Below are 72,089 nucleotides of genomic sequence, written 5' to 3' on the forward strand. Positions count from 1 at the left end.
AGTTCAATTTTTATGTTGGATTCTAAAGTACATAAAACAGATGTATACCAAAAAAGTGGAAGTTCAATTAAAATTTCTTGTGGCCAAACGAAAATATAGAAGAAATTCAGTAAGTATATAAGGAACTTAGATTAGTTTAAAGATATTTAGCTTTGCATCTTATACGTTTTATGTGGCTCGTGTTAAATATTTTTCAAGCACCTCATATTTTTGGACTTTTATGACTATTCCTTCTATTAAAACTGATGCTCTTTACACCATGGAGTTAAAAGTGCACCTCTCTTTTTCTCTTTTTTTCACTTTTCGGACTATTCTTGCTCTTTTTCCCTTACACGTAGAGAAAAAGTGCACTTAGTGAACACATGTACATCATTAAGGTTAACTAGGTTAGTTAATTGTGTGATTAACACATGATTAAATCAAATTAATTTGTTACAATATTCTCATTATTAAGCAAGTTTTAGTTATATGGATTCATGTTGTAGAACTCCTAGATTGAGTAGAAATTGTTAAGTGTGGTTTAAATCATCATATTACATGTAGAGGAAAAGTGCACTTAATGAACACATGTACATCTATCATTAGCATTAACAAGGTTTGCTAATTGTTTGATTAATGCATAACTAAGTCACATAAATTTGCTAAAATATTCTCTTTAACCAAATTTTTGTAGTTTATTGCCTAGTATGGGATTCATATTGTAGCACTCCTAGATTGAGTAGAAGTTGTTAAGTGTGGTTTAAAATCATTATTTTACACTTATTAACTATCTTAGTTTAAACTTAACTGTATTTTAGGTAAGTCAGACATTAATCCAGAAGGTCATGCTCAAGAAGTGACAAGTGTTTTGTGCCAAATTGGAATCTTGGTCTAAAATCACATTTTTTAGACCAACCTCACTTTTTTTTTTTTTTTTTTTTAAAAAAGTCAGATAATTGATAATAAACTCTATTTTAAATTATACTCGTTGTAGCTTATATCTTACAAGGAATCTCTTGCTAAATTTCCAGCCAAGGATGTGCACAATCCAATCTACATCATAATTCGGATTAGATTGGACTAGACAAAGGAATTCCAAATTCAACCTTTGATCCTTGAAAATCTTGATTTCGACTTTCCATTCTAGATCGATCGTAATTTCCTTTAAATTCTTAGTAAGGTTTATGTTTAATTTCCTTCAAATATTTATGTTTAACTACAACAATTATCAAAATTAAATCAAGTTATTAAGTTATACTTGTAGTTTTCTTCAACACTTTATATTATTTATTAATTTAAAAGTGGGAATTTTGACTTTTACCACCTTCAAATAACCACTTAATTGAATTTACCACCTCCAAAAAAAAAGATTTACTTTACCACCTCATAAAAAAATTAAACATCAGTTTTACCACCAATCACCTCCAACTAATGGATTCCGTCCATAAATCCGTTAGTGGGGCCTACCTTGCACACGTGTCGCCATATTATTGGGTAAGCTTTAGAAAAAAAATTAAAAAAAACAAAAAAAAAAAAATTAAAAAACCTCATCCATCAATTGGTGGCTGCTGCCACCGTCGAGACCCCACCACCGGACCGACTACGACCAGCCCCACCACCTGACCGCTACGACCAGCCCCCCTCACCTAACCGCTACCAGCCCCCACCACCTAACCGTTACGACCAACGACCCCACCACCTAATAACTACCACCGCACCGCACAACCACAACCACCGCACCGCACCGCACAACCACCACACCGATTTCGACCCCCTTTCCACCAATTTCCGACCTCAAAACCCTAGTCACCACCTAATCACTACGACCAACGACCCCACCACCAACTTCCGACCCCTCCCTTGCCCCCACACGAAATTTCGACCACACGAAATTCCGACCAACGACCCCGCTAATCCACAACCACCGCATCGCACCGCACAGCCACAGCCCCCACACCGGATTTCGACCCCCTTTTCACCAACTTCCGACCTCAAAACCCTAGCCACCAAATTCCGACCAACCATATAGCCCCCCTAATTCCGACAACTCTTAAAACCCTAGCCACCACCAAATTCCGCACTCCTAAAACCCTAACCACCACCTAATTCCGATCACCTCCCTAGGTTACACTAAATTCCGACCCCTCCCTTGCCCCCACACGAAATTCCGACCAACCATAGTGTGTTAATTTCGTTGTCGGCTGGGTTGATATGGAAATCGGGGAAGATGAAGAAGAACCGTCAAAAAGGTGGGCCCTACTAACGGATTCATGGACGGAATCCGTTAGTTGGTGGTAAAATCGAATTTTTGGAAATTTTGGTGGTGGTAAAGTAAATCTTTTTTTTTTTTGAGGTGGTAAATTCAATTAAGTGGTTATTTGAAGGTGGTAAAAGTCAAAATTTCCTTTAAAAGTAGTACAAATAAAATAAATTTTAAATGAGCAAAATAATATTTTACTACTCCCTCCGTCCCAGAATATCTGGGACATTGGAATTTTTTCACTGTGCATGTATTAGCTTTGACCATAATTTTTTACTAATATAATAAAAATAGGTATTTATATAAAGTTTCTTAATATAATTTTTATTAATATTTAATTATTTAAAAATAAAGTCAAACTAGTATATCGACATGTGTACAAAGTTGACCGTGTCAGTTATTTTGGGACAGAGGGAGTATTATTTTTCTTTTTCAAAAACATGAGCAAAATACTTTCTAAGCTATATACTACCAACAATTGGGTCAAATTATTTTGCTAAAGTCCACAAAGAAAGCCCTTCCAACTTCCAAGCCCGCCCTTTACAACTCAAAAAATACATATAACACCATTTATCATCATCCTCTTCATCTACAACATCATATTTTATCATAATCATCACCAAACTCTCTTCAATTCACCATTAGATGAACTTCCTTAACCAACCAATAGCAATTAGAGTTCAAGGACTTAGCTATTTCAACCCTCAATTCAATTGCAACTCACATAATACTACACCATAATAAGTTAAGCAAAATCACATATTCAACTCCTCAAAACTTCCAACTAACTATAGTATAGTGTCACGGTCCGATTGTTTTGACACCTTATCACGTATGCAGAAGCCTCCCTTGACCTTAGTTGCTCCCAACCACTACAATTTCCAATCTTTACTCCACCGAATCCCCACCGCCGTAACACCCACCCCTCCTCCTGAATTGCTGCCTTCCTCCGCCACCGCCAAGGCGCCAATCGAGGGAGTCGCCGTCCACCAGCGGCCATACATCGATACCTGCCTCCATGCTTATCCGTGCATGCCCCTGCTTCTACTTAGATTTTCCAAAGTCAACCTTTCCTTTTACGTTCATTGACCCATTATAACTAGTAATGGGCACTTTAATTTCATTTCTTTTAATAATTTTCCTATATTATATATAATAATACTCAAATATTATTTGATTTCTAAATTACCCCTACTTAACAAATAATTCCAAATATATTGTTTAGGTCAGCATGTCAATAAAGGTTTTTTTTTTTAAGGAAGAATTAAAACTCTATATGGTGAACTTCATTAGCAGTTCATTCTATTAACCCACTAATTGAATTAGTTGTTCATTATGTTAAAGGAGCAATTTAATAAAAAAATATAAGTTGATGGTAAAAGTCTAGAATTAGTTTTTATGCTATATCATATTTCACATTATCAATTTTTTTTTCTAGTGATTATAGTGATCTGAAAAGCTAGTGATTATAGTGATCTGAAAAGCTATTGCCATGTAACGTGTCATTATTTATTTATTTAATATTTTTTTCAAAGACTCCATAATTGAGTCACAATTTTATCTTTGGTAAAAATTGCTAGTGGTTTTATGGCATAATTAAAAAAATTACCTAGACATGCTGACATGGCTAGTAATAGGTAAGCTATACAAATTTAATTTATAAATTATAAAAGGAGCTTATTAGGGTTTGGCCATCTTTTAGTATAATTGAGGGAAATGATTCTTTCCTTTATGCGAGGTTTTATAGAGGTGTTAAATTGTTAATGCTCTCAAATATCCCTCTCAGTTTAATTGGAAAATAGTTAATAAACATGAATTTACATTGTTATTATGGACTTTAGGACTTATGATGCTGCTTTTGATTCTAGGTACTTAGGAAACAAATAAGATTAATAGAGTTGATTAATCTGCTTTTAACTATCAAAATCACAAAGTCTACTTTGTTTTAAACAAGTGCAAAAAGGTGGAAAGTCACAAAAAAAAAAAAAAAAAAAAAAAAAAAACTAGAATTATTATAATTTGACTAAAGGGTCAATTGCTTTCAAATTGACAATTTGACTTACCAAAGTAATTGTTAATTTGACTTTAGGCATTATTCATTAACTTTGTTTTGATTAAGGTCTTGTTTAGTTCAACTTAATTTTACTTATTTCGGAAAAAATAAGTTCAGATCAGATCATATCAGAAAAAATAAGTTCAGATCAGATCATCGTTTTATGTGCAATTTTTTATCGCTAAATATCTTTAATTTTGTAATGAAAAAAAATTATGCAAATTACATATTAATAAAATACACATTATTACGAATCTAACAAGATCCACTTGATATATTTTTTGCTTACATATTATCATCAATTAAGGTCAAAGTTTGGTCAAATCAGACAATAAGATCAGACCAGATCAGATTAGATAAGTTCAGATAAGCAAAAATAAGGTGAACTTAACATGGCCTAACTTTTGTAAATTATATTTCAGGAATAATATTGTCATGTGGAACTTCTTACTCCTTCCATGTTTTAATAAGTGTTACACTTACCAAATGCGGTCGTGTTTTAATAAGTGTTACACTTCCTATTTTGGCAAAAAACTACATTTTAAAATTATATCTCTCTCCTCCCATGGTCCCTACTTGAACCCACTACTACTTTTTATTTATTTAGTTATTTATTTATTTATTTTTATTATTTCTCTCCTCTCACATTCATTACTTTTCAATAATTTATTAATCCCACCATCTTTCTTTTACAATTTTTTAATACTCCAACTACCCCACTTACCACTTATTTAATTTAAGTCAATTAAGTTGCCTAAAACTATGTGCCGGTCAAAGTGTAACACTTATTAAAACACGGAGTGAGTAGATCATTCTCAATTTTATCTTCAAACTATTATTATTATTATTATTATTATTATTATTATTATTATTATTATTATTATTATTATTATTATCTTCCAACTATCTTTTTTCATGAAGGTTCAAACTATCAACTTTCTATAATTTTTACTAATTGATAATTAGAGTTATTTATATAATGAAAAAAACGCAACCAAAAAAACGTGTCAACAAATTTAAAATGGAAAAAGTGTACAGCTTGCCTCTAGCATCCCTCATGCGAGCCTCAACGTTAAGTTTGGAATCCATTAGGTGAGGAGTCAAAAGACAACACATTGGCCATTTGGCCATATATGGAATAAAGTGTTTTGCTATATAGATAAATTAACATATTATCATAGCTGAAAAATATAATTCCGGTTGAAACTAAAAGTGGAAGGAAAGGAAGTATAGTACTTCGTATACGATGAGCTGAAAAAAAAAGTGCAAAACTTGTTAGATTCTACACTATACTTTTCTCCTAAACAGTCCCCCACATATCCAAAATATAAGTAGTTCTTACTCAATAATATAAATCTAGATGCTACTAATCTATACTTTTTTTTTCATAAAGCTAAGAGAAAGAATGAAAACACCAAGGGACCTTCCTAACGAGAAAATTCTTAATACCTCAGAAAAAACGAATATTTACTAGACAACTGTTAAGCCTATTACATAGAATATTATCTAATTTGTGTGAAACTAAGTGCTCGATATCAACATTTATGCTAGTAGCTCAAATGGCTTCTCTATAGATGTGACAAATCGCTTTTATTGAGTGGAGAGAGAGACAAACTATTTAATATAAAACTCTACCTTTGGTTAAATGTTTTTCCAAAACCGAATATTCAAAAGCTCATAATAACCAAATAGCTCTCTATATATGTATTGGTTTGGAAATCAAATTATGAGACTCAAAATTAAAATAATCTAATTTCTTTCACTCTTAAAATCATGGAGAAAAAAAAAAGCATTACAAGGTTCAAAATAACTAGAGGCCAAGCATAGTTTTTTTTTAGGTTATATTTTTAAAAGGCCTTGTTAAGTTGACAATAAACCCAATATAAGTATGTAACATTTATCAAAATGAAAGTTAAAAAGTGCAAGAGGTTTTTGTAAAAGTTATTTACGTCGTAGTAAGTGATTTAAATATTGAAGTGATAACTTTATAGCATGAAGGAGGTATTTACGTAATATTGAGGTTTATGATTGTTCTTTGAGGGCTATTCACAATGATGCAATTGATTTTCTTGAAATGATGACCCTTAATTAAAATCAAGTATCAAATTACACAAATTTAAGGTTTTGAGAAGAAGACATAATAGCTTCCTTGGTAATTGCATGTCTCTAATTCAATTCGATTGCATGCAGGGGCGAATCATTGTTTAGGCTGACAAGGGCCCGACCTCCCTAAGTATTTTTAAGTTATTGATTATTAGAGTAATATAATGTCTAATAATTGCAAATAAAAAGTTGTGGCATAGTGGTCAAATCTTGCCTCCCAATTTTTTGGCCAAAGATTCGCTACTGATTACATGTGTTTGTGTATTTTAATACTTCCATACTCCCTCCGTTTTTTAATAAGTGCTTCATTAGCACCTTTTGCATTTCACTTGACATGTTTTAACTAATGTTTGTGATCTATACATAAGAAAAAAAATATAGTTTTATGGGTAATGTTAGAATCATCTCAATGAATAAATTATTAATTCTTAATTGTTATAATTTATACTTATTGATAATTAAAGATAATATTGGTCAATTTCCTAAAAAAAAAAAAGATAATATTGGTAAAAGATTTACATCAATATATGCGCTAGGAGAAATAGAACACTTGTTATAAAACAAATGGTGTATTATGTAATGGATGTTGTCATGGTATTTTAGCCCACTATCTTTTTTCTTGTTTCCTCCTTTTATGTTTTAGGATCAGTCGTACCCTTTTAATAATTTATACAAGTGTATTACCAATTTACCATCCTTTAAGTATTGATCGAGTTCTATTTATGGAAAGAAAATAATTTACTTTGTGTTATTTTAGTAGAAGTCCTAGTCTACTTATGTTCTATGAATTTTAGGTTTATTTTAGTAGATTAATGATGTCATTTTAATTTTACCCATGATTGAAATTAATAAAGTTCAAAACACTAAATTCATTTTTCTGTCATTTATCTTCAAATACAATACAATAACACTAACACTATTATAATAGTCGTTAAAAAAAAGAAAAAAAGTAGTATAATACAGTAGTTATTAAAAAATGAAAAAATAATTAAAAAAAAAAAGCAAAAATGAATATAGGTTGAAAGGATGAAATTACCAATTTGCACTTATTGTATTTAAACAGGTAAACACAAAAGAGATTTTGGTTGATCATTTCTCCTTTCAATTCCTCCAACTAGTTTGGGCCCGACTCCAGTGTTAAACTCCCAGACTTACACCTCTATCTTTTTCTTTTCTTCTATTTTCCACTTCCCTTGCTCAGTTCTTTTATTGGTTCTTATGGCTTTCGATAGTACTCCATCCGTCCTTGAATAATATGTTACATGGCGCTATTTCTTAAATTCGTAATACGAAGTATATCTCATTACCTATACTCTGGCTTTCAAAAACATCTGTTTTCAAAAACACTGATAAAACTACCAGTAAAAAAAAAAAGAGTATCGAGCTCGTTTATAGATGTTAGATCAAGGCCAATTGCTAAGGCTCCTTAATTCTTTTTCTTCCCCTAATTGAGGGCAATTACTAAGACTACCAGTTAATTATGCCACTAAAAACACTCCATAATTAGGACTAGTAAAGACTTAATTGCTTGTCTGCGGTACCAAACATGGCCTAACATGTTTAGCTTCAAAATAAAATATCTAACACCACATCATTTAGATTAAGGTTATCAACTATCAAGTAGTGACAACTGACAAGTACTAACCTAAAAAAAAAAAATTCAAATATTAATAATAATCCTCAAAGAAAAAAGACATAACAGTGACACTAATTAAATAATTAATTATACAGTAAATAAATCATAAAGTAAATCTAACACCTGTAAACCTACTGCACTTTTAGCCAATGGCAATGGAGTCAAATATTCTTATTAAATTCATTATGATAATCATATTATATCACTACTAGATTCAAAGGACAAATTTTCATTATTTTTTTTCTCCTTTTGAATAGATATTTTGACAACAATAGTATACTAATGGTGCCACTTCAATTCCAGGAATTTATTTCAAGTAATATCTGATTCATACATTAATTTAATACTTCTATTAACTATACATTGTTTGCAAAAAAAATGATCACTAATCTAGACAAATGTGGTATAGAAAATTATCTAATGGGATTCAAGCTGCAGCAGATTGATCGTCTTCATGATCATCAAGATTCAAAGCGTGCAGCAACTTTGGCCAGGATTCTGGAATTCCACCAGGAAGATCAAACTGCAACAGTTTGCCCCGCTTGCAATAAAATTCCTCCACAGGTCGAGTCTGCACATATATGTTTCAAACTCACGTGTTAACCTTGCTTAAACATGCCAAAAATACAAGATTCATCTCCAGCATTCACAGGCATCACAGCCCACTTCAAGAGTTTTTTTTTAAAAAAGATAAGAAACAACTATCACAAAATAGCCTTTCTGAGGTGGGATGAAAGATAAGAAACAACCATCACAAAATAGTCTTTCTGAGGTGGGATGCAGGAATGGAGACAAGAAACAAAAAATTAACAGAGCACTTGAGATTGAATAGTAATACCAATTCATCGTATATCCGGAGTCTCTCCCTCACAACTTCTTCTTTATCATCAGCGCGACTGATAAGCTTTGAGGCACATTCAGCTGGAGGAAGAAGAGGAGCCATGTACATTCCAGGGCTTTCATCGTCACCCTTGATGTCAATGCATGCAACATTGTAGTTTCCACCACACTGACTACAGATTCTTCTACCAAGGCATTTTGCAAGTAAGGCCTCTTCACGGAGCTTAAGATTCACCACCAAGTCAATATCAATAACCCCCTCCAAAATTTCCTGTCACAAACAGCAAATAAAATGAAACAAGCATGTATATCAATAACAAGATAGGAGAAGGAACCTCTTGCAGAAATAATATAAATAAAATAAACAATTAATTACACCCTTATAAATTACATCTTGCAAGCAGAATATTTAATTTTGACTCGAAAACCTAATCAGTACAATGTATACTACCCAATACAGATCAAACTTACCCCTTGCAGAAGCGTTGCATGCTTTCAGATGCTGTAATCATAAACTCTTGATGTGGCTGAACAGAAGATGTGTCCAGCAACATTGAGAAATGACAGGCTTACAGCCTAGTATTTGACCTTCCATTCAATGACGTATACTTCTCATTTAGCAATTGCATATCAGGCAGTAGTAGTTCATTAATCATTACTTCGCAGTACGGTTTAATAAGGAATTCAGGGTCAAAGTTGGCGATGAAAAAGAAAGATGTGTTTGGACAAGAAAGATAGCCAAATATGGAGAGATACTGAAACTTTGAAGGGTAAGAACAGTAGTATTGTACAATGTTCTATATCTCCTCTTGTGCATCATAAATTAAGCATAGATATTTACCTGCCCTCAAAGGAAAATATATATTGGATGTTCTGTCTCTCATTTCAAACGCACCAAAGTTAGATGTTAGAAATAATTAGCTAGCTCAACATGCAACAGCCACCCATAGAAGATGAGATGTATCATCACCAGAAAATTCAGGGAGGGTGCATCTCCTCTGCATACCAGTCAAAGTGAGCCTAATGAACTAATGTATAACACATAGATAGTAGGTTAGCCTGGTGTTACAGTACTTATCTTCCACATGTCAATCAGATCAGTGCTACTTGGGATGTGGTAGAACAGGTTCAAGAATGTGTTTACCTATTCTTTGCCAAACATGTCCAAAACTGTATTAACGTACCATGTATTAACTCCAAATTGTTGAGAATCATGGTCACGCTGAGGGGAGGGGATTAGCAAATAGGTAACAGTGGTCCAAATGTATCAATAGACATATGTTTTTACTCCCAAAATATCATCTAATGTAACTATGTCTCTTATCAAAGTAACAATCCTGTGAATACAATTTCCCTGAAGGACACCATTTTCTGTGATTTAGCATTTCCTCCATAGTCCATAACACTGTTACCTACAGGCTACTGCAGCAGTTTCAACAAGTGAACATATTATGAGCATGCAATTCGTTTCTCACAAGTCACAACGAATTCCATTAGATAGAATATTACACACAGAATTTATTATCGCACCGGTAAAAAAAGAGGGACTGATTAACATAAGAAAACCTCTGGGGTGTTTGGTTCAAGTAATTCAGGTATGAGGTATGGGGTTGGGATGAGTAAAACCCATACCTTGCGTTTGTTTGAGAGAATTCTTAAACCCACAAGGTATGGGGTTTAGAAACCCAAGGGAGGAGGTGGGTATGGCTCATACCATACCTTCCAGGCATCAAATAAAAGAAAGATGTTCATTCCCGAACAACACCAAACACATGGTATTAACTATTAAGTATCAAGTTCCAACCCAATACCACCTTAATCTCATTCTTGACTCTAAACCCATACCACTACGCAAATTGTTTTGACCCGCTTCACATGTCCATCAAAACAATACTGTGCAGCTATAAAGCCTAGTTCCTTTGCCAACTTATCATTTTATATTACAGAGGAGACAATAGAGGATATCTCTTAGGCCTTGGCCCAAAACTCTAGTTAATAAGCAATCAAAATAGAAAGAGAAAGGACTAAGGGCGAGAGAGCGAGAGGGGCAGCTCATAAATAATGGTAAAGGTTATCTTTCTATGAGGCAATAGATAACAAATATCTAGAATCGCAATCTAGCAAGAAAGAGGCAGGCTGTTATGATGCTCTGCTTTCTTCCACCATAGCATCTCAATTCTCACCACAAAGAGTTAAGAGTTTGTAGCACAGCTTACTTTTTAACCAGCCATTTCTTTCTTTGATCTGTTTTCTCACTCTTCCATCATCACTTTGAGAGTTTGAGAATACTAGATAGCATGCTGACTTGATTTGGCACACCAGCAAATTTAGAACACATGATTCTTTAAAATGAATTAGAAGTTAGAACATTGTTCACTTGGAGGGGGGAGAGGTTTGGCGAATTATTAACCCTCACCCCGGGGTTTGCAGTTGGTGGTAAATCAATTAACAAAAGTAAATGTCAAAAGTCTCTCTGATACAGGGGTACAGATAATCCAAAGCAACTGAAAACTATATAAGGCTATAGGCATAGCAAAGGGTGTTAGGTCTAGGGCCTCATAATCATTAAAGAAAACAAAAATATGAGTTGACAACTCCCAATTATTGAGTGTTAAATATGACATACTTTCAGATCCTTACCTAGAGCTCAAGGAATTTTTAAATAATTTATTCAAGAAGGGTCTATTGAATAATGAGGTAAAAAGTATAAAGATAATTATATTAACAAAAGTCTACAACTGCAGTTGTAAGAAATTTTCAGAGGTGGATAAATCAACTGTTCCAATATGTTAATCCAATAATTAACTACATCCAGGATTCACAAAGATAACATCACATTTTTCATTTTTGTCACTAAAAATTCTGTCTTGACATTCACTACTATGTAGCAGGTAAATGCTTGCTTTCACATTTTGGTCAAAAGCTTCAATAATCTCGGGCCTCAAGGCAAAGCATATAGTAAGAATTTGTAGTTGATATCAATATTTTACTCTATTCTACAAACAGTGGACAAGAGCAAAATTCCTTAATGTCAAGATACTACAAAAGACTACATGAAACTCTACAAGAATCATGAGGCCTGCAATGAGAGAATAAGAGGAAGGCACATAACTAACACCTCCACCCCAAAGAAAAAGCAAACTCAATGCTTGGAAAGTGTCAAATCCTGCCACTTGCTTCCAAGAACATGCTTAGATGGGTTATGGCTAGACTGCTAGAGACCAGGGGCAAGTATATATTGGTCTAAGAGGGGTAAAATGTACCCTACTTGCTCCGCCATAGAGCCTCTCAAATTTAATAAAAAATAAAAAAAATAAGGAGGGGGAGGGGGGGGAGAATATAAAATGGGCCTTTGAATCGAACCCACTCCATTTGGAATAGTGAAGGTTCAATTGTAGTAAAATAATATATACTCTGCCAGCCTCCCCTATTTGTAACAAGTGAGATGAAATCAAAGCTAAGAGGTGATAAAAACCCAAATGCCAAGAGTAAAAAACTGCCAAGTTGTACAAGATAAGATTTAAAAAGTTAATCGCATAGCCCTAGTCATTAGTGAGACATAAATGTCCCTTCTCCACACATCATTATTCACTCACAGCGACTAATTGACAGCAGAAACCCAAATCATTCTCAAAATATTTTAAATTGGGCTGGCAAGAAATTCTAGTAATTTGGAAATTGGGCAATGTAATTATCCAAAGAAAAATCAAGATTGCTTTGTCACTACAACATTGATTTATTTTTTTTGTTAAAATCCCTACAAAAGTGTAACGAGCGGGAGTTGGTGACAGAATTGAAAGGTTGAAGAAATTGAGTTTGATTAATGTAAGGAAAATTGAAGAAATTCAAAGCGCTTTGAAGGTACATTCAAATCATCCTTTAGAGAGGGATAAATGAATCTCTTCAATATTATAGGACTTATTGGTAGTTTAAGAGGCGATCATCCCTCCAATAAGTTGATCTAATCACTAAGAAGCCTAGTCAAGCACATTTGACTAAAAGTTGATTGGGACTGAGCTGCAAAGACAAAGAAAGATATGGTGTCTGCTTAGTCTAAATAGAGGAAAATATGGAAAGTCCATAGAAACACTCCTCAGCAGTTTTGAACTCTTGAAATCAACTACAGCAGGTTCAGCATTTAGAGGGTTTAAAATCTTTAAAAAGAGAGGGTGACGGCTTTTGAAGCCACAGAAATTAGTAAGTCAGACAAATGATAGAAAAACCAATCATAAACGTAGCCTTTAGTTTTGATAGTTTTCTATATATCAAAGACCAAAAACTGAAGCTTCAACATCTTGGCTATTAAGAGCATCTCCAATGGTTAATTATAGGGATTAGCTTGCAATATTCAAAAATAGTTAAGCAGCTACCTGACCATTGGAGCATTTTTATAGTATTAGCCAAACAAAGGAAATTAGCTCTACAAAGCTAATTAGCATGGAAAAAAAAAAAAGAACTAAAATTATTATTTATTTTACTGAAAGAGTGAAGTAAATACTAAATTAATGTATAAAAATAATTTAAAAAATATCTTAAGCAACTTGCTAACATTGGAGCACATTATAGCTTGAAAGGGAAATAGCTTGAGAATCTTATTTGGCATATTAAGCTAATAAGTATATTAGCCAACCATTAAAGTTGCTCTAAGGTAACTATTCATGCATATTTAGCATTCATTATAGCATGATATGAAAAGACTATATAACTAAAAGTTGCAAGCCAATAGAGCATTATTATCATATCTGATGAAGACTATAGTAGGGGCATTGAACATTAGTGCCATCTTGATTTTTGTCAACAAAATAAATAGGCAATCTGTGTCTATGTACTCAAAATTGAGCCAAAAACTTTGTGACTGAACACATATGTTTTTGTCCCTCACTCTACATATACAACATACGTAAGCATGTGTATTCAAAAAGGTAGATATTCTGATGTTTATCTAGATGACTAGATCTGACTATCAGCTTCCCTTAACATAGAAATTATATACATTCAATATAAGCATGTATAATACTACCTTTATTCTTATATAGATGACTTGTTTCATTTAGACATGCTTGCCAATGCGTTTCTTTAGAATTTAATATTTCTAATGATGCATTTGTAAAAATTATAAAATTTAAAAATAATGAGACAAATCTAAGAAGACCCCACATGATTATATTTATTAATTTAAGTATAAATCAAAATGAGATGGACAAAGTAGCTTATGTGAATTGTGAATAGTGTAAAATGCCAAACAGTCCATCTAAAAAAGAGCAAAGTAAGTATCATATGAAAACATTTAATGTAAGTGCTCACCGCCTGTCTAACTGTACGAGGAAAACCATCAAGAATAAATCCGGATTCACCCTTGGCTTCTCCAGCTTCAAGACGCTTGGACAACAGATCCACTATAATTTCGTCTGACAACAGCTTCCCCGAGTTGACTATCTCTGCAATCTATAGTACTTACAATGTTAGAACTCATAATTTTACATCATGCAGCCATTGTATTGAACACTAATCATAACACAAGCAGAGAGTTGAAACATGGAATCATCAAATTACATATCTCAGCATAAAATTTCAGGACATCAAGAATCAACACATAATTAATACTGATGTAGTGGTAGATAGTTTGAATAATTCAGTCTCAGATCATTGCCCTCTGTTGATTAAATGTGATTAATTAATTGAGAGTGGGAGTAGGCTTTCAAATTCTTTCCCAGTGGAGCATAAATGGTTTATAGATGTTATTAGTGAGCCGTGAAACAACCTACTACTGGGACTACTAAAGGGTATCAAAACTTCTTTGAAGAGCCTTCACAGAGAAGAAGATCCCAGAGTTGGTGAAAAGGTTGAGAAAACTGAAAATGAGCCAGATAACATTCAATCTCAGTTACTTCCAGTGGTCCTGCTTAACATGCTCATAAGTAGGAATTGGTGCTGCAATTAAGGAAATGACTATTTATTGAAGAAATTTTTTTTTTTGTGATAAATCCAGAATAAATTGGTTCACCCTAGGTGACTCTAACTTTCACCACTTTGATGCTACCGTAAAAGAAAGATATGCCAGGAACAGAATTCAGTTTTGTACTCTGACAAAAGCTAGGTGGTTCTATTGCATCCAAGATGAAGTTAAGGGATTTTACCAGAAACTGCTGGAACTACTGTCTCTATTTCTCCCTCAATCGATCATCCTGTAATTAGAACGGGTACAAATCTCAGTAATGAAGCAAAGGCTTTATTGTGTCAACCTATGACAATTACTGAGATAGACCAGGCTTCTTGAAACAATTGATGATTCCAAGGAATAGATGGTTATAATGTTTGTTTCATGAAGGCATGGCTTAATGCAACAAATAGATTAATCAAATTGGTTTTGACTACTTTTCAGAGTTGCAAATAGCCAAGGCAATCAAATGTAATTCACTAAAACTCTTGATCCTTAGGAATCTCCATGGACTCCATCCTATATTAAGCAATGTATAAAAAAGCTCAAGGCGCGCTGAAGCGATAAGGGTTATGCAGCGCCTAGGTGCGCCTCTTTGAAGTGAGGCGCACTATATAAACAGCTAAAAAAAATTGGCAGAAATTTGCTTCAGGTGCGCCTCATGTGCGCCTCGGGTGGGCCTCGGGCGCCTAACCTGCGCCTAATCAAAAACGCCTCACCCAGGCCAAATTAAGCGCTTACCCCCTACGCCTAGTGCCTCAGCGACGCGCTTTTTCAAATACTGATATTAAGCAATTTCACCCTATTGCTTGATGCATTGTACTATATAAGCTTATAATTTAAGTCCTTGCTTCTAGGCTTTAAACAGTTGTGGAGGAAGTTGATGGGGTTTGGGGACACATAGTGGATGATATCATATTGAGTTCTGAACTTATCAAAACGAATTCAAGGGCTCATATGTCTCCAAGGTTCTTATTGAAATTGGAGTTTTAAAAAGCCTATGACTCTATTAAATAGAGCTATCTTTCAGAGCTTGACATTCCTCTATGGATTTCACTACGGAATTTGTTAGTTCAGGATCTTATCTCACTCTTATAAATGAAAGAACTTTGACTCCGCTAAATGCTAAAATAGGATGAAACAAGATGAACCTCTCTCTTCCTTTCTTTTTTTCCATAGGGTTGAAGGTTTAGTACCCCCTCTTCCTCCTCCACCACCACATTCATACGTTGAATACCCCTCCTCCCTTCACCACCACCTAACTCCAACCCACTCCCAAATTTATATATGTAAAAAATAAAAAGAAACACAGGTTTACCAATGCTGGTTTTTGATGATAAATTCCAAGTATTTAAGAAGACCAATAGGTATGGCAACAAATACCAAGAAAATCTCACTAACAAGGGTCTTTCATTTGGTAGGGGATAATCACTATAATTCTCAACCCTCATCTATAACAAATATGTAGCATGTTTATTAAGAATTAAGATAGTGTTTCCTTTAAAAAAAAGAATAAGAGAGTGTTAATATATAGTTCAAACTCCAATCATATCTATTTCGAAAAAGACCATATCCATTTTGAAAAGGGAGTATTTTTCTTATGTTGGTGGTTGGGTGGTTCTAGTTATAATCCCTCTATCCCTTTATATTGCCCCATTTTCCTTTTAAGTCTCTCCCTTTCAATTTGCTCCATACCAATTTTGGTTGTAGGGAGCACATCTTTACTCTTACAACCACTACATTAACCCCACCACTTTTCTCTCTCACTAAATCTTTTCAACCAAAAATTTTAAAAAGTAATTTCACTGGCAAAATAAAAAAAGGGGGGACGGAGGGAGTAATTATGTGATTCATGTAAAAGGTTTAAATTTCATAGAAAATTCTACGTTCCAACCTTCCATTTATACTTTCTACCTATTTTCACCGATTAGGGGTCCAATACCTACCTGTTGTGCATTCAAGACTTACTATTTCCTAGAGTTTCACACCTTAGCAGTCACCACACGACCAACCTAGCACCTCATCTGAAACTACCACCAACGGTGGGATTCAAGATATCAGTTGTATGTAAGAATGTAACTTTTACTCAGCAAACACACCCTTTGCTTGCCTTCATTATACAAAACACCCATCAAACAATCCTGCTACTCCACAACGAAGCACAATTAACCAATACCTCTAATTAGAGCATAAAGAAGACACAACCCTAAACCCTAACACTTCTACAGCACAAATCAACAGCTAAAATTGGAAACATTATCTTAATTCGTCGAAGCGATCAATGCATCAATCGCTACTTAATCAATAATGCAGAATTCAGTACCCAAATATCATCATTTATCAAAACACATAAAATTAAGATTACCATCAAAAACCCAAAATCAAATTCGAATTACCGAATTCAAAAGACAATCAATGAATTCAGCAATAACCCAAATGCATAAAATCAGGGAAAAGATGAAATTGACCTTAGGAGAGAGAGAACCAGAGGAAGCGAGCTCATCACGAACCAAATCACCAGTAGAAATATGAGGAACATCGAGAAGCTTCGAAAGACGAGTAGCGTAAGTGCCTTTACCAACACCAGGACAACCCAGAAAAACCCAGTGAACATCTCTACCCTTACCCAATTTCAAGGGATTTCTACCATTGTTATTGGAAGTATCATTCCAAGAGGAAGGAGAATGAAGGGTAGTTTCGGAAGTAAGAGATGATGATGTAAATTTACGAGATATTATGGTTGGAATTAGGGATGAAATTTTGAATGTTGTAGATCTTGCAAGGCGGCTGACTACCGCCATTGATGAAGAGTTGAAGAGGAGAGAGAAGAAGATGAAATTGTTCTGGAAGAAGAAGGATGATGAAGATTGGACTTAGGAGTTTGAAAATTTCAGTTGCTTTTTGCTGGGAAAGTTGTTATTATGAATGTAATTTGGTTGTTTGCACGTGTTTATTTATTCTACGTGTTTTTGACCCTTGCTTCGTTGCTTGTCCCAGACCACTTGTCTAGTTGTGCGACCATCAGTAATTCATTACGGAGTGGTGGACTGGTGGTATCTTTGGAAAGAGATGTCGAGAATGCAATTCACGTTGTTTAGCGGTTTGATTTGAGATTGAAAGTTACCTAATAGGCGAGTACTGGGTCATATAAGTATTTAGTTGAGGTGATTATGGGCCAGGCCGGGCTTTACCTAAAAATATCGGCTCATTTTGGACCAAGCTTTAGAGCTGAAAAACCATGCCCAAACCCTGTGTATTTTGGGCCATCACCGTGCTTTTCGAGCCAAATTCAGGCCAAATTTTGTACTTAAAATAATTTTTTTAGGCTGTCCAAAACCGTTTAATTTTTTTAGAAAATTGGGCTGGGCTCGAATTTTGGGCATTTCTAGGGCGGGTTGACATGATTTGATGATTAGATCTATAAAATTGCTTGTTTGGTTGCAAACATATAGAGGGAGAAGTTAAAAGTGAGAATTTTAAGGAATTGAATAGTGATGTTTAGTTGGCATGAAATAGAGGAGATATAGAACTTTCATAGGGAATTGAAATACTCATAAGATGTGAAAAATATCTTATCCACCCATCCTATCTGAGTAAGCCCTATTTTATCCCCTTGATAAACAAATTTCAATATCAATTTGTGAAAGTCTTTGTGCCACCTAAACAAGGTGATTCCTTTGTTTCAAAATAGTTGCACTACTTTGACTGGCACATTTGTCAATGCGAAATTTCAACTAACAATATCTATACTATATATTAAAAGGCGTTCCTAAAAACATCATGTGCCATGTCAGCTTCCCAACATTTCATGACGCCACGTCACCTTTAACAATTTTAACTATTACGTCACGTCAATAAATAAACCAACATTATTCCATATAAAAACATAAGGTTAAAGAGATTTGAACACCCAACCTCTTATAAGAGGTATGGCTATTTAACCATCTAAGCCAATTACCAACCATGTTATCAATATGTAAAAAAAAAAACATATAAGTGAAAAGCATAAGGTCCAATTTTAAAAAAAAATTAAGATACTCAAAGAATAAACTCAATAAATATTCAATGTAACTATTACCTCATACCTTCTGCCCTTCTAGGGACAAAAGGCCTGGCAAATTCATCTATATAAGTATAATACATGAAAAGTATAAAACAATAATATATAACGTATGATCTGGAGCATTGTCCGGGCTAAACACTAGTTTTTTTTTTAAATTTTATTTTATTATAAACAAGTATAGTTTATAATAAGTTGATATTTTAAAACTATACATTAAGACGATTCTAAAAAGTACTAATATGACTATATTTAAACTTATGTAATGCATAAACGGAGGTTAAATAAGAGTATTTGAATAGTATAAAAGTTAAAATTAGACATTTATTTTGAAACAGAGGGAGTACGTCATATTTAAAAAGTTGACAAAAACATTTCATAAACATAATCTTCCCATGGTAACTTTATTCATACGTGAACCAAACAAATACTTATTCAAATTGCAACCTACAACCAAAATACCTTTTCTTTTTCACCATTTTTGAAAATAATGACCATTACTTAACCCACCCCTCCTCCATAACCTTCCATCGACACCTCAACCCCACTCATTTCTCTGCCTGGTTTACTTCTCTCTCCTCACTTCGCTGAAATCACCATCTGCTGGCCACCGCTACCAGTCGACCAATTTTCCTCACACTCGACAACATCGAAAAATATGGGGGAAAAAACACTCCCACAATAGATGCTTCTTCCGTGGCAGAGGTGTCCAATGCAGACGTTGCCCTCATGGTGCAGCACAATGCAGACACTAGCACTATGTTGGAAGCTCAAACTGCAAACATTGATGCCCAGTGAAGGCATCTACGGTTTGAAGCCCCTATCAATATGGCAGCATCTAACATAGACACCTTCACAAAGGAGTAAAGCCAACCAACCAAAAACTCAGCAGTGAAAATGTGCAAACTAATGCAGGTTAAAAAAAAAAAAAAAGGGTATAATAGATTATGTAATATGTGATTTTGAATCTTATTGTAGATGTTGGAACATTTGGAAGGCTATCAACTAAATTTAGTTTAAATAAAAGTTGAAATTCATTAAGTATTCATTAAGTCTTGTCTTGACTTCTTATCAAACGTTGGTTGTTTCCACACCAGAGTGGAAATCTAAGCAACTTTTTTTTTTTTTCCGGAGTTACCAATTGTGACAAAAGGGAGGGTTCAGGTGAGTGTGACGGGGGTAAACAAAGGGGTAATATTAGCAATTCGGCATGACCTTAGAAATGGTCGCCCAAATTTATTTTGTGAGCTGCCTTCAGTGACTATACCCTATCAAATGCATATAATAGATGAAGCTCAAATCATTCATACAATAATCACGAGCTCAACTCTTGCAAGAAAATAACCCGCAGACAAGGAGCTACAATAAATTCAAAGGCAGAGGGCCACACATTCTGAATTAGATTGGAAAACCACACAATAGAAAGAAATGAATTACATCGCAGATTCACCATATATAAGATCATAAAACTCACTACCTCGATAAACTAATCACAATGATACTCGCATATGGAGCGCAAAGATAGACATAAACTACAAGTAAAGTGGTACAGGTTACATGTGATCTACTCCGTCATCCTCAGAGATTCCATCCCCACCATGCCTGCAACAAAGTTCAGGAATTCAAAAAATGAGATCATTTCAAGTATATAGATTATCAATACATTCAAAGGTTTTACGGATCAGGAAGGGCAAAAAAGAGATGTAAAACTAATACAGCCTATACGATAATCTAAATACATGGCAATAAACGTTAAATGCAGTGGGAAATAAACCAAATCCAAAGGTGCATCAGAAGCATTATGCATATTATTACAAATCATAATCTTCAGTTGACTAATCCTGCAATTAGACTACTAGAGCGATCCTTTTGGTATCCTATGGCTTGACTTCCAAGTAGTATTAATTTCACAGATTCACTTCAGTCAAATGGTCCTTTATTCAGTTTCCTAGGACAAGTATGTTGATAACAAACCTTAGTATACAAGATTACAAGCTACTTCAATTTATAAAAGGAGCTGATACAACCACAGAAAATCTCAAGAATCATCACCCCTTTTATATGTGTCAATTTGGCTCAAACTGAGCGTCACTATACCAAAAATATCACATCCTTTTCTTCTTTTTTTTTCTTCTTCCCCCCCCCCCCCCCCGGCGAGAAAGAGTGAACTAGAAGATAAGGGATGGAGAAAAAGTTAGTTGGTAAGGCCTGGGGGGCTTGTTCACAACAGGTGGGCCTATGTTGACAGCCAGCCGAACGATAGAGAGAACTAATGGAGGTGATCAGGAAGGAGTGAGAGAGAGTAGTGGAAACCATGGGGTGGAGAAGTTATCAAACCGCATGGTTAAAACAATAGCGATTTCACAGATTAGGGTAATGATTGTGGCCTTGTGGGTGGATGAACGATAAAGAGTGAGGGTAGGGAAAGAAAGGAGATCAGGTAGAAATAATGAGATAACAGATGAGCTCAAATCTTAAGTCCGGTTTGGTATCATTTTTTGCTTTTATTTTTTGAACTGGAAACTAATTTTGGTTTTGTTTTTCTATTTATAGGAAACTAATAAGGTTACAGTACTAATAATTTGCAACATTTATACAGGCACGAGGAGGTCTAAATACAGATTAAAGAACAGGGCAAATTTACAACTAACAAAATTCATTATAATGAAAAATGGAATAGGTTATTATTTCAGCAAAAGCCATTAATTTGGACCGATGGCAAGAATGCCACTACAATGTTGCTTTAAGCCATTTTATTTAATGGAATCAATTGGAATGATTGAATAAGTCTACACGCCTTGTACTATTAAATGAAGTCTAATTTCAAGAAGGGAAGAAGAGAAAAGTGAGAAAGAGGGTAATAGAACGAGAGTGAAAAGAAAAAGGCAGCAGCTGCAACAACCTGGCCATGGTGTTGATTTTGGATGTTTGCATACAAATAAAAGAGGTGGAAAGGGGCATTAACAGGTCGCGGGATACTGCAAAGGATCATGGACCCTTACTTTTTTCACCAGATGATGTAAATATAGAAAGCACCTTAACAATTGCAGATGTGGAATTGAGAAATATGACCCATGACATGGATACTCCATGGTGTTCTCTCAATCAACTCAGCTATGTTATTCAAAATTCGAGTAGTGTAGGACATGAATAGATGCCCAGGTCTCAGATGACATTAGGAAAATTCACACTTATTTCCAAAATAAGTGTCAAGTGTCCATACCTATATTAGATTGCAGAGTAACAAACATGACAACATTGGTACTATAGGTGAAATGAAATGAAGGGCTAGGGTAATATAGCTCTCTAAAAAAGGTGTTTTTTTTTTTTTTTTTAAAAAAAAAAACACCTAAATAGAGATAGGTCAGCTGTTAGCAAATGGAGCCATAAATGAATGCAACACATGTATACAACCTATTCCCGAACACACATAAAGTAACCTGGTTCATATCTTTATTGTATCAGGGTAGCCTGTGAAGGTGTTACCATGTTACTCAGCTGTTAATATTCTAGACTTACAACTAAATGATAAAGAAAAAAGAAAAAACACACAGCTTCTCAGGGTCCAATCACTCCAGAAAAAAGGTAAGCTATAGAGGCAAAAAACATAAAATATACTAGAGAGGAGGAGAGATAGACCTCCATGAAGAAGTTAGATTCCGAGTTTTCCTATCCAATTGTAAGTTTTCCAGGGCAGCTGAAGCACGCATCACATCCTCTGGCAATTCTTCACCATCATATCTCCAGTTGTAATCATCTTTCCTGTAGCTAGATGTAGAAGACCCCGCTCTCCTATCTGACATGCATTATACATCATCATAATCTCAGGGTAATTCAAACACCAAAACTCTCGCAAGATTCCAGATAAAGATACAGATTATTCCTTACCAGATGCCTGAGACCCTGGATGCGATCTGTTATGAGTTTGCACATTAATTAGAACTTAAAGAAGTGAAGACGTTGTAAAAAGCACATGACGCGCAGGGGATCAAGTATAAGTACCTCACTAATGGAGGTAAGCCTCCAGCAACAGATGATGATGATGGTCTTCGCACGTTGCGTGGCTCAACATTTGACGAAGACTCATTTTCGGTATTCAATCTCCTTCCGCCGCCTCTGACTTGGGCTAAATTCTACACAAGTTGGTCAGTAGCATGCAGTTAATATTAATAGAGTACTAGCGAGAAAGAAGACCAGACATGATCCTAATATTTGGAAGCTTAGCAGCTATACAATCGATCTACCTATTTATATGTAGTTAATTAAAACACAAAGCTTTAGGGACACATGTCACCTCCCCCTTTGTCTTCTTTTTTTCTCCTACAATTTTTCATGCCTCTTTTCCCTAGTCTCCGCCCCTCTTCTCCTTCATCTTTTTCTTTCAACAATTAACGTTCAAAATTAATCCCTCACTTAATCCTTAAATTCTTTCAACCTAAACTCAATGTCTCATATAATTAATATCAATTCTCATATATCCCTCCCCCCTACCAAAATTTTATTCAACCGTTTAACAAAACTAAACCATTGGATCCAATTATTTATGATTAAGAATTGTACAGTTGATGATTTGTTATTAGATGAATCAATGGTACATCCATTGTGCACGTACATCTTAGGGCGTGTTTGGCATCCCTGTCATTCAGCTTTTAGTTTTTAGATTTTATAAGTTGAAAGATATAACTTGTATAATGAATTAAAAATTAGTCAGGTTTAAGATAATCATGTTAATTTTGAAAATTGACAATAAAAAAGTGGAAATTACTTTCTTTGGTTTCCATGTTTTTGTTTTTGTTTTCGAAAAAACTGAAAACTGGAAACAAAAAAAACGGCAACAAACAAGCCCTTAATTTTTCTCCTGTTGTCAAATTCTTAAACCTGTTTTGTGAATAATCGCGACTAACTTTTTTCTAGACAATATTGAGCCCTATGATTACATAATCATACATCAGTCCAGATTTATATCCCCACTAAGTACATATGTTATGTTGCATATCAAACACTGCCCCCCCTCCCCCCTCCCCCCCCCCCCCCCGGCACCCTCCCAAGTATATAAATACTACCTAATGACTCCAGCCCACTTATGATCTTCAATAGAGACATTCAGCACATATTAAGCATCACACACACACGCACACGCACGCACACACACACGCTGAAATATGTTTCTTTACTTTAAATAACCTTTGAAAACATAAGTACACAGCCCCTCCAAAGTTAACCCACATAGAATATATACCAATACTTAGCATCAACCACATAAGTACATAGCACATAAGACATGGACAGCGAATTGATGAAACTAAGGCGAAAGAAAAAGGTTAATGGGGTACAAAGCCTGTATATTTTTATCAGCAGTAATGAGCCTTATATCTTACGATCCAAATTATAATTGCTACGCATTAAAAAATAAAAAGAAACCATGTTAAATTCCAATATAACTATAAGTATTACCACGAGAATAATTATACTTAATGATAGAAACTTAGGAAATTCTGAATTTCAAAAACAATAAAGTTAAAATGACAATATTTTCAAAAGATAGAAAAATAAAAAAGATATCGAAAACATTTGCCCACTAGAAAATTTTGTTTTCTAGACTAATACGAAGTAAATTCCTTATCAAAGAGATCCCCCATCGTTTTTAACATGTTCCAAAGCATACTAGTTTAAGTCATTAACCATACCTCAAACTTTAAAAATCCTTCAAGAACATCTAAAAGCACAGGACCACTTTCTCCATTCCTGCTAAGATCGTATCCATTTTTGCTGCTGAATTCTTTCAACTCAGCTTTCCAGAAATCTTTTGGCTGCAAAACAAAACAACAGTAATACACAAAGAATGAGAATTTTGACCAGAGGTAGTGGTGCTATCATCTTTTAATGGATTCTGCAACAAAAATTGGTTATAGATACCAAGTTACACTCAGGAAGATAAACTTTAAGCGTGTGATTTAGCTGTGCCCAGTCCATGTATTCACAAATTAGAGCAGTTAAAAGCCTCCCTGCATTTGACAAAAGAATTAAAATAAAGTTACATAAAAAAGAATTAGAACTGGAATTCTGAGGTTCTGTATCAAAAACAAATAAGCCACATTCAAATAATACAATTTAACTGCCAGGATCAAAGAACCTCATAAAGATATTTTCACACAACTAAGGCAAGCCCCCAAGCCGGCAAGCCCTAATTTCATTTGGGAGATGAGATTTTTTAACCTTAGCATTCTGAATCAGAGGCAGGGATGGGATGACAGCAAAGAAGCAGTTCATCAATTCCCTCTGATAACACCTCAATAGTCCATCATATCAATAATCCCATTAAACCTCATCAAAAGCACCCTTTGAATAAGACAATATTCTAATGTATGTTAGCTAGCTGGGGTCATCCCAGTTTGTTTATTATGCCCTTATGCCTCCTCAAACAAACAACATTCTAAATTCTAAATTTTAACATACAATGAATTATGAATAACAGTTCAAAATCAGCTACACATCAACTGTGACAAATAGCTCACTAAAGTGCAGAAAATAAATGGCAAACCAGTAACTTCTTCTAAAACTAAAAAGTCCATTAAGGGAAAATTTTTCGCAGTATATGAATAACATTAGAAAATGTCAGAAAGTCAAATTTTCTGAAGGAAAAACATAAAATGGAGACTGTACTTCCTCCATTCCAAAAAGAATTTCACAATTCCCATTTTGCGGTCCCAAAAAGAAGGTTACACTTTTTCCTTTTTTCTCCGCCCCCAGCAATTTTTTTCTCTCTTTCCCAACACTTTCTCTTACTTGTGTACTGTGTACCCACTAACATTATTTTACTCTACATTCAACAGCTAATCTTAATTTCAATTTCAATCCTATGCCTGAAGTTCATCGGGAAGGATGAAGTAATTGAGAAGTTGTACCCTTAACACATATTGCACCAAGAACCTGCAAGGATATGATAACATCAACAATGCTATTCATAATACTTTATCTAAGCACATGAATCCTTCAGTTCCACAATCCATGAGTTGAGAACAATAGTTTAAATGCTTTCATTACTGTCCCAAAGAAAGGCATGGAAGATTACATATATTAAAATGTACAATTTGGAGTCATTAATAGCACTAAAGCTATATGATACCTCATTCTACCCCAACTTCCACAAAATTCCAGGAAAGATATCAAAGGGTAATCTAAAAAACTAACAACACTCCAGTACTCTTAGAGAAGCTCATATTTTCAAAATAACTGAAACATGAGGAAAAAATTAAGCTAACAAATTTATTCCATTTGTTAAACCATTTCATACAGTTCAAACTGCAAAGTTTTTTATTACCAACCTAGATAAATTAATAAATATGAATATTGACAGCAATTTGACCTGAATCCAATCCAAGTCCGACCCAATCCAAAATAAAAAGTCTGACCTGAGTAAGAAAAAAGAAAATTCAAGGCTGAATCCGACAAAACTCCAAATCCTAATAAGAGTAGTATCGGACTACACGGCATTCAACCGAGTCTGACACACACGTTCTACCATGTTTGATGGTATAAATTAAACCTAGCCTAAAACTTCACTTTTTCCTCCGTCAGTTTTCTAACTCTAATTGCCCTGTCTTTTTCTCTCCTCACTAGTTTTCCTCCTAACCGTTCCCCAGCCTCTGTCAAAATTTATTTGGAGTTATAGAATTTGGTCAACAATATAGCAACTTCAACTTCTTCTCCTCTTACATCTCTCACGAACATCTCACTTGTAGTTCAAAATTTATCAATCAATTAACAGCCAAAAAAATTAAAATTTAAATAGGAACAACAATTAACGCATAATTTCTCTCATCCTCGTCTATTGATTTTGGAATGGTTTTCTCACACTACTGTTTGTATATGTAAATTTGTCATGGTCTGAAGCATGAAGCCTAAAACAACCAAGGTTTTGATTTTGAAGTTCATCTCGAAAACAACAAGCACATTGTGCCATAGGCCTTGTCTCTACAGAAAAAAAAAAAAAGAAATATTTCTTTTATATGATTTTTTTTTTCTCTTATAGTTGTTCAAGTAATAATTATCATTAACTAACTGTGTACATGTTAAGGATTAGGAGTATCAATTTTAGTGTTTGACAGCTACAAATATTTAGATTTATGCTTCTTTAATCCTCTTCATATACTACTAGCTTTTGGGCATTTGGATGAAATTTGGATTTTCTTATTTATTAATCTGAAAAGGGGTAATGGAAAATCTATTTATTAAACCGATTTGGAGTTGGAGTCAAACGTGGCCAAGTCCATCAGATTTGGAATCCAATCAGCGAATCAGGTATATTTGGAGTCAGTCTCGAATTTTAGCTCGTTTATTATACAGTTCAGATTTTAGACCTTGCATACTTTGACCCGAGTCCAATTCATCGCCATACCTAAGAGATATGGCGTCCACAACATTGGGCACTAATGAACAAGAATTTAAATGCATAGTCATGTTCCATCATAACAAGGAGGATTATCTTAAAGTGGCTCCATGTGAACATTGTACAAGACAGACTACCAAGAAAAAAGTGATTCACATCAGCATAATTACATGACTACATAAGAACTACTGTAGTATTTAGTATATCACTCAAACATAGCAATTGCACAAACCAATCAATTTCTTTGTTGCCCCTACAATGTATGGTTAATAAACATGTTCTAAATTTTATAAGCACCTCCCTTAATCAATTATAATAAAATTAGTTTTCCATCAACCAAAATTTACTCTCGGATGTCTGAGTTACAATCAAGTATATTGTCCTCAAATTCTCCTATAAACACTTTTTTTGAATAAGAAAATTGTTCATTAAAATCAAATTTAACTTACTTTCCTTGAAATTATATTATTAGAGCTTATTAGAGTCGAAATAAGTGAAAATAAATTAGGGAAATATAGTCCTCAGCTAATTTGAACTTACTCGTCTTCAACTAGGGTGTGTTCAATTCACATGAACTTATCTAAACTAAACTTATTGGACCATATTACCCTAATTTTATGTTATATATTTGTATGTACACCTAATTAGTTGATTGAACTGAACTAGCCCTAAAACTTTTTTTTTGGGGAGAACAAAGCACACCCTTATATAGTCTAAACTTATTAGCCCTAAACTTATCTAAACTTTTAAGCCTAAACTCCATATATTATTTAAACTTATATCAACTATTTATACTTGAAGTTAATGTAAATATGGTGAGGAGAACCAGGCCTAAACCTACAAGATGATAGCAAAATGACTTTGTCCCACAATAGGTCAAAGGTAATACCTAAAGTCCAAAGCATATTATTCTCCTAGCCCTTTCAAACCCCACCAAACTGAATTTGTAATCAATCTTCATTACTCATAGGACAAGCCCAAATCTCCTTAAACATTGTAAGAAGACTTTTTTAAAGATAGAAAGCCAACTAATGGTGAAGGAAAACATGTAAGCAAGACTCACTGCCACCTCAGCAAGGCCATCAGGAATTGTTGGCCTTTGCTTTTGGAGCCTATCATTCCGAAAGCAATTTTAACTGTACACGCTGTTCCAGTGATCAATGCATTGTCGCACCTAATCCCATCTGCTCTCCTTCGACAATCAGTTGCTAACTCCTAAGCTATCCGGCCTATCCCTGCATGATTTCTTAAAAATTAACCTAGATGATATTAGCCCCTAATAGAGAGATGTCCATCTAGAGAAACCTTGTAATCTGATTGCTTCATTTCATAAGACAAAATCATTATTTATAAAGCTTAGTTGTCCATTTCAAAGTATTCCATAAATTAGGGATGTCAGTGAGGCGAGTCAAGTAAGAGACCGCCTCATCCCCGCCCCAGTGGGACGGGAATGGGTCCCAGTTTGGCGGATGGTGGGACGGGGATGGGATAAAAACCATACCTACCATGGGTGGTGGGATGAGGGTGGATTTTAGGTTGTATCTGCCTCATCCCCGCCCCGCCCCTCCCCATCTGCCCCACTTCGTACCCACCCCATACCCACATGGCCACATGTATATATTAAAACAAAATGTATTCTAAGTAGTATTTTATAAAAAAAAATTATATAAATTGTAGTAGTAAATATAATACATAGTAATATACTTAAATTAAAAAAAAGTGTAATATTAACAATGATTTTTAATTTATTTTAATTTATTGTAATTAATACTTCGTATTACGTAAAATTGTTGTATTTCAAAGGTAGAGATAAGGCGGATAAGTGGGGATTAGCTGGGGGGTGGATATCCAAGTGGGGGGTAGGGCGAGGATGGTTTTGGAATTGTACCCACCGGGGCGGGGATGGGGACTAATTTTGGACCCGCCGCGGGGATAGGGATGAGGATGGGGATGAGAATGCTAGGCGGGGATGGGGATGGGGATGGGGATGGGGATGGGAAATCCAACATCTGCCCCGCCCGTTGACATCCCTACATAAATAAGTAGCCAATTTTGGAAAACTACTATAAAGCCAAAATTATTTCTAGAAGTCAGTTGTTCATTTATTTCTAAGTATTCCAAAAATAAAATAAGCAAACACTAATATGGTCTGTTCCACTACATTACTATTGCTTCTCTGTCTACCCAGTCCATTAAATGAGTATCTCTAACGTAAGATCTTATCCACCTAATTTCCTACTTGTTTCCTGAAACAGAATTAGCAACAATCACACCTCAAAACTTGATGATTCAGTTCATAATAGTCTAGCAAGAAAGTAACTAATGAGCCACACCAGTTCCTCAAATAACTAAAGTTGCACTCACCATCACCACCTCCTCTTCCCACCCCAACCCCCCCCCCCCCCCACACAAAAAAAAAAAAAAAAATTCCCAACAAAAGATTGCTTCTTTAGAGTAGAAGTGAAACTTCCACGACTATTAATCATCTATTACTCTTGTGACCAGCACAAAAGCACAATGATAACTCAAAAATTAAAATACCATGACACCAACAAATCAAACCAGAAATCAAAAGGCGAAATGATAAGGCTAAATAAATAAAACTGTAAAAGTAGGGGGGTCATGAGCCACCTGAAGGAGAAGCATGGAGTTGCTTGGCACGATCATTGCAGCTACCCAATAGTGCTGGGGGCAATTCTTCTTCTTTCTCAACAACACGATCCTCTTCCTCGATCGCTTCAAAAACACTAGCTCTAAGCTCAGCCTAGAGAGAACAATGAAAACGATTAGCCACGTATTTACCATGGAAGTGCCACACCCAAATTAGCAGAAACGAAAATTGAAGGCACAACCATAAGAATGATCTAAATAGAAGTGTACAAATTCAAAACAATAAACTATTGCCAAATTAAATTAATAAACCACGATAAATTAGATGGAGTAAGTTGTCAAATTACAGATGTTAATTCATCCATCTGTAGCTGATCAATCTAACTGAACTACACAATAGCAAACTTTGCTTCAAAGAAACAGAAATATTACGATGTTGCCCAAATTCAACATCCCAGCAAAATCTTTCAATTTTAGCTACAACCTTAAACATTTAAGCAATAACCCAAATCAAAATTCCCAAAACCGAATAGAAAAAAGCCCTAATCTCAAAAAAAAAGTAACATTACATGGATAATGAAATCAATTCAATTCTGCAAAATTCCCAAACCCTAAATTGCAAAATTCATAAATGGCATTGCAAAATCGCAAGAAAATCCGCAGTTCATAACTACATTTGAATGTTAAACCAAACAGAAACTACAAGAACAAATTAAAAAGGGGAAATGAACAGAAAAAAGGGGGGAAATTGAAGAAAAATTACTCGGATCTTAGCGAGAACTCCTTTCTTCTCAAGAGTACGGGTGACAAGGGTTTTAAGGTCCATCATTTCTCTGGTATAATCATCCATTTTTGAATGATTGAAGGTTTCGTCGTCTTGTTTCTCCTCTGAACCAGGTCTCGGAACTCTGGATTTGCTTTGCTTCCGAAGTGAGAGAAGAAAGGGAAGATGGGACAAATCCTTATTGGAAAATACTTCAATATTTCCAATTCAAATTAGTAAATTACTCATTTACTTTTACCAACTTTTGTTTGTTTTTTTTTTTTTTTTTTTTTTTTTAATATGAGTGGACAAACTTTTGCTCAGTTCTCCAAAAATGGACTGACCTTTAAATCTTCCCATTTTGGACAGAAGTTTTCTTTTTTTCACCCATATTGGACTGAACAGGTAACCTTACCTGTTGTAACCGGTTTGCTCGCTGACGTGGCACTTACCGTTGGCTTTTCTCTGTTTCTTCTACAAAAATTCTCGATTTTTTTAATTTGTTTGTTTATTGCTTCAACCAGAAATCCTTCAAAGTTCGTTCTCCATAGTTTGGCAGCAATGGAGAGAGCAAAGCATCAAATTGAAACGTCAGGGTCTTCTTCTTCATCAAGGGGAGGGGGGTCATATGGGAGAATTAAATGTAATTGTGGAAGAGATGCGATTGTTCGATCGATGAAAAATGGTCCAAATGTGGGGTTGAAGTTCCATGGCTGTCCATTATGGCCTGTAAGAATTTAATTGGTTCATTAATCATCTCAATTATTCAATGTAATTAGGGTTCAGATAACTAATTGTGGTTTGATATACAGGATACAAGTTGTGGTTTTTTTAAGTGGATAGGTGTGAGAGATGAGGTTGATGATTTACGGTTTCAATTGTTTGAAAAAGAAACCACCATTGCTGAGTTAGAGATGCACAAGCGAATGCTGGAAGATAAGGTGAAGAGGGTGCAGCTGAAAAAAGAGAACTTGGAAGAAGATGTTCAAGAACTTAAGGGTGAAGTCAGTCAAATGCGAATTGAGTTGATGAAGAGTGGAAGGAATGAGAGAAATTTTTCTTTGGCTTTGGTTTTGTCATAGGTTCTGTTTGGGATAGTGATTATGTCCTTCAAGTAGTAGGCTGTTGTTGGTTGTTTTTTTGGTTGTGTTGTAGTTGTAATGTGTAGCTGTTAAGACTGATGATTGAATAAAAAAGGGTTCCCTGCCTTTTGCTAATTGTTAGCTATTGTTTTGTGTAATTGTTGACACAGGGGGAAAAAAACAGCAAATTGTTCACCAAAATAGACTAATTGCTCATTAATTAAAAGCAACAAACAAATTGTTCACTAATTAAAAGCAACCCAAAAAAAAACACCAAATTGTTCACCAAGAAAGACAAATTGTTCACTAATTAAAAAACCAACCCTAGTTGAATTACACCAACACATTCATACATCAGATGTTGCTTGTCTGAGTGGGATGCACATTTTGGGTGACTTGTGAAGGACCCTGGTTTACATCAGACTGAGATGGACCCTGGTTTATTGCAGCAGAACCATCAGCTGCAAACAGCACTCCAGCACCAATTGGAAGGCTGGTCCTGCCACCTCTAGAGCCCCTTCCACCTCTTGAGCCCCTCCCACCCCTTGAGCCCCTCCCACCTCTTGATCCCCTGCCACCTGTTGATCCCCTGCTAGCCCTTCCCTGTCCTGTTGCAGATGCAGTGCTTCTTTCTCCACCAGAAGCTGAGCTAGTCCTTCCCCCTCTTGAGCCCCTGCCTCCTCTGATCATTTTACCACCCCTACCAAGTTGGTTGGGCTGTGCTGTAGCCTGATGATGTGACTGAGCCTCTGCATCAGTATCAGTAGGTGGGTGTTGTGGTTGAGGTTGAGCTGCAGTTGCTTGCTTCTTGGTGGGAGGCTCACTGGCATAGGAGGTTGGATTAGGACACTTCCTTTTGTTGTGGCCCTTCAATTGGCAATTACTGGATGTCATCTCCATCCCAGCCCTAGTGAGGTGACCAGTCCTTGAAGGATTTTCATGGGGATCTTTGATCCTGTTTTTCCTTGGTCTGGCAGGCCCTATTTTAATTGGGGGAGGATCCAAAGCCCACTGTACTCTTGGCCAGTGTCTCTCCCCTTCACAAGGTGGAATTGACCCTACAAGGCACAACAAGTTAGATGAATATAGTTGTCAATCAATGAACATTATGTGCAACAACATACAAGGTTCATACCTGCATATGCTTTGAAATACAAGTCCTTCCAGTAACATCTGTCCACATAAGCCTTAGCTTCCTTGTGCAAGAAAAAAATGCATGCCACTGCATGATAGCATGGTATTCCAACCATGTCCCACTTTCTACAAGTACAGGTTCTAGTCTCTAAATTAACCACTAAGGAATCCAACTGATAGCTGACATTAAACAAGGTCTCTGATGAAGGCATAACATCACAGTAAGCAGCCTTGTTCTTCTCTATTTCTAACCTTTTCTGAATGTTTGGACACAAAACAGAGCTGCATTTATGCATTTCCATCCTTTTCAACACAAGCCTCTGCATTAGGCTTGCCCTTATCTCTTCAAGCATATAAATAAGATGTTTTGTTCTTGCATTGATGATATATCCATTAAAAGTTTCTGCCATGTTGCTGGTGATTGCATCTGATTTGACAGAAGTGTCCAAAATAGCCCTACAGAAAAGTTTTGGATTGTATGCTATGAATGCATTTGCTGCATCAGGATCTAGTTTCTCCAAAGCCTCAAGATTTTCATTGTAATCTGCCATGTTGTATGACTTGGCTATTTTCCAGAACATCAGCTTCAGTTCATCCCCCTTGTAGGTCTTATGCCACAGAGCATATATGTGCCTAGCACAATGCCTGTGTTCAGCCTTAGGGAGAACATTTCTCACACCATTCAAAATGGCCTAGTTCACATCAAAAATTAACAATGAAATTAAAATCAATGACTAGCACATCATACACAAAGAAAAATCAAAGAAGCTTACAAATACTCACCATATGTTCATCAGATATGATGCACACACCCTCACCATCCCTTAGGCCAAGATTATTCTTCAACTACTCAAAAAACCATTCCCATGATAAGTTGTTCTCCCCTTCTGCTACTGCCCAAGCTATAGGGTACATCTGCTCATTCCCATCCCTTCCAGCAGCTGACAGTAATTGCCCACCTAAGAAGGTCTTCATGAAACACCCATCCACACAAATTACCATCCCTTTTTCAGACCTTCAAAACAAGTGAACAACCTTTGAAAAACAGGTGGTGGTGCAGGCTGTTTGTTCAGTGTTGTTACTGTCACCAACTCAACACAGCTACCAGGACTGCCAGCCTTCAAAGCTGCTATGTAGCCTCCCAACTTTGCATAATGTTCATGCATTGAGCCATGAAGCATTCTATGAGCTGCATACTTCACCTTGTATGCAAATCCTCTCTCAACAACTATCTTAAAGGCCCTTCTAATAGTTTCAACTATCTCTTTTGCTGGCCAATGGGGTCTGTTCTTGAAAACCTCTAAAAATTGTTTAGCTACCCACTTTGACTTCAACTGTCTGTTCCTTTTCATGTTCCTGTGACAAGTGTGCTCCAAGTGCACAGTCTTCACAACAAAAGAAGCCCTCCTACTCTCCCAAGCACCATACAAATAGAAAGCACAACCCTCCACACACTTCACACCTAACCTCTGATTTACCTTAGTGTTGCTTATGTCATAAGTGAGATCCCTTCCTTGTAAAATAGCATACTTAGACACTGCATCCTTGAAAGCATCCCTCGATTAAAACCTCTGCCCCACCTTCCAAGTAAAAACACTGAAATCAGTGTCTGCACTCACACTATTTCCTGCCCTCTTCCTCCTTTGCTTTCTAGTTTCTTCCTCATCTCAACTGTTTGTTGGGGTTATTAAATCATCCTCACTCTCATCATACTCACTAGCATATCCCTCTGCAACAACTTCAAGTTCTTTCCAACCTCCCTATCAGCCTCACAACCTAGCTTACCCTCAGCAGCCTCCCTCTATAGCTGATTTGCTATCTGTACCAACTTGGCAGTACAAGTTCTCACTCTCTCCCTTGCTGTCAAAGCCTCCTCATCTACCTTAGAGTCATAACCATCATTTTCACCACTTAACACCTCATTCTGTTGCTCATCCTCATCATCCATATAATAACTACCTTCAGATTCATTTCCTTCTCCTTTTTTTCCAGTGAAAATACTTTTCCCTCTATCAACAGCTGGGTCATACAGTGGATCTTCTTCATCTCCACTTACATCCTCATTGAACCCCAAAAGATCTGCCTAATCTAAAGGACTTTTTGGCCTATTGTCAACCCAGACATCTTCATCACTAAGAAGGAGTTCCCTGTTTGAGGTCAGATCTGGAATAGAGGTGTTATCAACAAGAACAGGGGAAGGCTGGTAGAAGGTAGCTAAAGGAAGAGTGTTTAGTTTGGATTTGCCTTTGTCTTTTGGGAATATAGAAGTAGGTTGGGAGGTTGTATCTGTATATGTGGAGGGACACACGATTGTTGATGTGGGAGCATCTTTCTGGGTGGGAGCATCTTTTATCATTAAAGGTAACTGTGGGCCCCTCTTTATTGGTAGTTTATTCCTGGCAAGGTCATAGGTCAAAGGTTGGCAGTGGGGTTCAATGGGATCTAACTTAGGTATTTCAACCCCTTTATGTACATATATCTCCAAACACCTAAACTTCAAAACAATCTCCCTCATCCCATTCACTTCATTGTCAGAATAAACCTTCCTTAACCCACTCTCTAATGGCTACCCTAGTTCCAAATACCACAAATCATCCACATTTTCAACCCCACATTATTTTGCAAAGTCCTCTAACCACCACCAACATAACTCATCAGGATCAATACTAAAAATCCTACCTTTTCCACCCTCATACACTAATGTCCTATTATGCAGAGTTTTAAAAGTCCCCCTATACCAGTACTTAAGAGTTACAGCAGCAAAAGGATCCATATCTAGCATTTACCAACATGAAAAAAACCAAATTTCAGACACAAAATTAACAGCAACAATCCAATTAACAACAACAATCCAATTAACAACTAAACCTAAGTACATACAAAACGCAATTCACAGTGCACAATTTCAGTCCAGAAAATTAGGGGTGTACACCGGTCCAAAACCCGACCGGACTTGGACCGACCTGTTTGGACCAGAGACTTGAATTAGGTAATTCTAAGGGCCGGGGACCGGACATGATTTATCAGGTCCGATCCCGGGTCAGACCTGAAAAATCAGGTCCGGTCCGGGTTTGGACCTGAATGGACCTGTTTTGTGATTTTTTTTTTTTAATAAATAACCTGTTGGACCTGCATATGGACCTGTTTTGTGATTTTTAGACCTGTTGCATAATTTAATAATTATATACAAACCAAAATTATCAATCACAAAACTACATAAAGTCTATAAAGTCCCAATTTCCAAACACCAAAAATTCAAATGAGTCCACCGAAAATACAAATGAATCCATGAAAACTCATAACATTACATAAGAATCCGTGGTTCCTTCACTCCCTTGTTAGCCCTGGGCAAGTCTGCAAGAATAAGAACAAGAATAAGTAACTAAACATAAAAACAGAAAACAAGCTAATCGTAAGGAACTCCAAGTTGATCCTAGGATTAAATTAGATCGGATTTAAACATATTCTTTGAATGTAAAGCATACTTCCAAACCACTGCAGATCTAGAAGGATAAGCTCTTATGTAGGGTAGGGATGTTATCCTTCAACATACTTTTCTTTTTATGATTATGTCCAATTATCCAGCATTATTTTCGAATTCAATGAACTTATAGCATCACATAAAGATTTCTCAACTAATTCAAGCACGATAGTGTGCTGGTTAATTGGATATGTCAGATTGTCAGTGATGTTGGATCAAAATTCTTAAGTCTTATAGCTGAATAAAATGCCATACTAAATTGAATATGCAAGCTAAATCATAGGACAATTAGTTCAGTCAAAAATTGGAAGAAGCAAAAGCAAAATGCCATACTAAATTGAATATGCAACTTCTTGCTATAAACATAGCCGAAATTCTAAAGTCCTGAATTTTTCTTCTGGACAAGATACCACAATTATACTAATCAGAGTAATATATACGATTATACGTAAATCGAACAAATCCAGAATGAACAAAAATTCGACCCACAATAATAAAATTAAACATATATAAATTCGAATATAAATTCTGAACATAAATAAAATTCGACCAAAAATGAACAAAAATTCGACCCACATAAATAAAATTAAACATATATAAATTAAGCATACTTCCAAAAATTAAACATATATAAATTCAAATATGTAAACCCAGGATGAACAAAAATTCGACCAAAAAAATCGAACAAAAATAAAACCCACATATATAAATTCGAACAAAAATCAAACCCACATAAATAAAATCGAACGAAATAAAAACCACATATATAAATTCGAAAAAAAATTAAACAAGAACATGAACACCATAATTCGGAATTTCGGACAAGTACAAAAGAATAAAGAATAAATTAAACATGCAAAAACTTACCGGAGATTCGCGGTGGTTGTCTGGCTGATGTAGCAAGCCTTGGGCGCCTGGGCGGTGGACGTCGCCTGAGAGAGTGAGGAAGGCAGGGAGGTGTCGCCTGACGGCCCGAGAGAGTGAGAGTGAGGGAGGATAGGAGGCAAGCAGCGAGTTAGGGTTAGAAAAGAAAATAAAAAATGAAGCAAAGCAGCATTTTTTATTTTGAAATTTTTTTTTAATGCAATTTAACCGGGTTTCAGGTCCGGACCTAAAACCCCCGGTTTTAGACCGGGTCCGGACCGGAACCGAGAACCTTGATTTTCAAGGACCGGGACCGGACCTGAATCAACGGGTCCGGGTCAGGTTCGGTTCGGGTCATGTCGGTTCAGGTCCGGTTTCAGGTCCGGTCCAGTTTTTGTACACCCCTACAGAAAATCCATAAAAATTGACAACTTCGCACACAATTTTGCAATTAACAACGAAAATAATCAGCTTTAGGGTTCTACAAAGAACATACCACTTACGGATGAGTCGAGGACCCCAATGGATTTCCCAGTAGCTTTAATTTAACTTCAATGCTTGCACCAAACTAGTAGAATCGCAAAACCAATTTAGGAAAAAAAAAATTTGGGGACCAGCAATTTGCAGAGAAGATTGTTGTACGGAGTGAAAGTGAAAGAGGAATAGAGCGTCATTTGGGTAATAGGGGAGGAGAAGCGCGCTTTACCCAGCGTTAATGGCTGATTCGACATGGTTGGTTGAAGAGTAATGGCGCTTCAATTGCTGTTGGAGGGAAACTAACTTCCCAAAGGTCAACATGGCTAATGTTGACTTCGTTTACCGGTTGCAGGTAAACTCAATCCAATATGGGCGAAAAAAAGAAAACTTCTGTCCAAAATGGGAAGATTTAAAGGTCAGTCCATTTTTAGAGAACCGGGCAAAGGTTTGTCCACTCATGTTAAAAAATCCTTTTTTTTAAGAAACGTTAGGCGAGCAATATTATTAAATCAAATTGAGTTCCGTTAAAGTTAAAAAACTTTGGGAAAATTGTCAAACCATACAAACATCGACTCACTAGTGTTGTTTTGTACCGAGTATTTCAATTTAAATTACCTTTAATATTGAGGGATTGTTTTTTTTTTATTTATTTATTTATTTTTAATTAAGGTAAGAAAAATAAAGAACAATATGAGATCTTTTTTAAGAGGGAGCTTCTAATGTACTCGATATAAGAATAGGATGTATATTACAGGCTTACAGCTATTACAATTACAAGGCATAATGTTAACAAAAGAAACAGGAGAGGCCTTAGAAATCCTAGAGAGAGAAAGAAAAAAACGAAATGGAAAAACCCACCGCCACCCCACCTAAAGTTCAAGCCTAGAGAACTTCGCCACCCGCTTCTCCTTCCCAAGACCACCATCTTTGCCCATTTTCAAAGCTATACAGCTTTAATTAGCAAGAGTAAGACATTAAATCATTGCATTTCAAGCCCATTTATTGGCCTTTGCCAATTTACCTGTGCCATTAGATCAAAAGACTACTCCCTTTTCAACCAAGATCTACTTTTAATCCCTCAATTAGATACCCATCAGACGATCCAAATCCTTTGGCATACTTTTAACATCGAGATTAAGCGAGTTAAGTTGGTCGCGTATCTAGATATACAAGCTACTAAAGATGTAATTATTACGAACGAAGGTTTCTTCATTTCAAGCCCGCTGCAGCTACTACCTTCTCTAGACTGCTTCTTGAACATCTCAATTCAGGGAAGTCGTTTAGCCTTCTAATGTCCAATTTAATTTATTGTTATTGGGATAATTGTTATTTATTATGTTATTATGCTGGGTGTTATGTCCGAATTCCTTTCGTATTCTTGTGTGGCCTCCCCTCACCCTAGATATTGTCAATTTGAATGATTGTGCTTGTTGGATACTCCTACTATTGGAGTTTCATGTTCTTTGTTGGTTAATTTATTATTATGTTTTTTCTTGGGGAAAGGTTTTTCTAGCTTATATATACCCCCCTCTTCCCCTCTGCAAATTCACAACTCATTCCTCTTGCAATCTTTTAATTCCCGTTCTCTTTTAGTGTTAGTGTGTTTCTAATCTTAATGTCTGATGTTCCTCCTCCTCCTCCTCCTCCTCCTCCTCCTAGTTATACATCCACTCTTACAAGCATGCATGCTTCGTCTTCCCTTCCTTCTACCCAATCTAGACCTTCTATGTGTGGAGTTACCCCTATGGATAGTCATCTAAGTGGAACCAGTTTAATCTCAATTGTGAACCCGAACTCCCTCTGGGAAGTGACGGTGATGCTCATCCTGCCCCTCCCTCCCCTTCAGTCAGTGCATGTCCTTCTTCTTCATCAATTCCAGATCCAATTCACGCCAATGTAGTTGGTCATGCCCCTCCTCTCTCTAAAACCACTAAGTCCGAGCTAAGGGCTATTGTCTTGTTTGCTAAAATTTGGGTGAGTTTGTTCCTTCCTCTGCTATCATAACTAGGCTTAGGAGGGATTGGGAGTTTATCCATGGTGAGGTGTCTATTAGATATCTGGGAAACGGGTGATTCATTATTAAGTTCTTCAATCCTATGGATAGAGAGGATATTTGGAACCGTAGACCTTGGTTTGTTCAAGGCCTTAACTTTGTTCTCACTCCTTGGAAGCCTAATTTTAGGCCTTTTTCTAATGAAATTACCCATGTTGATCAATGGGTAAAAATCCCTTTTCTTCCTAACGAATACTGGTCTTGGGATCATATCGCTTCTCTCACTTCTTGCATAGGAACCCTGATTAGGTTGATAATTACACCTTGCAAAATAAGGATAAGGCTCAGTTTGCTAGAGCTTGCATCAATATTAACAGGCCGGCTCTTTTTTACCTTGTTATGGTCCTCTTGTGTCATGTATCAGATAGTTCTGGTTGTTTTTTACGATCTTGTATTATTTGCTTTGGGCCCTCTATTTTGACTGTTGCTATTATCTACTTCTACTTTGTTATTTCTGCAGGAATAGTTGTTTTTCTATTCCTTCTTTGGTTAGCTTATACTGGGAACAGTACATGATTTTGAGAAGGAAGACAAGGGGGTCTTTGCTTACTCTTTTTGTTTTCCTGGAACTACCTATTCTTTATCTGATTCATTTTTCAATGTTTCTATTTGCAGTATTATTCCTTCTGCTTTTCTTTTTGGCAATATATTGTAATCTTGAATGGACTTTCAAGGTCCCTAAGGAACTGAGTGTTTTCCACTCTCTATGAATTGTTAAGTTTATCTTATGTTCGAGACATTTTTAGAAATATGCCCTTATTATTTTTCATTAGTTTGCGCAGTTTTAGCTGGATTGGCCTCTTACAGCTCCGATGGAACCGAGTGTGCCCCACTCGCAAGGACATGGTGACAATGTCACATTTACTAGCTATTTTTATTACTCAATGAAAACCCTAAGTTGGAATATTAGAGGAGCGAAAAAGCTCGAAGCTCTTGCAGAACTAATCCATGCTAAATATAAATACAGACCTGACTTACTAATCATCTTAGAAACTATGACAAATGCCATTAATAGCAAAAAAATCCTTAATGCTCTCCACTTTGATAATAAGCTAGTAATTGAACCCTCCAATCATTGTGGGGGTATATGGATTTGTTGGGATAATTCTAACATTTGTGTCAAAAGTTCAGAATTAAATGGCAGGTGTGCTCACTTGTTAATTACAAACCTCTTAACAAAGAAATTGTTATCACAGGTGCCTATTGCCCAGCTCAAGAAGAAGAAAAAGATTTCTTTTGGGACTATTTAACTACATTTTGTCGAAATACTCACCTACCATGGTTGCTATTAGGGTATTTTTATGAGATGTTAGATTATAGTGATAAAATTGGTGGTCACCTATTTACCCCGCAACAATTGCATAGACTTCCAAATTTACTTGATACCAATGCTTTAGATATCCCATGTTTGCGACATGCTTTCTCTTGGAAACAATGTTATGCTAATAGTGTCATCTACGGATGTTTGGATAGGGCAATTAGTAGTAGAAGTTTTCTACATTTATTTCCAGATAGTAATGTTTCCTATGGTACGTTTACAGTATTTGATCATGCTCCCCTCATTTTTTACTCTAATTTCCCCCACCATTGATCGGGTCCTCGGCCTTTCAGATTCCAAAATCTTTGGACTATAGAACAGGAGTCACTTTATCGTTCAGAAAAATATGGCCTTTTAATATTCAAGGTACTCGATTTTACAGAATCCAACTTAAGATGCAATGAATCAAGTCTAAACTCAAATTATGGTCGAAGCGAAAATTTGGTAATAATAATAATCAACTTTTGAGAAATGAGGAACTGATAAAAAAATCTAGAAGAATCGTTACAAACTCAACCTTTCAATCCTATTTTGGTCAGTCATATTAATCGCATGATTTGACAACGGAAAAAACTTCTTCTCTTTGGGCAATGCAAATGTGGTACCTTAGGACAAAAAAATTGGCTAACTAAGGGAGATCGAAATACAAGATTATTTCATAATAAGATGAAAAAAAAGAATTGCTCTTACCACTATTTATAGACTAAAACATAATGACGATTCTTGGGTAGAGTCTCCTTCAGATATTCGAAACATGCTTCTAGACTCTTTTCAATCCAGATTCAGCTCTAATTTCTCTTCCCCAAAAGATTTTGACCTTTCATTTGTTGAAAGTTGTTTATCGAATAATGATCGTCGCGAGCTTATAGCTCCCATATCACATGAGGAGATAAAAATGCATTTTTAAATATGAACCCCGGTAAGGCTCCGGGTTCCGATGGTTTTGGGGCTAAATTCTTTCAAGTTTATTGGTCAATATTAGAAAAGGACATCACTTTAGCTATCCAGAGTTTCTTCTCTCATGGCCACCTGCCTCCCTCGATAACTCACACTATTATTACTTTGATTCCTAAAGTTGAAATTCCTGAAACACCAAATCATTTTCGGCCAATAAGTCTTGTTACTCTTTATATAAGGCGATTTCTAAGATTATGGTGAATCGTCTATGCCCAATTCTACAACATGTCATCAGTCTGCTACAAAATGCTTTCACTTTAGATAGATCTATCCATAACAATCTCCTCTTTGTTCAGGAGGTCCTTAATGTTTTCCAAAGATCAAAAAACAAAGCAGGGTGGTTGTAAGGAATTTTCAAACTCAACCTTTTGAGCCCCACTATGATCATGCTTTTAGGCATGGTGGCGCTCCAAGGGAAGGAAGGTAGAGATAGAAGAGTCGCCAACAAGTTTTAGGAACTTGTAAACCGTTCACAGGTGCGAAGGTTACACCCCATTCACGATCACGGAGATTGCTAACTCCATAGTGGTCTGGAACCATGACTGGATGTTCAGGATTGATGGTACGAATCCAACCTATAAGAGATTGAACTTGCCCTAAATCGGCCTCTACTTAATTCTTATGATATCATGTGCGCTTTCCGATCAACATACATACATCGAGTTAGCCCTAAACCCGTTTAATCTACATTGGTTGATTATTAATGCACAATCAAATCTATTATCGGCAATCACTTGAATTAAAATAATATTAGCCTAAATCAAATTATTAATTATCTTGCTAGGCAAGATTTTAAGTAAAAATTCCCTTTAAACTTGCAAGAAGGGGCGTGATCAAGCAATGGCAATCAATCATGAATAATCGAGCAATGTAATAAACTGACATAACAATCATCATCGTAATAAAAATCATCAAAACATGATTAGTAAGATCCTAGGCATGATACTAAACGGATTAATAACAAACCCTAGCATGTCATTAATAAAAATCATAATCAAAGTATTAGCCTAAATATGATACTAGGAATCAAAATCAACATCCTAAGCATGATTTCTATCAATTAAGTAATCGAATTACTTACTTTGATGCCTCATATCTCTTTCTATCAAAACAATACACACGTTAGTAACTTTAAGAAAGATTAAATCAAATAAGAATTGAAATATAGATTTGGGACCAAACCCTCAGAACTATTAACCTTTCACATTGAGGTCGAAGACAACTTCGAGATTGGCTAGTAATTTTCCAAGCTCGTGATGGAGGTATGGTGTTTGATTAGGAAAAAGTCTCAAGGATGTGTTAGGACGTATTTAGGCTAAGGCTAAGAAAAGAATCAAGAAAGAGAGAGAGAAAGTATTAGAGAGGGATTTGATGATAATTGTTGGTGATCAAGCTTGTTGATGATTGAAAACGGGGTGAAACGACCTCTATTTATAAGGAAAAAAGAGGGTCGAAGGATAAAAAAGAGTCAAAATCCGAATCGAAATAAAACAGGTTCCATCGCGGTGTGACAAGCTTGTCGTGACGCGACAGGTCCATCAAGGCGTGACATGACTGTCGCGGCGCGATGGACAACAATTTTTACGGTTTTTGTTTTTATCATAACTTTTAATCCAGAAATTGGAATAAGATGAATAATATATTGTTGGAAAGCTCTAGAATTCTACTTTCTAACCCAATTTGAATCAGATTGATATCTTTTGTAGAATAATATATATGGCCGAAATAGTGGGATAGTGTCAGATTTTAATAGAGTTTGGTATTTCGTTCATATCTTTTTCGTTATAGCTCAGAATTGGGATTATGATATATCATTGGAAAGATAATTTCAAGGGATATCCAACCATCTAATATTTGGATAAAAATCATGAGGCACGAAAATGATATCTGAACTTTTTTAAATTCGAATAGAACAAGGACTTTCAAAAAGAGGAATTTATTCAATTTCAAACTCCTTGATCTTTATCTTTCGAAAAGGATAGATTATAACCTTCTAGAGACTTCTAGAAGTTTCTAATGAATCCTAATTGGATTAGGATTGGGATTAAGGTATTAAAACCGTTGGGTTTTGCGATGTCCGACACCGCGCGGAAACAAAACCCCAAAACCGGATCGCATGCATAATAATTACAACATAAACAAAAGCACACAAATCAACAAAACACAAGAGAAGAGAGAGAATAGATAGAAAGAATACTCACCCTGAAAGCATGCTTCTCTTAATCGACGAGCTCGGACTTGAAAGCTTCAAGCTCCGCAAGTGCAAAACCTCCAACGGCTCACACCCTCGTTACCGAACCGTAACCGACCCCTACCCCGTAGCTTAGACGGGGCTAAACCAAAATAACTTAGAGTTTACGAACAAAGGTTTTCTAGCTTTTGGAGATCCCTTAGAGTTCTTCAACTCAAGTGAATTTCCCAATACCCAATGATTGGTATATATAGGGAAATGTTCCCAAGAATTCCCATCATCTTTCAATGTGGGATAGTTGGTAAAACGCCAAAAATAAGATTCAATTTAATTCTAAATTAAATTAAAAAGGCAAGAACAATAATCAAATGACAAGTGTCATCACACAAGAATGGGAGTAGGTGGGAGGACCACCTTGGCCTTGGAGAACAAGGCAAGGGGCTGCCCCACACCTACCCGGTCAGCAAGGGCAGCTGCCCGACCTTGGGCAGCAAGGCCAGCCACGCTGCCAGCCTTGCGCCACAAGGCTAGGCCTGCTGGCCGCAAGCCCACAGCAGCTATCGCAGGCCCACGCGCATACCGCAGGCCAAAAGCAGCATCCGCCTTGCTGTTGGCCTTGCTAGGCCGCCCCAGCTAGCTCGCAAGCAACGGCCAGCTTAGCTGGGCCTTGCGATGGTTGCGGTGGCTAAGTGGTTTGGTGCTTGCGGCCCCTAGTCAGTTGCCTTTGATCCGAGGCATGGCTAGGGCTCATGCTATGCTTGTAATTTTAGCATGATACGTCATTTGATTATTTTCTTGTCTTTGTCGATTCCTAAAATTGACTCGATGCTCGACACTCGGCTTCGACGCTCTAAGCTCGGGATCCGACGTCTTAGTTCGTAAAATCTATATCGACTTATTTAATCCTTCGGATTAATTCGTTGCTTCGGTTCGGTTACACGATTGGGTGTGACCCGAAGGGTTCAGTCAAGAGCAAGCTGTAATATTAATTATACATTAATATTACTGATCGAAAGCGGCCTCCAGCTAGGCATTCCGATCACTTGACCTCACTGAATAATCAGCTACCTAATTAATTCCGAACCCTCTATCGGAATAATACACTTGTTCGAAGGACATCATTCCTTTCAATCTCCCACTTGTCCTTCCGGACAAGTATTCTATTTGTGTATAGCCTGTTTCCTATGTCACTTAATGCCTCTTCATGAACTATAAGGTAAGATTCTTTGTCATTCTTATTACGTCCAGAAGTGTTTCTTGATGTCTGAGTTCGACTGTCAATAAGCAAATGATTTCTAAAATCCATTTGAGTACGGCCATGCAATTTCACAGTCCCGCTCTTCGAGAGGCCTTGTAAACAACAAAGATATATTCCCTACTGTTAATAGGGGGACATTCCCACTCTTGCATTGTTAGCTTCCCTTACTAAGTGGCCCTAGCCACTCGAGTGTTTCCTTTATAATTCCCTTGTACGGCAGACGTTTGACAACATCAAAACGGACTAGTACTCAAACAAGAGAACTTACAATACTCGTGGTTGAGGAAAGAGGTTCCGATAGCCATAATGAGTAATATACTTATGACGATTATTAAATCTCTTAGAGTATTCTCATAGGTCGATCTAGTATAGTTTCAAACCAATACCTGTGCAATGATTTATGACATTCTTGTCCTTGTAGTACAAGAAACGGTGCTATAAATCATACTACACACTAATCTCACGTGGTCGTTAGTCGTCCAACTTTCAAATGACCTCGATTAGGGATAAATTTTGATATGACATTCAATGTTCACTTAATAGGTGTTTCTATATCCAAGAATTGTCTTGATACCCTATTTTGAATGTCGTTAAATCAAATGGACTCATTATTTAATTCTAAACCACAATTAAATAGTTTGTCGAATAATTTGTAAAATTTTATTCCACTATGAAACTTTTGAACGTTTCATCTTATGATAAATGATTTTCCACAAATGTTTTAAGAATAATACTCTTTACAAAACATTTATATAAATCACACCCATATCTAATATGCTTGTTTTCTTTTATGCAATTGTGAATGTTGTGGTTCATTTATTGCATAGGTTCAGTTATGATTACTTTGCAAATCTGAGCATCTTCATTATCAAAAACTTTCATAATAAGATGATAAGATTCGAGAGTGTTATGAGTTATATGTGATTTAGGATTTATTGTCCAAGTGATGGCTCCCACTCATTTTCGTGATTTGAGATCTTCAACTTGATAACCTACAATCATCAAAGTTCAACAACGAACTATCCATTTAACAACTTCCTTATTATTGCCTCTAACGTAGCAATGTTCTCAACATATACTTTAGTAGATTTCCTAATGATGCTTTGCTTGGATTTTACTCCAACTGGCTCACAATGATTTGGATACCGTAATCATTTGTGATTATGGAAATTTACCTTAAATTTCCGCACAATATACATGGACATAAGTTCATGTTGCCATTCTTAAGCCATGACGCATCTTAACCTCGTGCTTATAAATGGCTTCCTCATTAAGGATCTAATCCTTGCTGAGGTTGTGCTTGCAACATCAATACTCAAATTATATTTGTTTCCATGCATCAAGAACTCATCCTTTTACTTAACTAAGTACTTTGGATGTTCTTGATCATAATCTAAAGATCCATTGCTTAGATTCAAGTTGATTGGTATTTTATACTTGTCATGCTCTAAGCATGCAGGTCATGTGACGATTCCATATTGTAGCATACATGATGTATTCAATTGCAGAAATATTCCCAATTTCATCCCATTCATGTAACTTTTAGCTCATCCAGTTCCATTGAGTCTTGCTAAACTATTTGCTATATGATACGGTTGAAAGTCTCTACTAGAGTCTTTCTTGTTTCACTTAGTATTTTCCTATCTTGTACTTAGTTCAAACATTTTCTTAGTTTTATACATATGGGTCAAAAGCCTTTTCAGGTCCTCCATGTTTAACACGGTAAATTCCTTTACCCGTTCGAATATTTCATTAAGTCTATTCAATAGATCTTAATTCCCACTATGTACTAAGTGCCGTCTGAGCCTGGTCCATTATTGAAAATTCTTTCAAATCAAAGCATTTAGCATTTGATAGTTATTTTACAATAGAGTTCGTAAGCTTCTTGTTGGACCTTACAAAATCCACTAAACTTCTTATTCAAAGAATTTCCATGTTTCTCAATAAGCCAAACCTTATATTAACTTTATGAGAAAACTCATTCCAATTCCTACATGCTTCTCTCAATCCACCAATGGATTTCTTGAGCTTGCTTTCAAATCTAGCATTATTTAGATTAATCAAAACCCTTAAACTATTTCCACAGTCTATTTCAAAATCCTATTTTTAGGAAGGCGGTTTTGGTATCTATTTTGCCATATTTCATATGCGCAATTTTGCTAGAATAATCACGAAAAGACTTAAACATTCTGATTGGTGAATAGGTTTTTATTAAAATCAACGTCGTGAATTAATTGTATCCTTTTCAACCAATCTAGCTATGTATGCATATACATTTCCATATTTGTTGGTTTTCTCCTTGAAAACTTATTCGCGATTGATGGGTCTTTACCCTTCATGCAAATTAACTAGTTTCAAACATGATTTTCAGCTATGGAGTCTGTTTCGGATTTTATGGCCTCTAACCATTTCCGGAATTAGGATTTGTCGTAGCTATCTTACAAGACACTATTCCCTTACCATCTATTAGTAAATAGTATGCTTGTAAGTCTTAGGTTTATTTTTAACTAATAGAAATTTATAGGATTCAATCCAAGCCTTTGGTGAATTCTATACCTATACGGGGTAATTGCATCAAACACTGAGTTTCAAGGTGCTTTTAAAGCCCTTTGATTATATTGATCTTACTCCAATACTTTTAAAGTTTTGTGAGTAATGAATTCTCTCTTAAGGCACTTGTAAAGTCCTTTGAGTATTCTTGACCAATCATTCTCATGAAGCTCTTCTAAAGTATTCCAAGATTCTCAGTTCTAGTTTGTTGCTCGTCTCGATGGTCATTGAGTTCATTTTCCTCCCACTTGTCATTTTGGAAATGTGTTACTTTCCAGAAAGACACTACTTAGAGCAACAAATACTATGTTCTCAATTAGGTTGTGGAAGTAATCCCCCTAGTCTCACTTGAATGCTTACAAAGAGACATGTATATTGTCTTTGGGTAAAAGTTCGTTGTGAAACAAACAATTAGCTCCCACTTGAGCTATCTTAGCCCTTTATTGAGCCACTTAGCTCCCACTAAGCCACTTAGCTCCAACTGAGCCAATGAGCTCCCACTGAGGCTAAGAGCCCAAGACATATACTTGAAAAGACGCTAGAAACAATTTCTATCCATAACTGAATATGGTGTCCTTTCTTAACTTCGACAATTTTGTTTAGTGTAGCACTAGTCATTTGTGCAAATCTTTAAGAAACTTATAGGAAGGGATGTAATCCATCATCATTCGAGTCATTTCCAAATGACATCGAGGTCTTCGTCAAGACATATTATATTCTTTATGGAGCTATTTATGAAATTTCAATTTCATAACCTTGAGATGATCACTTTTGGCTCAAGCAAACATCCCTCGATCTAATCTAGACGTTTTGATATCTTGCCAAGTCGATTTCATACTTCACTGAACTTCTGAGCAATTCAAGATCCAGTTTGTTCATATTTGGTGAATATAGCCATATTCTTTCAAATTCTTGTGAAAACGTTGAAGTAATGGAATCCTCTTTAGCTTTCAGAGTCAATTGTCTATACCAAGCATAACAACTCTTTTCTTTGTCGATTTCAACAAGTAAGACTTGCTTGCCTTAGAACGATTCCGTATCGATCAACTATTAAGAGTCTATCTAATAGAGCCTTGAGTACGTTCTTGTCGACATGAAAATGCTAATGATGTTTGGAACACAAATCATGTCCATGACTTGAGCCTTGCGAGTTTTCATGTTAGAGAAATGTTTGTTTATAATCAACATCCTTGACTCATGGCTTAGACAACCATGGCATTCAAATAAAACCAACAACTATTGCTCTTTTACTTTGAATGTGAGTCTTTCCGTGTGTAAACGGATCGTTTGCTGATTATGGAACACAATAACCATTATTTGTTCCAGCCTTAGCTTTAATAGGTCTTTAAACAAAGCTAATGACCTTACAACTGATGTAGCACCACTTGCTTCATTCCAAGCTTGTAAGTCAATAACTTAGCTTAACTTCAATGGTTTGAGGTCACTTTAAAATAGAACACTCAAGCAATATCTGATACTTGTGAAGATAATGAGTTGCTAAGATAAGTACGATAACATGAACTCATAGGTAGAATTGGAATCTCGTTTTCCTCTTCTATGTTCCTTGTTTCCTATATCTCTTATCATACATCATCTCATAACTTTAAGAACCACTTCTTTAAGTGTTTTGACTTTTATACTTTGTTAGGCATAATTAAGCATCTAATGCGCCGTAAAACAAAGTTCTATCTTTTCTTTTGACTCGTACTTGAATTACTACATTAATGAGTCCTACTCATTAGTGTATGAAGCGAAAAGATATGTTGGTTGTCAACTATTGACAATTTGAGTTTTTCAACTCAATACTTCATGTTTATCAAAACTACCTAGTATTTTGAATACATGATGTCCAACCGTTCTTTCGGACTTAGCTATAAAAGCCTTTTATGAGAAGTTGTATTTTAGAAATGCCTTTTTGTTTCTTTGAGAACCATTGTCAAAAGATTTCTTTACCAATCGTTGGAAACATTATAATTTGATTTAGAATTCTACAAATATAAGACACTTTGCACTTATATTTGTCAACTATTGGCAAAGTGTCTTTTAAGAAATTTCAATTAACTTATTAACATTCTATTCACACATTTATAAATTTGTCCCAATTAGGCGAGAATAAAACGATTCCAAGATCCCAAAAATCAATAACTGATTAAGCATGCTTTGGCTCGTCTTAACACTTAACATTTTAAGGTAAGCAATCTAATTGCTAATAGCTCTAAGCTATTCTTGGTTCGATAAAACTTCGCATCTAATGCTTTCATGATGTTTATCTACATTGCCACGACAACTAAGGACTCCTTACCGATATTGTTGAGTTTAACCAAAACTAACGTGTATATGATGCCTTGCTTTAGCAAGCACTCCAACATACCTTACTTCCATAAGAAAGTAGTAATGCTTTGCTTTGGCATAGCCCATTACCATTCTCATTAGTTCCTTAAGTGTCATTTTGGAATGGCGATTTTAACTCAATATTCTTTGGGACTTAGGGTTCTATGATGGTTGATTTAAGTAAACTATATTAATCATTCACCATTCGAAATCCTAAACATGCATCTAACATCGCAATTATATATTAACATAAGCATAAATAAATATGCATTTGGCAACTAGCATGACCCCTTGAAACTTGAATCTTCAAATCTTCAAGGACCTTCATTGCATCTTCTTGGCTTCGTTTTCTTAGAAACACCGTCTTCGAGACATCACCACCAATTATGCAACTACTAGAAAATCAAGAACTAATCTAAATAATTTAAGTACAAAAATACTTAACGGCACGAAGTCCGTATTTAGATTACAAAAATACAAAACGGAACACATTCCGTATTTACTATCCTAGTCGGGCCCCACTAGTTGCCATTTTGTAAAACCTGTATTAGAATATCTATTCCATTCAACCATTCACTAAAGTGAATATCATTTTACAAAATAAATCAAGCAACAAATTCAAAACGAGCGCAAACTAGTAACTAACTTAGGTGGTTAATCCAATTAACACGCCTAATTAAAACTAGTCAAAGTTGTTATCCGATTATGTGAATTAACGCAATAATAGCTCAAGAGATTAACGAAGTTCCCACTAAATTTCACATCCAACTTAATTAAAATTAATCCAATTAAAATTAATTAAGCCGGTTAACCCAAAACTTTGCCAAATAATTTTGCAAGTGCCGGGAATAACTGAGGCCTAGCCTCGTATTAATTAAAACAAAACCGCAAAAAACGCAAAAGAATTGCCCCTCAACGGCTGAGTGCCTAGCATCCAAGCCTTGCTGTCGTGCGTGGGTGCTGCTCGCACAGCCACAGTAGCGTGCTAGCACTGGCAGCGTCGCAGCATGCTCAGCATGCTTGCGTCTCGCTGGCGCTAGCAGCGTGCTTGCGCGCATGCTTGTGTTGGCCTCGCAGGCGTTGCTATGCGAGCTAGGCACTGCCTAGTAGTCCCACTCGCACCACACGCACGCTCCCTCGCACACACACTCGCACATGCTTTGGCTCGGCAACAACATGTGGGCTGCCACAAGGAGCCTTGCTGGCCGAGCCTAGGCACTCGAAGCTTTGGTTTCGGTTTTGTGCTTGTTTTTCTTCCGATTTTTTTGCTCGACATAAAAAAAATTAATTCTAAATTAATTTTAGAACTAATATTGAGCAATATTGAAAATAAAATAAGTCCAACTTAATTAAATTCAACTTTAGCGCAAGAACCAAAATTAATTCAAGAATCATTCTTTAAATTATTTTTTGTTCAACTTGATGCAATAAAATTGAGGGCTATTCTCACAATTAATTAAACTAACATAAATTAACAATGAGATTTGACAAAAAAGGATGGAAAAATGAATAATCATCTAATGAAAAATTTATTTAACACTTACTTATGCACATTTGAATATTGTAATATTCCAATGTGAAGAACAATAATATTTCAAGCACAAGTATGAACATTTAAGATTTTTATCAACTTAAAAATGATTAAAACCAAAAAAATTAGTTCATTATGGATTTTAGCAAGTGAAGATCCAACTAAATAAACAATTAAAGATTGAATCTTTAACATTTTAGGGGCTTCAAAATTACATATTCACCATAAACATTCACACTCCAAGCAATTAATTTGCAAAAATGTGAAATTGCAAGTTTATGTGAAAATAAGAGCTAACCAAATTAAGCACCAATTATGACTTCATATACATGCTTAATAAGGGTTAAAATTGTAGAAGATTAATGGTATAATCAAACACATAATCCAACAATTGCATGCCATAATTAGTTATGGTATAAAGATTTAAAATTTTTCGTCAAAAATGAAAAACCCTTCGAAAAACCACTTTCAGGGTGGATTTTGGCTTCTGGAAGCCCATTTTTTTAATCACAAAGTGATTAAAGTCTAATTTAGAACGTCGATTCCACCCAAAATTCACTATTTTGAGTCAAAATCGGAGTTCGTAATCCAAAATTAGCAATAATACGATTTTAATCTGGTATTCTTTCAGAGTTGACACCTCCCGGAACTCCACAATGGAACAGAGTATCCGAAAGGAGGAATCGAACCTTGTTAGACATGGTTCGATCAATGATGGATCTTAGTGAACTTCCCATCTCTTTCTGGGGACACACACTTCTAACCGCGACACTAACTCTGAACCGTGCTCCGACTAAAGCTGTCGAAAAGACTCTATATGAATTATGGACGAAGAAACCTCCACGGTTGTCTTTTCTTAAGATTTGGGGTTGCGAAGCATATGTCAAGAGATTAATTTCTGACAAACTTCACCCAAAATCTGACAAGTGTTTCTTTGTGGGCTACCCAAAAGAAACCAAGGGGTATTACTTCTACAACAACTCTGAGAACAAAGTGTTTGTTACTCGTGATGGTGTCTTTTTGGATAAGGAACACCTTTCCAAAATGACAAGTTGGAGGAAAATCGAACTCGATGAAGTTCGAGAGGTCGAGCAACAAAGTCAACTGACAAAACTAACAATCAAAGTGCTTTAGGAGCAGCTAATGACATTGGTCAGAGTCAAATCGACAATGCAAATGCTTAAACTATTACCCTGCGTAGGTCGCAACGGTCTAGACCTCAACCAGACAGATACCTTGGTATTGTCTTAAGCGAAGATTAAGACATCCTAGTTATGGATGGAGATGAGCCAATGACATACAAACAAGATATGACGATCCCCGACTCTGCAAAATGGCAAGATGCCATGAAATCTGAGATGACTCCATGTCTGAAAATCAAGTCTAGGACTTGGTTAATTTGCCCGAAGGTTACAAACCTATCGGTTGCAAATGGATATTCAAGTTGAAAACAGACAAAGATGGAAATGTATCTGTATACAAAGCCACACTAGTGGCAAAAGGTTACAGGAAAATTCACGGAGTTGTTTATGATGAAACCTTTTCGCCAGTCGCAGTGCTTAAGTTTGTCCGGATTATCCTAGCGATTGCTGCATATTACGATTATGAAGTATGGCAAATGGATGTCAAAACCGCCTTCCTTAATGGGATTTTGGAAGAAATTGTGTATATGACACAGCCGGAAGGTTTTGTTGATCTAAGAAATGCTGGGAAGGTATGCAAGCTTAAGAAGTCCATTTATGGACTAAAGCAGGCAAGCAGAAGTTGGAATCCGCGATTCGATGAAGCCATTAGTAAGTTTGGTTTTATCAAGAATCCAGATGAGTCTTGTGTTTACCAGAAGGTTAGTGGGAATGACATCGCATTCCTATTCTTATATGTCGATGACATATTACTCATTGGAAACAGTACACTGTTAAAGTTCGTAAAGGGCTGGCTTGGTAAGTGCTTTTCAGTGAAGGACTTGGGAGAGGCACAGTACATATTGTGCATCAAGTTCTATAGGGATAGATCTAAGAGGATTATTGGATTAAGCCAAAGTACTTATATTGGTAAGGTACTGGCACAATTCAACATGGAAGGGGCCAAGAGAGGGCACCTACCCATGTCCTATGGCATAACTCGCAGCGAGAAGAAGTGTCCACAGACACCTGATGAGCGAGAGAGGATGAGTCAGATTCCATATGCTTCGCTTAATGGATCGATCATGTATGCCATGATATGTAATAGGCCGGATGTATCGTATGCCTTGAGTGCTACGAGCCGATACCAATCAGACCCAGGAGAGGTGCATTGGGCTGCGACCAAGAATATCCTAAAGTACTTGAAAAGGAACAAGGATAAGTTTCTGGTCTATGGTGGCTGCAATGATTTGGTTGTTGAAGGTTATACTGACGCGAGCTTCCAGACTGACAGAGACGACTCCAAGTCGCAGTCAGGGTACATATTCTGCCTAAATGGAGGAGCGTTTAGTTGGAAGAGTGCTAAGCAAAGCACCACTGCAAAGCCGAATAATTGGCAGCTTTAGAAGCAGCTAAGGAGGCAGTTTGGATTCGTAAGTTCATTAGTGAACTTGGTGTTGTACCTTCCATCAAGGGTTCGATAGACCTCTATTGTGATAACAATGGAGCTATTGCTCAGGCTAGGGAGCTAAGGGAACACCAGAAGGTCAAACATGTCAAGTGGCAATTTCACATGATAAGGGAATGGAAGTCCGAGGGTGAAATCAGAATTTGTAAGATTAGAACGGACGACAATGTAGCCGATCCATTGACTAAACCTTTGCCTCAAGTGAAGCAAGCATGTTGGAGATTGGTTTTGAATTCCCTGTATATGTGTTTTGATTAAACTTGATGTTTTAATGTAAAACACTATGTTAAACCATTCAATTTGGAACTGTACCGGATCGACCTATGAGTATACTTTAAGAGATATAAAATCGTCACAAGTATATTTCTCATTATAGCTATCGGAATCTTTTTCCTCGACCATGAGTATTGCAAGTTCTCTTGTTTGAGTACTAGTCGTTTTGATGTTGTCAAACGTCTGCCGTAAATGGGGATTATAACGGCAACACCCAGGCGACTAGGTCATCTAAGTAAGGGAAGCTTATAGTACAAGACTGGGAATGTCCCCCTATAAACAATAGGGAATATGTCTTTGTTGTTTACAAGGCCTCTCGAAATGCGAGACTATGAAAATGCATGGTCGTGCTCAGATGGATTTTAGAAATCATCTGCTTATTGACAGTCCAACTCGGGAATCGAGAAACACTTCTGGACGTAATAAGGATGACAAAGAATCTTACCTTATAGTTCATGAAGAGACATTAAGCGACATAGGAAAAGTTCTATACACTAATTGCACACTTGTTCGGAATGACAAGTGGGAGATTGAAAGAAATGGTGTCTTTCCAACAAGTGTATTATTCCGATAGAGGGTTCAGGATTACTAGAAAGCTAATTCTTCAGTGAGGTCAAGTGATTGGAAAGCCTAGGTGGAGGTCGCTTCCGATTAGTAATATTAATGCATAATTAATATTACGGCTTAATCTTGACTGAACCCTTCGGGTCACACCCCAATCAAATAACCGATCCGAATCGACGAATCAATCGTATTACGAACAAAGACGTCGGATATCAAGCTTAGAGCGTCGAGACCGAGCGTCGCAAGTTGAGTCGAATTTAGAATTTGACGAGACGTGGAATCAAACAAGCGACAAGTTTGAGCCAAGATGTAGCCTCGCATTAGCCTAGCCATGCGAGTGCTAGGCTAGGCGAGGTCCCAACCTATGCGTGCCTAGAATCCCCTAGCACACGCACATCGTATGGCATAAGCATCGCAAGATGCGTGCATGCATGTGTGCGGTGTGGCTGTGCATGTATGGCTAGGTGTGCTAGCATAGCAGCGTTAACCATCGCATCATGCTAGGCATGGGCTAGCATAGCCCACAAGTATCGCAAGCATGGTGCGTTGCGTGCTTGCTAGCATGCCAGTCCTGAAAGGAATGGAGTCCTTCCAACAAGTGTATTATTCTGATAGAGGGTTCAGAATTATTACAGAGCTAATTCTTCAGTAAGGTCAAGTGATCGGTATGCCTAGGTGGAGGCCGCTTCCGATCAGTAATATTAAGGTATAATTAATATTAAAGCTTAATCTTAATTGAACCCTTCGGGTCGAACCCAATCGAACAACCGATCCGAGACGACGAATTAACCCGAAGGATTCAATGAGTCGTCGGAGTTTTACGAACACAGACGTTGGATATCGAGCCTAGGGCGTCGAAATCGAGCGTCGCAAAATCACAACCAACAAGTGCAAGCATAGCCGTAATACCACATTGGTCTAGCCATGTGGATGCTATGCTAGATCGAGCTAGTATGCACCTAGCATGGCTAGGCGCAAGCCTAGACACACTAGGTGTTCTAGGCGCACCATCGCTAGCACTAGGTGCTAGCATGCGTGCGTGCCTAGCATGGCAGCAACATCGCTAGCACCGAGTGTTGGCATGCGTGCATGCCTTGCATCGCAGCAGCATGCGTGCGTGCCTTCGCATGGCAGCACCAAGCAGCACGTTGTGCTCCGCAATGCGCATGTGCATGGGCTAGGCGCCAGCACGATGTTAGCCAACTCCCAGCAGCACCCAGCAGCCAAGCACGCATATGCGAGTGCCGAGGCTAGCAGCTTGCGAGGCAATGCCCAGCATGCATGGCTCGCTAGCAGCACGCATGCTGGCTATGCGAGTGTGTGTGCGAGAAGGGCTAGGCAGCTGCACTACGCACCAGCTAACAAGGTTATGCGTGTGCATGTGCGTGTGAGTTGGCTAGGCAGCAGCACCACGCTAGCAGCGCCCAGCGCTCAGCAGCATGCTAGGGCCAGTGCGTGCTGGCAGTGCATGCTGGGGCTAGCTGGCTGGTGTGCTAGCTGGTAGCCAGCCCAACTACCTTGCTTGGTGCCGGTTTGTGAGTTGTGGGGACCAATGCTTGGAGCATGCCTTGGGGAGCAAGGCAATGGTCCCCCCCCATGGACATGGTCCTCATCTAACTCTCTCTCTCCTCTTGACACTTGTTGCATGGTGATTGCTTTGATTAATTATTTAATTTAGAATTAAATAAATTATCACATTTACCCACTCTCCCACATTGGTAGGAGATTGAAATTCAAGGGTTCATTTCCCTATAATACCAAGGCTTTGGCATTTGGGAAGGAACACACTTGAGTGGAACTATATAGGCATCTCCATTGTTAAGAATACCTTAAGTTCGTAAAACTCCAAAGTTTATATTTTGTTTGGGTCCCGACTAACCTTCGGGACTTAGGACGATCGGGTCGGGCTCGAGGGTACGAACCGTCGGAGGCCTTGCATTTGCGAGGTTCAAGTAAGAGCTCTTTTAACGAGCGAAGCACGCGTCTAGGGTATAATTCTTAATCCCTCTTTCTCTTAATTATGTATTAATTATATTTGCATGCTTTAATTGCTTTAGTTATCGGGGCGAGTCTTGGGGGGTTTCTTTCCGCGTAGTGAGGGTCACTACGAAACCCTACAGTGGTATCAGAGCCGTGCTCCTTTTAATTATTGCAATTATTTATTAATTAAGGTGTTTTAAAGTAGATTTAAATTCTAGTTTTGCTTTTCTAATTGGATTAGAAGCTCGTTTTAATTAATTCTAAAACTTGTATTTTTTCTCATTTTGGCTGTCGAACCCAGATTTTGGCTCAAAAATAGTGGTTGTTGGGTGGAATCGACATTCTGAATCAGTTTCAAGAGGGCTGTCTAGAAGCCAAATTCGAACCAGAAACCCAGTTTTTGGGGGTTTTTTAGTTTTCAACGAAAATTTTAAATCTTTTATGCCTTTATTAATGCAAGCATGTCAAGGGTAGATTAAATGCATTATTGCATCCCTAATCTACTGCAATTTAAATATCTTTTAAGCATGATTATGGAGTTATAATATGTGCTTAAGTTGATATGTTCTTTTTCACATAAACTTGTTTTTCACAATTATGCAAATAAATTGCATTAATGTGTCAATGTTTGTTGTGAATGTGTAATTTTTAAGTTCCTAGTATGTTAAAGATCTAATCTTTAAATGTTTAAATGATTGGAACTTTAACCCTAAATTCCATGTTGAACTAATTTTGGATTTTTCATATTTGGTTGATTAAAATCCTTGAAGTTCAAATGCTTGTGATTAATCTTCATATTGGAAGATGTAATCTTGTTATTTTACACAAGTATAATAGTTGGAAAATTTTATCATTGGATGATTAATTTATTTTTCCAATTCCCTTTTTGTCAAATCCATTATTAATTTACATATTGGCTAACTTAATTATGGACATAGCTCTTTCAATTTTAAGCATCAAGAAAGACCTAAAATATTCCAAAGTAATTTTGAAAAATTGGGCTTGTGCACCGTTAAAATTGAATTTAATTAAGTTGGACTTATTTTATTTTCATTTTTCCTCAAATTAATTCTAAAATAAATTTGGAATTAATTTTGTGTCACACACAAATCGATATTAAAATCCCGAGAAAATGCACGCAAATCGAGGCAAAAACCCCAAACGTCACCAAGGCTAGCCGGGCTGCCCAGCAGACCGTATGTAGGCTGCCTATGGTGCGCACATCGGCCATGCCATGATGCTGCTGTGCAATGTGTGGCGAGGGCTGTTGTGTGCTGTTGCATGATGCTGGATGCGTGGGCCTTAGGCTGCTGGCGAGCTTGTGCGTGTTGCTGGGCAGCGAGGCAGCCAGCCCCAGCCAGCCAGCCCACTGCTGCCTGCGCCAGCAAGCAGCAAGCATACGTAGCGTGCTGCTGGTGCTAGCTAGCATAGCATGCTGCGCTAGGCGTGCTTGCTAGCTGCCAGTACCACACGCAACACTAGGCTGCTTGCCAGCCATGGTGCACAGCCCGCTAGGATACGAGTGGGCGTTTTTTGGCTTAATTTCGGGCTATGTATTTTTGCAAAAATTTTGCCGTTTTAAAATATTTATGTAATTATTTTAACGAGGTTAGACCTCGATTTTCGGCTCTTGCAAAATTTTTGATTTTGACAAATTTGGGTTAGCCGGCTTAATTAATTGGATTAATTAAGTTGGATGCGGAATTTAGTGAGAGCTCAGCTAATTACGCGAACAAATTGCACCTTAGTAATACATAAAGTATTAAACAACTTTGACCAGTTTTAATTAGGCGCGTTAATCGGATTAACCTCCTAAGTTAGTTACTAGTTTTGCGTGTTTACTTGATTTATCTCGTAAAATGCATGGGCCATTCACAAATAGTGAATGGGTGAATGAAAGATTGTTTCAAAACAGGTTTGAGAAAAATGGCAACTAGTGGGAGCCGACTAGGATAGAAAATACGGACTGCGTTCCGTTATGTATTTTTGTAAATCTAAATACGGTCTGCGTACCGTTAAGTATTTTTGTACTTTAGATTTATCTTAGTCGTAGTAGCTAGTAATGTTATTTTGGCCAAGATGTCTCAAGACGGCGTTTCGATGAAGACGAGCCAAGATGAAGGCCCTTGAAGATTTCAAGGGGTCATGCTAGTTGCCAAATGCATCTATTTTTATGCCTTATATATTTAGTTGTTATATACTTGAATGTTAGATGCATGTCTAGGATTTCAAATGTTGCGATGATTAGTTAAGTTCACTTAAATCAACCAAAATAGAAACCCTAGGTCCCTTAAAATATTGAGCTAAAATTTTCCGTTCCAAGAACAACACTTACCGAACTAATGCGCGTATGTGATAGGCTACGCCAAAGCGAGGCATCACTACTTCCCTAGGAACGTAAGGTATACTAGGTATACAAGTTTTCTTGGTTAAGCTCAACGATATCAGTAAGGAGTCCTTAGATGTCGTGGCAAAAGAGATAAAGTGTCAAGAATGCATCAGATGCGACGTTTTATCAAACCGAGAGTAGCTTAGAGCTATTAGCAATTGGATTGCTTACCTTAAGATATTAAATGTTAAGACAAGCCAAAGCATGGTTAACCATTTCTTGATCTTTAGGATCTCAGAATCATTTTATTCTCGCCTAAAAGGGACAAAATTATTAATGCGTGGATAAAATGGTCAATAAGATTGGAAATTTGCATGAACGCTTTTAAATTTTAAACTTATTGATTACATGAATAGTTTTTCATCTCAAATTCTTTTAATTGTAGAATAATGTCTGCAAGTAACTTAAACAACAACCAATTCTCTTTATGCTCAATTCTCGACAAGGAGAAGTTGAGCGGGCCAAATTTTCTTGATTGGCAAAGAAATTTGCGTATTGTTCTCATGCAAGAACAAAAGGAATATGTCCTTGATGAGGAAATGCCCGACGCTCCCAATGAGGAGGTCACCCAGGCTGCCCTTAACCGATGGCAAAGTGCCAATTGGGATGTCAAATGCATCATGTTGGCCACTACGTCTCCGGACCTTCAAAAGACCTTCTTTGAAAAGGATACGGCTTTTGAGATCATTTCTGAGCTTCGGAATATGTTTCAAGAGCAGGCCCGAACTGAAAGGTTCGAAACCCACAGGCAAATCCTTGAGAGCAAGCTCAAGAAAGGAGAGCCGGTAAGCCCGCATGTTCTTAAAATGATTGGATTATTTGAGAACATGGAAAGGCTAGATGCTGGGTATTCAACCGAGATGGCAATTGGCATCATTCTCCACTCGCTACATAAAGGCTATGATCAGTTCAAGATGAACTATAATATGCACAACATGGAGAAAAACTCTCACTGAGCTTCATGGTATGTTGAAGCAAGCCGAGCAAACCCTCAAGGATGAGGGGAAGCATGATATGCTCATGGTGAGAAAGGGCAAGCCATTTAAGCGCTCGGGCAAGAAGAAGAGCTTTAAAGGGAAAAAGAAAAATTTTACGCCTAAGTCAAACACTGCCAAGGGCAGCAAGGACAAAAAGGTAGCCTCTTCCAAATCCGATTCTGAATGTTTCTACTGCAAGAAGAAGGGACATTGGAAACGGGACTGCCTCAAATTCAAGGAAGATAAGAAGAACGACACCGTTGCTTCTTCATCAGGTATTTTTGTTATAGACTTAAACTTCGCTAGCAAAACATCATGGGTATTAGATACCGGATGTGGCTCACACCCTTGTTCCAATGCTCAGGGACTAAGGATAAATAGGAGGCTAGAGAAGGGAGAGGTCGAGCTTCGGGTCGGCAATGGAGCAAGGATGTCTGCCGTCTCCGTTGGAACTCTCAGTTTGTCTTTGCCCTCTGGGCTTATTTTAGAACTTGACAATTGTTATCATGTTCCTAGAGTTACCAAAAACATTATTTCAATATCGGCGTTGGACGCCAAGGGCTTTGAATTTCGAATTAAGAACAATAGTTGTTCATTTATTTTGATAATGTTTTATATGGTAAGGCATATTCAGAAAATGGTCTTTATGTGCTTTCTCTTGACAAACAAGTTTATAACATTGATGATACCGCCAAAAGGGCTAAGACCATCGAGTCGAATCAAACCTACTTGTGGCATTGTTTTCTTGGCCATATTAACATCAAACGCATTAAGAAACTTCTACAAGAAGGTGTCCTTGACTCATTCGACTTGGAGTCATTTGAAAATTGCGAAGGATGTCTATTAGGCAAGATGATAAAACAGTCATTCTCCAAGTTGGGAGAAAGGGCTAGTGACTTATTAGGTCTAATACACACGGATGTATGTGGACCAATGAGTACACCCGCAAGACAAGGTTACCAATATTTCATCACTTTCACCGACGATTTTAGTAGATATGGCTATGTCTACCTAATGTCGAATAAATCTGAATCTTTTGATAAATTCAAATAATTTCAGAAAGAAGTTGAGAATAAACTTGGCAAGAAAATTAAAGCACTTCGATCGGATCGAGGTGGCGAATATTTGAGCCATGAATTCGACGATCACTTGAAAGAAAATGGTATTCTTTCAGAGTTAACACCTCCCGGAACTCCTCCATGGAACGGAGTATCCGAACGGAGGAATCGAACCTTGTTAGACATGGTTCGATCAATGATGGGTCTTAGTGAACTTCCTATCTATTTCTGGGGACATGTGTTACAAATCGGGGCACTAACACTGAACTGAGCTCCGTCAAAAGCTGTTGAAAAGACTCCATATGAATTATGGACTAAGAAACCTCCTAGGTTGTCTTTTCTCAAGATTTGGGGATGCGAAGCATATGTCAAACGATTAATTTCGGACAAACTTCACCCCAAGTCAGACAAGTGTTTCTTTGTGGGATACCCAAAAGAAACCAAAGGGTATTACTTCTACAATAAATCCGAGAACAAAGTGTTTGCTGCTCGTGATGGTGTCTTTTTGAAGAAGGAACACCTTTCCAAAATGACAAGTGGGAGGAAAATCGAACTTGACGAAGTTCGAGAGGACGAGCAACAATGTCAACCTGATAAAACTGACAATCTAAGAGCTTTAGAAGCAGCTGAGAAGATTGGTCAGAATCAAACAGACAATGTAAATGCTCAACCCATTACCCTTCGCAAGTCGCAACGGCAAAGATCTCAACCAGACAGATACCTTGGTATTGTCTTAACCGATGATCAAGACATCCTAGTTATGGATGGTGATGAGCCAGCGATGTACAAACAAGCTATGACGAGCCCCGACTCTGCTAAATGGTAAGAGGCCATGAAATCCGAGATGGACTCCATGTTTGAAAATCAAGTCTGGGACTTGGTGAATTTGCCTGAGGGTTACACACCTATCGGTTGCAAATGGATCTTCAAACTGAAGACAGACAAAGATGAAAATGTATCAATATACAAAGCTAGACTGGTGGCAAAAGGTTATAGACAAATCCACGGGATTGACTATGATGAAACCTTTTCACCGGTCGCAATGCTAAAGTCCGTCCGGATTATCCTAGCGATTGCTGCATATTACGATTATGAAATATGGCAGATGGATGTCAAAACCGCCTTCCTGAATGGGATTTTGGAAGAAACTGTGTATATGACACAGCCAGAAGGTTTTTTTGATCCAAGCAACGCTAGAAAGGTATGCAAGCTTAAGAAGTCCATTTATGGACTGAAGCAGGCAAGTAGAAGTTGGAATCTGCGATTTGATGAAGCCATCAACAAGTTTGGTTTTATCAAGAATCCAGATGAATCTTGTGTCTACAAGAAGGTCAGTGGGAGTGACATCGCATCCTTAGTCCTATATGTCGATGACATACTGCTCATTGGAAACATCACAAAATTACTAGTGTCCGTAAAGGGCTGGTTGGGAAAGTGCTTTTCAATGAAGGACTTAGGAGAGGCACAGTACACATTGGGCATCAAGATCTATAGGGATAGATCTAAGAGGATGATTGGATTGAGCCGGAGTACTTACATTGATAAAGTACTGGCACGATTCAACATGGAAAATGCCAAAAGAGGGCATCTACCCATGTCCCATGGCGTAACTCTCAGCAAGAAACAGTGTCCATAGACCTGTTGAGCGAGAGAGAATGGATCAGATTCCATATGCTTCGCTAATTGGTTCGATCATGTATGCCATGATATGTACCAGGCCAGATGTATCGTATGCTTTAAGCGCTACGAGCCGATACCAATCAAACCCAGGAGAGGCGTATTGGACTGCGGCCAAAAACATCCTGAAGTACCTGAAAAGGAACAAGGATAAATTCCTGGTTTATGGTGGCCACAAAGACCTGGTTGTTGAAGGTTACACCGACGCTAGCTTCTAGACTGACAGAGACGACTTCAAGTCACAGTCAGGGTACATATTTTGCCTAAATGAAGGAGCGTTTAGCTGGAAGAGTGCAAAGCAGAGCACCACTGCAGACTCTACAACTGAAGCCGAATACTTGGCTGCTTCAGAAGCCGCTAAGGAGGCTGTTTGGATTCGCAAGTTCTTTAGTGAACTTGGTGTTGTACCCTCCATCAAGGGTCCGATAGATCTCTACTGTGACAATAATGGAGCTATCGCTCAGGCTAGAGAGCCAATAGAGCACCAGAAAGTCAAACATGTCCAGAGGCGATTTCACATGATAAGGGAATGGAAATCCGAAGGTGAAATCAGAATTTGTAAGATCGAAACGAATGATAATGTGGCCGATCCTTTGACTAAACATCTACCTCAAGTGAAACACAACAAGCACGTTGAGGCAATGGGAATCAAGCATGTTGGAGATTGGCTTTGAATTCCCTGTACATGTGTTTTAATTAAACTGGTCTTTTTAATGTACGACACTGTATTGAAACCATTCATTTATGGAGTAATGAATTTTATATTTTATATTCACTCTATTGCTATTTAATTGTGGTTTAGAATTAAATAATGAGTGCATTCGATTTATGGAAATATTCAAAACAGGGTATCAAGACCATGTCTTGGATAAAGAAACACCTGTTAAGTGAACATTGAATATTTAAATCGAAAATTATCTCTAATCAAGGTCATCTAACTGGCGGACAATTGATGACCACCAGAGATTAGTGTGTAGTATGATTTACAGCACCATTTCTTGTGCTGCAAGGATGTGATGGTCATAAATCATTTGCACAAGTGCTAGTTTAGAACTGCACTGGATAGACCTATGAGAGTACTTTAAGAGATTCGAAATTTTCATAAGTACATTTCTCATTATAGCTATCGGAACTTATTTCCTCGACCATGAGTATTGTGAAGTTTTCTTGTTTGAGTACTAGTCTCTGTGATGTTGCCTAACATCTGCCGTAACTGGGGATCATAACGGGAACACTCGGGAGATTAGGTCATCTTAGTAAGAGAAACTTACAGTACAATTCTAGGAATGTCCCCCTATTAACAATAGGGAACATGTCTTTGTTGTTTACAAGGCCCCTCGAAGAGCAAGACTGTGAAAATGCATGGCCGTGCTCAGATGGATTTTAGAAATCATTTGCTTATTGACAGTCGAACTCGGAGATCGAGAAACACTTCTGAACGTAATAAGGATGACGATGAATCTTACCTTATAGTTCACGAAGAGACATTAAGTGACATAGGAAATGGGCTATACACTGTACACACACTTGTCCGGAAGGACAAGTGGGAGATTGAAAGGAATGGTGTCCTTCCAACAAGTGTATTATTCTGATAGAAGGTTCAAAATTATTACAGAGCTAATTCTTCAGTAAGGTCAAGTGATCGGAATGCCTAGGTGGAGGCCGCTTTCGATCAATAATATTAAGGTATAATTAACATTACAGCTTAATCTTAGCTGAACCCTTCGGGTCGAACCCAATCGAACAACCAATCCGAGACGACGAATTAATCCGAAGGATTCAATGAGTAGTCGGAGTTTTACGAACACAGACATCGGTTATCGAGCCTAGGGCGTCAAAATCGAGCGTCGCAAAATCACAAGCAACAAGTGCAAGCATAGCCGTAACACCACATTGGTCTAGCCATGTGGATGCTAGGCTAGATCGAGCTAGCATGCACCTAGCATGGCTAGGCGCAAGCCTAGACACACTAGATGTGCTAGGCGCACCATCGCTAGCACTAGGTGCTAGCATGCGTGCGTGCCTTGCTTGGCAGCACCATCGCTAGCACCGAGTGCTGGCATGCGTGCTAGCTTGCGTGCGTGCCTTCGCATGGCAGCACTAAGCAGCACGTTGTGCTCCGCAATGCACATGTGCATGGGCTAGGCGCCAGCACGATGTTAGCCAACGCCCAGCAGAACCCAGCAGCCAAGCACGCATATGCGAGTGCCGAGGCTAGCAGCTTGCGAGGCAATGCCCAGCATGCGTGGCTCGCTAGCAGCACGCATGCTTGCTATGCGAGTGTGTGTGCGAGAAGGGCTATGCAGCAGCACTACGCACCAGCTAGCAAGGTTGTGCGTGTGCGTGTGCGTTGGCTAGGCAGCAACACCACGCTAGCAGCGCCCAGCGCCCAGCAGCCCAGCAGCATGCTAGGGCCAGTGCGTGCTGGTAGTGCATGCTAGGGCTAGCTGGCTGGTGTGCGGGCGTGCTAGCTGGCAGCCAGCCCAGCTGCCTTGCTTGGTGCCGGTTTGTGAGAGGTGGGGACTAATGCTTGGAGCATGCCCTTGGGGAGAAAGGCAATGCCCCCCCCCCCATGGACATGGTCCTCATCTAACTTTCTCTCTCCTCTTGACACTTGTTGCATGGTGATTGCTTTGATTAATTATTTAATTTAGAATTAAATAAATTATCACATTTACCCACTCTTTCATTGCTTTAGTTATCGAGGCGGGTCTTGGTGGGTTTCTTTCCGCATAGTGAGGGTCACTACGTAACCCTACAAGGCCAAGCACCCAGCCATCGCTAGCACCAAGCATCGCACATGCTAGCAGCGTGCTGCGCATGCAAGTGCTAGGTTGTGCGTGTTTGCTAGCCAAACTAGGCCAGGCATCGCTACATGTTGTGCTTGCGTGCCAGCGTAGGGGCACCAAGCAGTAGCACGCTATGCGTGCTAGGCATCGCATAGCAGCAGCCCAGCACCTCGCATAGCAACGCATAGGCATCAGCCCAGTATGCATGGCTTGCTAGCAACACGCATGCATAGACGTGCTGGCTGGACAACCCAACCTTGGTGCTAGGCGCCAGCTGGCAGCCAAGGCAGGCTGCCAGCCAGCCAAGGGGTGGAGTGGTCCGATTTTTGTGTGGGGACCAATGGTTGCTGCTTGGCTTGGGGAGCAAGGTGAGTTAGTCCCCCCTTGGTGGTCCTCACCTACTCTCTCTCCTTCCTTGTGCCACTTGTAGCTTGTTGATTGAATTGCATTTTTATTTTGTTTTGATTAAAATAAAATAGAGGAAAATGCAAATCTCCCACATTGATGGGAGAATGGAGATCAAGTCTCCATTCCCTATAAATACCCAAGTTTTGGATTTTGGGAAGAACACTTGAGTGGAACTAAAAAGGCATCTCCTTAGTAAAGTGAGAAAACCTTAAGTTCGTAATACTCTAGTTTTTATTGGTCAAATCCCGACTAACCTTCGGGACTAAGACCATTTGGGTCGGATCGAGGGTGCGAGCCGTAGGAGGCCGTCGCACTTGCGAGGCTCAGGCTTTTGAAGTAAGAGCTCGTGAATCGAGCGAAGCACGCGTCAAGGGTAAGAATATCTTTTCTCATTCTCTCTTTTATGTTGTTAATTATGTGATTAAATATTTAGTTGCGTTAATTAGTAAGTGGGTCTTGGGCGGGTTTCTCTTCCACGTAGCGTTGGACGCTACGAAACCCAACAAATAATGGGGGAAATACAAATTCATGGAAAATGTGTTTAAGAGTTGTTGTTTGGTTAGCAAAAATGTAGGAAGTGGAAATTCCTAAGAAATTTGGAATTCCTACAAAACATGGGAATTAATTTATCACACCCTACCTTGGTCACTCAAACTTCCCACATGTATTTTGGGTGAAATTACGTTATTGTCCTCAAAATTTTGGGAAAGTAATTCAAGTTAAAATTATACATGGGTATTATATAAGTTAACCAAACAAAACATAGAAAACTAATTCATGGGAAATATGATTTCCTATATGTCAACCAAACACAATTTTAGTATTTCCTAGGCAATAAAATTTCTCATGTATTGTAACTTCCTATAGGCATTTAATTTCCATATATAACCAAACAAGGCCTTAGTCTTTTTATACTCTCAATCATGGGTATTAAGGAATATTGAGAAACCTGTTATAAAATAAAAGGAATAGTAGAGTGATTGGGGAGAGAATAGATCAGTATATTATTCCATTAAGTAGGAGATATATATACATATACAATAGTTAGGGTTTTCTTAGGAAACATTAAACCCTAGACCTAGAATATTCCAAAGAGTGAAAGAATAGAATGGGCATCCATCAATATTTCATAGCACTCCCCTTTGGATGTCCATTATCGAAGATTGTGCCTCGTTAAAACCTTAATAGGAAAAACCTTGTGGGATAAAAACCTAATTAAGGAAAAAGAGTACATTCTTCGTAATACGCTGCTCACGATGCTGCCTCATTAAAAATCTTACCAGGAAAACCCAATATAGGACAAAACCATGGTCAAGGAGAAAAGAGTGCAACACGTATTTTCTTCCCCTGATGAAATGAATAGTACCATTCCTTTCTTCGATCCTCCCAAGTCTTCAAATCTTCACGCGGACATGTGAGTCTTCTTATCACCATATTTATGATAATAACACATGTGTTTATCTCTATATCATTCAAATTCTATTCAAAATTGCCTTAAACATCAAACTAATGCCTTCTTCCGAAGGTCATATCATGTATAGTAAAAACTAATGATCAATATTTGATCAATTATTCATTAATAAGAATTTGACGGCAACACGTGATCTCATCATTGCCGTTGTCCAATCTTGTATGAATTAGTAATATAACGCATTTAATTACATACTTTGCTTATGGTTCTTCTAGACCATAAGAAGAAATTCTCACGCGTAAATATCTCATATTATTCTTAAGATATTTCATAATTTATACGATATCTCTCCTACGAAAATAAATGGTAAATCTCACTAACTCTCACATGCTCAATCTTCAAGCTGAGCTATTAATGATTTAGTCTCATAGCCTTTTTAGGAGTTTGATAATATTGCAATAGATATAAAATTTGTAGGGCTGTGTATTTAAATATGTCGTATATAAGTTCTTCAGGAACTCTATCTTCTTACATGATTCATAACGCTATTAAATCGACGTCATCAATATTTTCATCACAACTGTAAGCCCATTGGAATATAGATATTTCCTTGTAAGTTCCTGTCAATGTTATAAATACGTCTTATTATACTTTGGACGAACATTCACACATAGCACAATTACAGTATAGAAACTAATTATGCATGCAATATGAGATATAAATAACTTGATAAGATATTACACAAAATATATAGAATGAGTAATGCATCTAACAACTTCCTACACATGCAATGAGAAATCCATTAACAAATGACTCACACATATATGCACATGAACATCAGACTCAAAATAATGCAAGACACTGTACAGTGTGGATTTAAAAATCCATATTTCATCGGACTTCTGGTCCATAATAAACTTTTGATCAATATCATTATGTCAACATCAAAATGTACATATATTTCAGATCTCTTACTCCTTAGTTCATTCTATCACGCATATGCATATTATTTGTCAGTTCCATTGAATACCGATATTATAAAATGTAGGAAGATATAATTTTGCACGCAAGTTACAATGATATCTGAATACATTTCCAATCGGTACCATTATGATTTTTTTTTTCATATCATAGGCCATCTATTATAGTTCAGATATTTATACCACCTATGGGGTATTTCTTACACTATGGTATTAATATACTATTATTATCTGCTTTAAGAGTATCAACTGCACTATCTTGCCATATATCACATATTTATATTGGAACCGATCATACAATAATCTACACTTCAGGTGTAGTGATTTAAAGAAAAAAAATGGCAAGATCCATCTCAATGTAAGCACATAATATCATTAACATTATGACCAAAATGTATCTATCTATGCTTATCTTGATGGGTCATACCGGTACACAAATCAAATCATAGATGTGCCACATATCTTGATACAAAAGTTGGCATGTAACTTTACAAAGTATCATTAGAGGGATCAACTAATTATAATTTTATAATTTTGCCAACTTACTTCAACTCTTCTCCTCCTTAGTTGGTAAAATATCTTAAATATTAGGGCAATTCTTCACCAACTTAAAATATAATTTCATGTATAACAAATCTCATCTCGTAAGATATCATATTCAACAAATTTCTATCTCTTCTTGTGAATAATGAAATTTTGTTCTCTTCTGGGGATAAATAGTAATAGGGAGTCTTGAATTTTGCAGTTGTTTATTTCTTATTCTATTTCTTATGTGCTGATATAAATTAGCCCCAATCAAGAGATTAATTCACGATTAGAATCAATTGTATGTAAAACCACTATATGGCGATCTTTTAATTCTCTAAATACTTTAATAATGAGTTTCTAGTTACTCAAAATCTCTACACATACAAGTTGGTTTAGTGAGCTTTAGCCACTTATTACTTGTTCATATGCAAAATTGTTCAAAACTAACATATAATCTCTTGAAATTGCTTCTAAACAAACTATTAAATCATAATCCAAATATAGCTCAATCTCAACTTTATGTCTTGTCATTCAATTTATTTCATATATCTAACATGAGAGAGCATCAGTATATTATTTCTTTCATATCAAGTGAAAGTTCAAGTTTCCATGATGGGTAATTATTAAACCCTAATGGCCTAGTTTAATTATCACTTCCAATCACGTCTCTAAATTTGAACTCTGGTCAGTTTTCCAACACTAGTGAACGCTTTATTAAACTTACTTTATGCATGGCCATGAATATGATGTGATATTAAAGCACCAAGTGTTTCTTTGTATAATTGGCAAGACAATCAACTAATATTTTATCCAATAATTACTCATACTCTGCTTGAGTTTTGACTATAATCTTGTTACATGTTAATCTTGTTGGACATTTCATACTATTCTGGAGTCTTTTAATAAAAGTGATTTCTTCTAGAAATGTAATGGGATTTACTTATCACTTCCTCAGATTTGTCATTGTCAACAGTAGCTCCTTTCCTTTTCGAAGATACTTAATTATCTTTAAAATCTATTGATTTATCACGCTTCAGGCGTGCTACATGTTCATCAGTAATTGATGTTGTCCTTCTAGGACATCGATTTTAATTAGAGCATTTTACAACTAGTATATGATCAATGACATTTAATTATATCCATCTTCAAGATGGTATCATATTAAAATATTTAATTAACATGTGGCCACTTCTATTAAATAAATCAATGATATTTAAGTTAATGTATGTACCAAACTGGCCATCAACATATTTTATTATTCATGTGCAAAGATTATATATAATTATGAAATAAATGTTGTCTCCCCCTAATCTTTGCATATGGGGGTATGGAATTAATCCAAAAACCTTTAAAAATCCCTTTGCACCTTTTAAAGCGAAGTGTTCCTCCTATACACTATGTTATTCTTATAGAACACGTAATGATGTTCCTCTTGCCCAATTACATTATTCATCTTTAAAGTGGAATCTCTTATAAGTATGGGCATAATATATGTATAATCATCAAATAAAGTTTCTCACAATGTGATGTTCAATTTCTTAAACTCATAAATACTATCTCTTGGTCAAATAGATGATATATAATTATGTTTGCAATTTTATTAACTTTTTAATGAATTATAATCAAGAGAATATGATGCAAACATGCTTGTTATATTTTTAATCATACAAATTTTCATTCACTTCTGGGAGTGAGTAATTTTAGTAATTTATAAATCATCAATACTCACCCAAAGTTTAATATCTAGAATTTTATTCAAAATCTTTTGTATAATCATTCTCATGACATTGTATTTATAAAATCACAATACTATTGTGAATGGTACATTATTTAAGCAACATACTCTAGAAACTAATAGAAGTTTCTAAGTCATATATGTATCTTCATATTATTTTAAGGGTTTTTGACCTTTCATAAATAGGAACTTCATGTCGATATGTATGAGTAATTATGTTCAATTGATTCATTATTCTTGTAATTCAGCTTCATGTAGGCATATAATATCATATATAATCTATTTTAATCACGCATCAATTAATTAATATTTTTTTAAAAAACATTGGTACATTTCTTAATAATATCAACTTATGAGGCTATATAAAGATGTCATGCATGTCAGCGAAAAAGTCATACTTAGGTATTTCACAAAATTCAACATATCAAGGTCATACATAAAACTTATGTAGCACATAATTCAGCATACACATCACAATACATATATCACATGAGAATAAACATGACCTTTTTTTTTGTTTTTTTCTTTTGAGGAAAGAATAAACATGGCTCCTATCTTTAAGAAATAACAACTAATTTCTTGGGTGAATAACATATTATATTATAAATAGTTGAAACAGATCTACTAACTCCACATAACAAAAATTCACATAATATTCATAAACATTTCAGAAATAAAGGTTCAAATTCTCATTCTTACCGCATGTGGATTATATTACATATATATAAATATACTTTTTATGACCTTACTGATCCTTTGCCAAAACAAACCTTTATGTTATCAATCTTGGAGAAATAATGGGTTTCATCCAAACCTTACAAAAAAAAAAATGTTACACCTCTTACAATTATATACATTTCCAGTTCAATAAAA

At 36.8% G+C, this 72,089-nt stretch overlaps 3 protein-coding genes across 3 annotated transcripts; all 3 read right to left on the minus strand.

Annotated features, from left to right (window-relative positions):
* Nucleotides 1–8,199: 8,199 nt before the first annotated feature.
* On the minus strand, nucleotides 8,200–17,610 carry LOC110706075 (probable adenylate kinase 6, chloroplastic). Its single transcript, XM_021883990.1, has 4 exons — nucleotides 17,278–17,610; nucleotides 14,176–14,316; nucleotides 8,870–9,142; nucleotides 8,200–8,602 (listed from the first exon to the last, which is right to left on the minus strand). The coding sequence occupies exons 1-4, from the start codon at nucleotides 17,608–17,610 to the stop codon at nucleotides 8,459–8,461; spliced, it is 891 nt and encodes a 296-aa protein (XP_021739682.1). The 3' UTR covers nucleotides 8,200–8,458.
* Nucleotides 17,611–20,127: 2,517 nt separating this feature from the next.
* LOC110706077 (protein TONNEAU 1a-like) lies at nucleotides 20,128–30,853 on the minus strand. The gene is made up of 8 exons (XM_021883991.1): nucleotides 30,632–30,853; nucleotides 29,890–30,022; nucleotides 24,786–24,874; nucleotides 24,557–24,679; nucleotides 22,872–23,002; nucleotides 22,758–22,783; nucleotides 22,509–22,665; nucleotides 20,128–20,471 (listed from the first exon to the last, which is right to left on the minus strand). Exons 1-8 carry the CDS (start codon nucleotides 30,716–30,718, stop codon nucleotides 20,423–20,425), a joined length of 795 nt encoding a protein of 264 aa, XP_021739683.1. The 5' UTR covers nucleotides 30,719–30,853; the 3' UTR covers nucleotides 20,128–20,422.
* A 1,214-nt stretch (nucleotides 30,854–32,067) lies between these two features.
* On the minus strand, nucleotides 32,068–34,199 carry LOC110705976. Its single transcript, XM_021883901.1, has 4 exons — nucleotides 33,847–34,199; nucleotides 33,631–33,670; nucleotides 32,849–33,539; nucleotides 32,068–32,771 (listed from the first exon to the last, which is right to left on the minus strand). Exons 1-4 carry the CDS (start codon nucleotides 34,197–34,199, stop codon nucleotides 32,068–32,070), a joined length of 1,788 nt encoding a protein of 595 aa, XP_021739593.1.
* Nucleotides 34,200–72,089: the final 37,890 nt, after the last annotated feature.

Source organism: Chenopodium quinoa, unplaced genomic scaffold, assembly GCF_001683475.1.
Source record: "Chenopodium quinoa cultivar QQ74 unplaced genomic scaffold, ASM168347v1, whole genome shotgun sequence".
Classification (NCBI taxonomy): Eukaryota; Viridiplantae; Streptophyta; class Magnoliopsida; order Caryophyllales; family Amaranthaceae; genus Chenopodium; species Chenopodium quinoa.

Excerpts from the sequence above, each read along its gene's own strand:
- LOC110706075 (XM_021883990.1), bottom strand. The coding sequence starts at position 17,610 with ATGGCGGTAGTCAGCCGCCTTGCAAGATCTACAACATTCAAAATTTCA. Across the intron at positions 9,143-14,175 it reads CTCGTACAGTTAGACAGGCG|GAAATTTTGGAGGGGGTTAT; the intron begins GTGAGCACTTAC and ends TGTTTGTGACAG. Across the intron at positions 8,603-8,869 it reads TCCGGATATACGATGAATTG|ACTCGACCTGTGGAGGAATT; the intron begins GTATTACTATTC and ends ATATATGTGCAG.
- LOC110706077 (XM_021883991.1), bottom strand. The coding sequence starts at position 30,718 with ATGGATGATTATACCAGAGAAATGATGGACCTTAAAACCCTTGTCACC. Across the intron at positions 23,003-24,556 it reads AAGGATTTTTAAAGTTTGAG|AATTTAGCCCAAGTCAGAGG; the intron begins GTATGGTTAATG and ends CAACTTGTGTAG. Across the intron at positions 22,784-22,871 it reads GGCTTACCTCCATTAGTGAG|ATCGCATCCAGGGTCTCAGG; the intron begins GTACTTATACTT and ends AACTCATAACAG.
- LOC110705976 (XM_021883901.1), bottom strand. The coding sequence starts at position 34,199 with ATGAAAAGGAACAGACAGTTGAAGTCAAAGTGGGTAGCTAAACAATTT. Across the intron at positions 33,671-33,846 it reads GAAGGTCTGAAAAAGGGATG|GGATGGTGAGGGTGTGTGCA; the intron begins GTAATTTGTGTG and ends TCTTGGCCTAAG. Across the intron at positions 33,540-33,630 it reads TCATATCTGATGAACATATG|GCCATTTTGAATGGTGTGAG; the intron begins GTGAGTATTTGT and ends GATGTGAACTAG.